General features: G+C 55.7%; 2 protein-coding genes across 2 annotated transcripts; both read left to right on the forward strand.

Annotated features, from left to right (window-relative positions):
* The first annotated feature begins 335 nt into the window (after positions 1–335).
* Positions 336–6,855, forward strand: EBP (EBP cholestenol delta-isomerase). The gene is made up of 4 exons (XM_078614520.1): positions 336–725; positions 3,349–3,385; positions 4,486–4,616; positions 5,104–6,855. Exons 1-4 carry the CDS (start codon positions 428–430, stop codon positions 5,343–5,345), a joined length of 708 nt encoding a protein of 235 aa, XP_078470646.1. The 5' UTR covers positions 336–427; the 3' UTR covers positions 5,346–6,855.
* Positions 6,856–32,152: 25,297 nt separating this feature from the next.
* LOC144732868 (uncharacterized) lies at positions 32,153–39,306 on the forward strand. Its single transcript, XM_078614519.1, has 2 exons — positions 32,153–33,074; positions 36,491–39,306. Exons 1-2 carry the CDS (start codon positions 32,912–32,914, stop codon positions 37,513–37,515), a joined length of 1,188 nt encoding a protein of 395 aa, XP_078470645.1. The 5' UTR covers positions 32,153–32,911; the 3' UTR covers positions 37,516–39,306.
* The last annotated feature ends 31,985 nt before the right edge of the window (positions 39,307–71,291 follow it).

A 71,291-nucleotide genomic window follows, 5' to 3' on the forward strand; every position in this document is an offset into this window, starting at 1 on the left:
CTATTTTTATTATTTTATTACTTCCCTTCTACGTGACTACCGAAAGAACCAAGAAGATGAATCCCTGCAGTCACGAAAGCTTTAAATCGAAAGTTACTGTGCTTGTAAAATTGGGTGAACAAATTACGTTATTACACTACGTTGGCGGTTGTGCACGAATAAAATCAATTTAAAAAAGCAACAACGCGATTCCTCGAAAACACTCCCGTAATATAACGGGAGTCATATTTATTCGCAACAAAAAACTCGCGACAACACTCGTTAACACGGTGCCGTCCCGTGCCAAGATGGCCGACCGCCGGCTTCAACTTTCAATCTCCGCGGCGATTTAAAAAGGGCGGGAAACGCGCGCGTCGCCGCCGCCGCCGCGGGCGCCGCGGGCGACAGAGCAGCGCGGGACGGCGAACGAACAACAACGAAGTCGACGATGGCCGTTCCCTCAGCCCCCCGTCACCCGTTCTGGCCCCGCGACCTCGTCATCCCGGGCTACGTGGCGAACGACACCGCCACCAGCACGGTGCTGGCTTTTCTTTTCGTCACCTCAGGCGTCCTGGTGGCGGCGACGTGGCTGTACGCGGGGTCTTCGCACCATCGTCTCTCGTCGACGCGACGACTCGTCTGCTGCTGGTTCGCCGTGTGCGCCTTCATCCATGGCGTGATCGAGGGGTGGTTCTCGCTCTTCCACCGGGACATCGCGGGGGACCAGGCGTTCCTCTCGCAGCTCTGTGAGCCACCCCCGGGGAGATGCTTAGGAAGCCTCGTGTTTGTTGTTGTTGTTGTTTTGTTGTTGTTGTTGCACTTAGTCTCGGGAGGTAGTGGGGGGCTGTCATGCAAATCTGGAATCTGAGTCACTTGTGAGGTAAACGGTGGTGCAGTCAGCTGTGATTGACAAGGGCGCTCCGTCTCGCAGCTCTGTGAGTGGCCGTGTCAGAATCACAACATTAAAAAAAAAATCGTACCGAAGGAATCCGCTGAGCTATAAAGCTCTTTGTGCCGGTGTTGTTACCTAGTTGTCCGCCGTACTTAGTCTCGGCGGGGGTGGGGGGGGCTGCCACGTGATTGTGGAATCTCAGTCATCGCCGAGGTTAAAACATTGGTCGACATGGTCGCGTGGATGGACTCGAGGCGTCTCGGTCAGGTAATGTGGAATTCCCAGTCTGTGGTGAGATGATACTGGCTGCTGGAACTCCATCTCCCCCCCCCCAGCCGCCTGTGCTGTCATCTCTCTCCTGCAGGACTCTGCAATCTTTGGAACCTTCTTCCCTCTTTGACAAAAGTCGCTCTCGTCAGATCTTGGTGGACAGTGGTCGTCGTGAGTGACCGCGCCAGGTTATCACAGTCCGGCTGGAGTGGATATGTTAATTGTTTTTTTACCCTTTTATCTGGCAACAAAACTGACACGTTTTTTTACGAGGAGTCATGTTTGCATAGACCACAATACCTGCAGCCATAATGCAAACAAAAAACTTAACTCTGATAATGTATGCACTGTCCTTGAAGTTGATTGGTCCACACCCGAGACAGCTTTCCTTAGAGCCTAGTCTCACATGGTGTTGGACCAGATGACGCCAAAAGGCGCACAACTCAAAGACAATGCACCATCAGAGTATGAGAGCTCGGGGTAAGCATTTACACCATTGGTACCTCCTTTGCCAGTAAAAAATATGATAATTGTTTTTTTACCCTTTTATCTGGCAACAAAACTGACACCTTTTTTACGAGGAGTCATGTTAAAAAAGGTGTCCGTTTTGTTGCCAGATAAAAGGGTAAAAAACCAATTATCATATTTTTTACTGGCAAATGAGGTACCAAGAGTGGATATGTTGTTAAGGTGTTCAAACACCAAATAGAAAGCTTTTGCAAGGAATCGCGTCTTGCGTGCTTGTGGTGAACGTGCGAACGAACATGCTCCGATAATATAAAATACGCATTGCCTTTGAAGCTGACTGGCCACGTGGATTGTGGACTGACCAAAGGGGGCTTTGCGTGGTACACAAACCCATTAATTATAGCTCGGTGGTGAGCCATGCCCAGCTACAGGTTGGCAAAGACCAATCCAGTCAGGACATCAGCGTGAAGACAACAGCATAGACACGACTATCATCTCTGGCAGTTGCAGGAAGATAATCGTATTTTACCCATGGTTATTTAGTTTTTTTTATATATCAAAATCAGAATATTTACAGTGGAGGAATCCGATGAGCTAGAAAGCTCTTTTTCACAGATGTCCAGGAGCGTCGTCGTGCGTGAAAATTGCACCACGCAATCGCTGAGGGCCCTCGGACAAGCTGGAGGGGAGCAGCCAGGCTGTGGGCCGTCGTCAACAATTGCCCGAGCTCTGCCATCCTCTATACATTTACATGTTTTCAGCCGATTAATGAGTATTTGCACTTGTGGGAGGAAACTGGAGCACCTGGAGAAAATATATGCGTGCGATGGGGCAACGCTCTATCCCATACAGAAGGGACGGATATATATTCATCTGAACTTTGCGGTACCGCCTTCTGCTTGCGAGCCAGGGTATGGTAGCTCCCCAACGCACACGGGAAAGAAGTTTCGCAACATCTGTGTGTGATCCACCGACCCTCATTACACTGTAATAAGATGGTAGGTTTTATTTTTTTACATGATTTTTCAACATTTCAGTCAGGGAAGATAAAACGAGTCTTATCTCAAAATGAGAGTTATCTCAAAAGTGACCCAACCTTCAATGTTTTATCTTTGCCCTGTGACTGACCTAGTCCACAATGCAAAGCTCAGGGTGTCTGACTAATCCTGTGTTTGTGCTGAGAGACGGCCTTCGGGTGGCTGGGAGTTCAGAGCGTTGAAATGGCACTGCTGAGAGCCTGGGTTTAAGTCCAAGTTTCAACCACCTGCGAGTGTAGAGGGGTGATGGTATCGGTCCGGTCACCAATAATTGCACGTTAAAAGTACATCACAGTAACTTTGGTCTTGCATTTGATTTGGCTAAATTCTAATACTACCATGTGATGAACATAACTCAAGTCTGTGGACTTGAGATGACTTTAAGGGGTTTCATATGTAGCTCTGAAGTATACGGTTCTGCAACATGAAGGGTTTGTGTGTTTCACTAGTGTCAGTGTCTGACTTTGCCTGTGTGTGTGTCTGTGTGCGTATGTGCATGTCTGTATATTTCACTGTTTCGCATTGTGTATCTGTGCAAGCCTGGGTGTGTCTCTGTCTTACTGTGCGTCCATGTGTCTCTGTGTGTCTGTACATGCCTGTGTGTTTCGGTCTCATTGTAAATCTTTTTTGACGTGTCTCTGGGTCTCTGCAGTGTGTATCTGCGTCTCACTGTGTGTCTCTGCGCTGTTGTTATTTGCCCAGGGAAGGAATATTCAAAGGGAGACAGCAGATACATAACGTGAGTACAACAGGACGGATTCATCGTCCACTCCTCCGGAACACCACCCACCAGCTTGAGAAAAGTTTGAACCAAAATGCGGTTTGCCAGGGGAGGTGGCCGGGTAGCTTCGGGGTGGCCAGAGCGATTAGCCGGTAGCGCGAAGACCCCTGGGCCTCAGCCGCGTGTGATGGGCGCTACAGTGTCAAGATGTTAACTACACTCACCTGGTATACAGGAGGTCGTGGGTTCAATCCCGACCATGAAGCCTGCTGTATATTTTGAATTTGTGTGTTCTCCCTGTGGTCGTGTGGATTTTTCTCCGGGTCCTCCGGTTTTTCCCTCCACATCTAGAAACGTCCATTGATTTGAGTATTTGGCTGCTATAAATTGTCTCTGCGCAATAATTTGGCGAAATTCAGGCACAGCAGTGCAACCCTTTATGCTACGGAATGGCCTGCAAAAGTTGATATCATAGAGCTCTGCCTCAGAGTTCTTCAAGTGACCTCTGGTCGACGCAGTAGCAGGGTGCAGTAATTACCCACACGCTCCACATCAGAGAGTAATGTCCGTTGTACGACAAGTCAAACCGATATTTTTCTCAGAGCTAGAAATGTAATGGGATGGGGTTTTTTTTTAATTGGTGAGTGGGCTGAGACCATCTCCCTACACGTTGAGACGAGGTTTAATCACAGACGGCTGGAACTCTGATTCGAACCCAGGATATCAGCAGCATCAGCTCGACGTTCTGACTTCAGCGCCACCCAGCCACTCTTGTGAAACTCACGTCTGCAAGTTGCAGGGTGGGTCCTATTCGCCCCTGAATCTCGGGACGTGCGAGCGACTCAGCGCTAATTTTACTTAGAGGGGCATCGCGCCATTGTTTTTAAAGATATTGTACTCACCGTAGAGAACCGTAGTGACACGACCGCACTCTACGATAGCTGGTGGCAAACTACGCCACGCGCCCTCCCCGCATGGCCTTGTGGGGAGCCTCACTACGCCTTCCGATCTGAAGACGTACAATTAACGTTACTTTACACGTACGTCATCGGAATGGGAAAGATTAATAGGCGCATCCCACTAACCGCCGGGTGAACCTGCGTTTGTCTTGTTTGCAGCTCGGATAACTTCACCGTATGCATGGAGAGCATCACGGCGCTGGCGTGGGGCCCGCTCAGCGCCTTCACCGTGATGGCGTTCGTGCACAACCGGCCCGAGAGATTTGTGCTGCAGCTCGTGGTGTCGCTCGGTGAGCTCACCTTGGCTGGCTCGCTTCAAGTGGGAGTGGGGGGGGGGGGTCGGGAGAGGAGGGGGAGGAAGTTGAGGAAGGAGATGGGGAGGGAGGGAGCGACGGACGAGGAGGGAGTGGAAGGGGAGAGAGTGGAAGGGGAGGGAGAAGGGACGTCGGTGACTTTAAGGGAGAGAGGGAAGCGAGGGAGGCAGAGGAGGGGGGAAATGAGGTAGGGAAGGAGAGAAAGGAGGAGGAGGAAGGTTGGGAGTCAAGGAGAGATACTCGCAGTGACAGACGCACATCATAATGGACCGTGTCAAAGAGGTAGGCCTAAAATGGTCATGGGCCATGTGTAATGAAGTCGCATGAAACGAAATTACCGGACACAGGTTCCCCCACCCCTACTGCCCTGTTCTATCACTGTTATCGTGACGCTCTGCCCTTTGCCGCCGCCGCGTCACTGCTACGTTGTTGACAACGTCACCGTCTCGCCTGTGGCCCCCAGGGCAGCTGTACGGCGACGTGCTGTACTTCTGCACGGAGTTCCGCAGCGGCTTCCAGCATAGCGAGCCGGGCCACCCGCTCTACTTCTGGTTCTACTTCGTCTTCATGAACGCGCTGTGGATCGTGCTACCACTCGTGCTCATCGTGGACGCCTGGAGCCAGCTGTGCAGCGTGCAGACCCGCGCCGATTTCGCCGGTTCCTCGGCTGGGGCTGGCGCCACCGGCAAACTCAAGCGCAAGTGACAGCGGGAGGAGGAGGTGGCAGCCAAATGGTGAATCCAGCAAAGAGGAGGAGGAGGGGGGGGGGTGATGGAGGTGATGGTGAAGGTAGTGTTGGTGGAGGAAGAGGGAGCGGCGTAAGAGGTGATGGAGCAGGAAGATTGAATGGGAAAATGGAGGTGAATGGGGTAGATGAGATGAAGGAGATAAAGATGGTGGGAGAGATTCAAGAGATGATCGGTAACAGATCCAGCAGAATATAAAGAGGTGGGAGAGATAGTATAAGAGGTGGGGGAGGAAGAGGCTGGTGTAGGTGGCAGATGAGAGGGGTTGGAGGGAGATAGTTGATCATGAGGAGGTGAATGAGATGGTGAATAAAATTAACCCGTAAAAACAAAGTTTTTCACTATAAATCCTTTATATGCGTGGCGGCTAGAGTCCTCTCGTCCTCTGGCTTGAGATGGCTGCCACCTATGGGTCAGATGATTGCCTGCCACCATTAAGCAATTGGTAATTAAATATCATTTTTTTTCCCCTAAAAAGTGTAAAATTTGGAAAACTTTTTTTCAGGAAAATTAATTGTCACACACAACGAGTCTGTATGGAAAATGTCAGCTCGATCGGATCACGGGAAGTGGGTTAAAAAACGACTAAAGATTTGCACGGTCTTAAGCGCGCAAGCAAGCAAGCAAGTGAACTTAATATAAAGGATTTAAAAAGGCGTTGGAAGACAAAAGTAGTGGATGGCGAGGTGAAGAAGGTAGCCCACAGCACCGCCTGCCCCGGATGAAGAGTGCTCCTGTTGCATCTAAACGCTGCGATGAGGTGGACGGTGGCCCATAATGGCCGGGGCCATTGGCACTGTGCCCTCGTCACTGCCGTCGTAGTTTTTAAAACTTAAGTCGGGTTTCTCTCTCATGGTCTCCATTCAGTGGCGTTGACATGGCCAGAGCCACTGAATGGATACCACTAAGATCCTGGGACCACATCGTCGAGTTATCCGAGCTTTCTTCCCCTTATTCTCGCGAGGGATTTGTCCAGGTACTGGCATCGCCGCAGATTACCCCGCGCGGCCGTAGCTGTGCTCGTTTTGAATCGCAGTGTTAGTTTAGTCGGTGTGTTTTGTCTTCTTCGTCTCAGTCTGGTCAACAACAGTTTGTGGAATTTGTCAAGTCTTAGTCTGGATTTCATGTGGTCATTAAAATACAAAAATGCTGAAATGAAATGCACAGACTGACCTGACATAAATTCCGAGGGTTGTCCGACTGGACGAGACTAAAACGCTGACTAATTTAACACTAAAACTTAAGTATTTCTGGTGGATTTATAATAGTTTTGTGGTGACCAGTGGGTATGAAGTAATTTTAACACACTCGGGTTTTTTGTTGTTGTAAAATGTACTAAAATCATGCTGCTCCTAAATTTTTATATCGAATCTGTGTGATCGAATAACGTTTGTAATGTCTTATTTGTACGTCGCACTGCTGTGCGACGCGCTGATTTGAAAAGGGATAAAAAAAAACCCCTTGATGGAGATCGTTTTCTCGTCGCGTGCAACACTTTGGTGAGAGACTGGCGAGCGGATGTGGCAGAGCGTCTGTGTTACCGCGGCGCGACAATTGGCGCGCTGTTGCGACGACATTGTTGGTCGAAGCCCAACTGGTGTGTGTTTGTGAACATTAGTGGTTTCTGTGCGTCTGTGTGTGAACTAAGTTTGTGTGTGTGTGTGGGGAGCAGCAGCGTTGTGGTTAGCGCGCTGACGGACGAACCTCGTGACCCGAGTTGGATTTTCGCACACGGCCAACACCAGCTACGATTATCTGAACCGGTCCTGGGCCTCTGCTAGGTCCACTCAGCCTCCAATAAATACCTGATGGGATGTGTAAACATCGCCGCTCAAGAGACAAAGGCGGCCGAGCGTGGTGCTGGCCCCACCCACCCCCTCGCCTTCGTGTGCTCGCTAACAGCACTTCCCATAAAAGTCTGTGTTGAGGCTATACGGGGAATCTGTCTCGTGTGTGGTGAGCGGCAGTGTCGTGGTTAGCGCACTGCGGTACGAACCCGGCGACACGAGTGCAACGTGGTCTTCATTTTTTGTCAATCGGCGGGTTTCGTGTGGGAAATTCCCGAAAGTTGTGCCCGTATCGCGCTCACCACGGCCAGTCCACACTCCACTCCTGACCCCATCCCTCGCTCGTGACCTTTGTCTTGAACCTGTGACCTTTGTCTTGAACCCGCGACCGCTCGTCGCCACCACCACCATCCTGCAACTGGCGCGACCCGTCAGCACCGCCTCTACCCCTCTGCCCCGTCTCACTCGGCCTCATTTGACTCAGAAATGCCTCAACCGAGAAAGCCACTTTACTCCAATTAGATTCAGTAAAGAAACCGCCCATCTCGCTAAACCACACGCACACACACTTGCCCACTCATCAATTGGACTACTTGGGGTAGCAACGCCACTGACGTGTGCGTGGCGTCACACCGCACCGTGGCTCAGTGCGGAATTAAAATCGTGAGACGGCTTTTGCCCAGTGGCGAGTGTGGCGTTATGGTCTGCAGCGTTAGAGGCCATCCATTGAGTAGGTGCGCAAAAATCTGTCAAAACTTGACCACCCCCCCTCCCTGAACGCACTCGGACTTTTTACCCCCCCCCCCCAAACCTGCGTACGTTCAGCTTGACGCACCCCCCCCCCCCGAATTTTATAGAACGGCCGATATTTGATCCACGTATAAACGATCAAGGATGATTAATATTGACTTGTTTAAGCAAACAGTCCACCGCCCGACTAACTCATTTGAAGGCCAATGTAGACACATTATTATCGAGGCTCCCCCCCCCCCCCCCCGTTTCCTCATGCGTACATTGTCAGTAGACCCCCCCCCATACGCAAGCTACGCATTTGGGTTAACCCCCCTCCCCCCTCCATGCGTGCGTACTAAATGGATGTCCCCTTAGTACAGAGCAGAGGTGTGGACTCGAGTCATGTGACTTGGACTCGAGTCAGACTCGAGTCATGAATTTGATGACTTGCGACTCGACTTGGACTTGCATAACAATGACTTTGTCCCACCTATGAGATGTGGACTCGAGTCATGTGACTTGGACTCGAGTCAGACTCGAGTCATGAATTTGATGACTTGCGACTCGACTTGGACTTGCATAACAATGACTTTGTCCCACCTATGGTACAGAGTCTACGCTATGATCCTGACGACTTTGTTAGATTCCGACGAACGTCGACATCGCTCCAGAATTTTGCGTTGAACCAATCCTTCCGAATTTATGGGATGTGTAAAAATATATCCGTTTATGTTGAGGGACAAAGAAGAAGGGGGGGGGGAAACCCCTATAATATGGATGACTTGGCTTGTTACTTTGTGATTATTGGCGCCAGATGGCGCTGTGACATCACTATCATCTGCACCGCAATGATGATTACTTCACCACACCCACCATCATCCACCACCGCAACGCATGACCGTCGGATAATCTTCATCGCCACCACCATCATCACCAGCCGCCGTCATTAAGATCACCATCGTCATCAGTGTGGTCCCCCCACGACTGTCATCGCCATAGGCACCCACCACAGTCACTCACCGCGAGAACCACCATCGTCAACACAACAACAACCGCCATTCGCCACTAAGTGGCGGTGACGTCACCACGACGCTTGTGCCAGGCTATGTGCACCTTGAGGCCACGTGAAGTGTCGAACGCCCGCTGGCAGGAGGTCACGGGGCAGACCCAGGTGCCACGGGTGGACTGACTGAGATGAGTGGCTGATGCACCGCCTGTGCCCCCAACTGTGCCAACTTTTTGTGCTTTATCCACCCGGCGCTCCGCTCGTTGTTGTGAGCGTCGCTCCTCCGCCCTCCGTTGTTGTTGGAGGGCGACTGCCTCCAACTGCCCAGTAGCATCCTTCACGAGCCTCCTCCACAGAGGCCGATCTTGACACCGCTGGTACCTGTCATCGGCAAGTCCACTCAGCTCCACATCCTCCTGTACCACATCACTCCATCTCTTCTCTAGCCCGTGCCACGCCCGTTTAGCCCCCTCGATCCGGCCGAACAAAAGCTGTTTGCGGTGGATGGGGCATGCGGTGGCTGGGGCATGCGGTGGCTGGGGCATGCGGTGGCTGGGGCATGCGGTGGCTGGGGCATGCGGTGGCTGGGGCATGCGGTGGCTGGGGCATGCGGTGGCTGGGGCATGCGGTGGCTGGGCACGCGGGCTACATGACCCAGCCAACGCAGCCTTGCCTGGCGGAGGCGCTCACCGATGGGACTTTGTCCAGATCGTCACTATCACCACAATCACCAGCATCACCATCGCCGATAACTCTCACAACAAATACCATCCTCGATACCATCACTCGAACCATTATTCCCACAATCGCCTTCACGGTCGCCACTAAAAGCAATGATTAATTTCCCGTGGGATATTTTCCGGAGCCTTAGCACCGGACAGCTCCTGCTGAAATGAAGCCCTGCCTAGAATCATCGTGATTGCATCACTACAACCGTCGCCATCAATGCAATCACCTTCATCGCGACCGCTATTACAACAGCCACCGTTACCACCATTATCATCACCATCCCCACCATCACGATGCAACCTGTGATCACTGCAATTACCATCATCAAAATCACGATCGCGAACAACCACCAAAACCACCACCATCACTCTCCAACCACTATCAACAACAACCGCAGTTCACCACTAAGTGGCGGTGACGTCCCACGGCGCTAATGCCATGCTCGGTGCAACAACAAAAACAAATATCCCCCGTGTAGCCTTAACAGACTATAGGGGCAAGTGCTGTTAGCGAGCACCTATGAAGGCCGGCACGGCACACGAGGGGGTGGGTGACCAACACCACGCCCGGCCGCCTTTGTCTCCCCAGTGGCGATATTTACACACCGCACCGGGTTACTCATTTGAGGCCGAGACGACCTAGGGGATGCCCAGGACCGGTTCAGATAATCGTCGCCGGTGCTGACAGTGCAGCGTAGCCGCTACACCCGCTCGCACTGCCGCTCCCTGTCCAGTCGCCATCATCAACTCCAACCATCACACCGGGCAGCACCACGTGACTCGCCCTGCTCCCCCACAAAGCCCCACACACCACGTGACCTCCCCCCACCCCACGCTCGCTGATGGTGACGTCAACACTCCCCCCCCCCCCCACGTGACTGCGGCCATCGCTCGCCCCGCCCCCTCTCTCGAGCGGTGACGTCACGCACGGGTCACGCCTCACCGCACGCGCGTGGTCGACGTCACAGCCCGGACACGCCCCTCCCCCCACCGGGTAACCCCCCCACCACCACCCCCACCACCCGAACCCACGTGGTCGCGTTTTCCTGGAAAGAGGAGCGCACGCGGTTGACCTCCACTCGCTCATTCATTCGCCCCCCTCTCTCTCTCTCGCTCGCCTCTTTCGTTCCACCACCCACCACCACCCACCACCACCACCACCCCCTCTCTCTCTCGTGTATTTATTCCACGGTGGTAGTGTGGGGGGAGGGAGCGAGAGAGAGAGAGAGCGAACGCGGGTTTCTTTATTTTCGTGGGTCCGTCCTCGTTATTTATTTTTTTAGCTCTTTATTTATTTACTGTATTTCGTTATTTCGTCGCTGGGTCCCCGCCGCCACCGGGCGATTGATTGAGCTGCGAGTGGATCTGCGGAGAGCTCCGGATCGCAGAGGAGGTAAGAGATGAGCAAGGAAGAGGGGAGGGAGAGAGTGGGTGGTGGTGGTGGTGGTACGGGATGCGTGGGGAGCCGGGATGGAGAGGGTGGCTTGGGGCAGTCGAGAGGCAAGGACTCAGCTGGTGAGAGTCGGGGGAGAGATTGAAGGGGGGGGGGGGGGTACCACCGGTGAGAGATGGAGCCGAGGAAGCAGGGAGATCGAAGAAGGGACTTGGAGGCACGGAGAGATTGAAGCAGGCAGCAGGCAGCAGGAGGGGGGGGGGGTGAGACTGGGGCAGGGCAGATGGCTGAATCGGGAGGGGAATGAAGAAGGGACCGAGACAGGCAAGAGATCGGAGCAGAGGGAGTCGGAGACTAGATCGCTGTCAGACTGAAGCAGGGAGAGGCTGAAGCAGGGAGAGGCTGAAGCAGGGAGAGGCTGAAGCAGGGAGAGGCTGAAGCAGGGAGAGGCTGAAGCAGGGAGAGGTTGAAGCAGGGAGATGCTGAAGCAGGGAGAGGCTGAAGCAGGGAGAGGCTGAAGCAGGGAGAGGCTGAAGCAGGGAGAGGCTGAAGCAGGGAGAGGTTGAAGCAGGGAGATGCTGAAGCAGGGAGAGGCTGAAGCAGGGAGAGGCTGAAGCAGGGAGAGGCTGAAGCAGGGAGAGGCTGAAGCAGGGAGAGGTTGAAGCAGGGAGAGGCTGAAGCAGGGAGAGGCTGAAGCAGGGAGAGACTGAAGCAGGGAGAGACTGAAGCAGGGAGAGGTTGAAGCAGGGAGAGACTGAAGCAGGGAGAGGCTGAAGCAGGGAGAGACTGAAGCAGGGAGAGACTGAAGCAGGGAGAGACTGAAGCAGGGAGAGGCTGAAGCAGGGAGAGGCTGAAGCAGGGAGAGGCTGAAGCAGGGAGAGGCTGAAGCAGGGAGAGACTGAAGCAGGGAGAGACTGAAGCAGGGAGAGGTTGAAGCAGGGAGAGACTGAAGCAGGGAGAGACTGAAGCAGGGAGAGGCTGAAGCAGGGAGAGGCTGAAGCAGGGAGAGAGTGAAGCAGGGAGAGGTTGAAGCAGGGAGAGGTTGACGCAGGGAGAGGTTGAAGCAGGGAGAGGTTGACGCAGGGAGAGACTGAAGCAGGGAGAGGCTGAAGCAGGGAGAGAGTGAAGCAGGGAGAGGCTGAAGCAGGGAGAGACTGAAGCAGGGAGAGGTTGAAGCAGGGAGAGGTTGACGCAGGGAGAGGCTGAAGCAGGGAGAGACTGAAGCAGGGAGAGGCTGAAGCAGGGAGAGAGTGAAGCAGGGAGAGGCTGAAGCAGGGAGAGGTTGACGCAGGGAGAGACTGAAGCAGGGAGAGGTTGAAGCAGGGAGAGGTTGAAGCAGGGAGAGACTGAAGCAGGGAGAGGCTGAAGCAGGGAGAGACTGAAGCAGGGAGAGGCTGAAGCAGGGAGAGGTTGAAGCAGGGAGAGGTTGAAGCAGGGAGAGACTGAAGCAGGGAGAGGTTGAAGCAGGGAGAGGTTGAAGCAGGGAGAGGTTGAAGCAGGGAGAGATTGAAGCAGGGAGAGGTTGAAGCAGGGAGAGGTTGAAGCAGGGAGAGACTGAAGCAGGGAGAGGTTGAAGCAGGGAGAGGCTGAAGCAGGGAGAGACTGAAGCAGGGAGAGGTTGAAGCAGGGAGAGGTTGAAGCAGGGAGAGACTGAAGCAGGGAGAGGCTGAAGCAGGGAGAGGTTGAAGCAGGGAGAGGTTGAAGCAGGGAGAGGTTGAAGCAGGGAGAGGTTGAAGCAGGGAGAGACTGAAGCAGGGAGAGGTTGAAGCAGGGAGAGACTGAAGCAGGGAGAGGTTGAAGCAGGGAGAGGCTGAAGCAGGGAGAGAGTGAAGCAGGGAGAGAGTGAAGCAGGGAGATGCTGAAGCAGGGAGAGGCTGAAGCAGGGAGAGGCTGAAGCAGGGAGATAGTGAAGCAGGGAGAGGTTGAAGCAGGGAGAGAGTGAAGCAGGGAGAGGTTGAAGCAGGGAGAGACTGAAGCAGGGAGAGACTGAAGCAGGGAGAGGCTGAAGCAGGGAGAGGCTGAAGCAGGGAGAGGCTGAAGCAGGGAGAGGCTGAAGCAGGGAGAGGCTGAAGCAGGGAGAGGCTGAAGCAGGGAGAGGCTGAAGCAGGGAGAGAGTGAAGCAGGGAGAGGTTGAAGCAGGGAGAGGCTGATGCAGAGATTGAAGCAGGGAGAGGCTGAAGCAGGGAGAGGCTGAAGCAGGGAGAGGCTGAAGCAGGGAGAGGCTGAAGCAGGGAGAGGCTGAAGCAGGGAGAGAGTGAAGCAGGGAGAGGTTGAAGCAGGGAGAGGCTGATGCAGAGATTGAAGCAGGGAGAGGCTGAAGCAGGGAGAGGCTGAAGCAGGGAGAGGCTGAAGCAGGGAGAGGCTGAAGCAGGGAGAGGCTGAAACAGGGAGAGAGTGAAGCAGGGAGAGGTTGAAGCAGGGAGAGGCTGATGCAGAGATTGAAGCAGGGAGAGGCTGAAGCAGGGACTGACTGATTCAGGCAGTAACGAGGTTCGAGGGAGGTGGAGGGGAGGGAATTGAGGCAGGAGCCATCATCCCTGCCCCATCGCCCCGTTACCATCATCATCATCAGCGGGGCAACAACCACCACCACCACCACACTGCTACTATCACTGGGCTGTGTGTGTGTGTGGCTCTAGCTGTAGATAGAGACACGCTGGGGGGTGCGTACAGGCCGTCGTGTCAGCCGTGGCTGATATCTTGTGTATGTGGACTCAAAGACACAGTCTCCACGGAGCGATTCGTTGCTGTTCGTGCAGTGTGTATGCTATAGGCTGTTACTGATAGGGCTAACTGTAGTGAGTGTGTGTGCTGTGTCTGTGGTTGGTGTGTGTGTGTGTGGTTGGTGTGTGTGTGTGTGGTTGGTGTGTGTGTGTGGTGTGTGTGGTGTGTGTGTGCTGTGTGTGTGTGGTGTGTGTGTGTGTGCTATAGGCTGTTACTGATAGGGCTAACTGTAGTTTGTGAGTGTGTGTGCTGTGTGTGTGTGTGGTTGGTGTATGTGGTTGGTGTATGTGGTTGGTGTGTGTGAGGTGTGTGTGTAGTTGGTGTGTGTGTGGTTGGTGTGTGTGTGTGTGGTGTGTGTGTGTGAGACGAGTTGGTGTGTGTGTGTGGTTGGTATGTGTGTGTGCTGTGTGTGGTTGGTGTGTGTGTGGTTGGTGTGTGTGGTGTGTGTGTGTGAGACGAGTTGGTGTGTGTGTGTGGTTGGTGTGAGGTGTGTGTGTGGTTGGTGTGTGTGTGGTTGGTGTGTGTGTGTGGTTGGTGTGTGTGCTGTGTGTGCTGTGTGTGGTTGGTGTGTGTGGTTGGTGTGTGTGTGGTTGGTGTGTGTGTGTGAGATGAGTTGGTGTGTGTGTGTGAGATGAGTTGGTGTGTGTGTGTGTGGTTGGTGTGTGTGGTTGGTGTGTGTGTGTGTGGTTGGTGTGTGTGTGTGGTGTGTGAGACGAGTTGGTGTGTGTGTGTGGTTGGTGTGTGTGTGTGTGTGTGGTTGGTGTGTGTGTGTGGTTGATGTGTGTGGCTGTAGTCAGTGATTACCTGGGTGGTTGTGGTTGGTGTGTGTGTGTGGTTGATGTGTGTCTGGTTGATGTGTGTGTGTGGTTGGTGTGTGTGGTGTGTGTGTGTGAGACGAGTTGGTGTGTGTGTGTGGTTGGTGTGTGCTGTGTGTGGTTGGTGTGTGTGTGTGGTTGGTGTGTGTGGCTGTAGTCAGTGATTACCTGGGTGGTTGTGGTGTGTGTGCGTGTGTGTATGGGGATCGATATTGTCGCGGTCACATCAAGTGACGAATATCTGAATCAGTCCTTGGGCTCAGCCTGGAATGAGAGTAGCTGGTTGCAGTGGTGTGTAGACACTGCCACTTTAGAGAGACAAAGGCGGCCGGGAGTGGTACTGGCCACCCCATCTCCTCGTGTGCTGTGCCGGCCTTCATAGGTGCTCACTAACAGGACTTTCTCTTACGGTCTGTTGAAGCTATACGGGGGATCTTTGTATTTGGTGTGTGAGCTGTAGTTGGTGAGTCTGGGTGCTGTGTGGGTGAGTCTGGGTGCTGTGTGGGTGAGTCTGGGTGCTGTGTTGGTGAGTCTGGGTGCTGTGTGGGTGAGTCTGGGTGCTGTGTTGGTGAGTCTGGGTGCTGTGTGGGTGAGTCTGGGTGCTGTGTAGGCTGTAGTTGGTGAGTCTGGGTGCTGTGTGGGTGAGTCTGGGTGCTGTGTAGGCTGTAGTTGGTGAGTCTGGGTGCTGTGTTGGTGAGTCTGGGTGCTGTGTTGGTGAGTCTGGGTGCTGTGTTGGCGAGTCTGGGTGCTGTATGGGCTGTAGTTGGTGAGTCTGGGTGCTGTGTGGGTGAGTCTGGGTGCTGTGTGGGTGAGTCTGGGTGCTGTGTGGGTGAGTCTGGGTGCTGTGTGGGTGAGTCTGGGTGCTGTGTGGGTGAGTCTGGGTGCTGTATGGGCTGTAGTTGGTGAGTCTGGGTGCTGTGTGGGTGAGTCTGGGTGCTGTGTGGGTGAGTCTGGGTGCTCTTGTGGGTGAGTCTGGGTGCTGTGTAGGCTGTAGTTGGTGAGTCTGGGTGCTGTGTGGGTGAGTCTGGGTGCTGTGTGGGTGAGTCTGGGTGCTGTGTGGGTGAGTCTGGGTGCTGTGTGGGCTGTAGTTGGTGAGTCTGGGTGCTGTGTGGGTGAGTCTGGGTGCTGTGTGGGCTGTAGTTGGTGAGTCTGGGTGCTGTGTGGGTGAGTCTGGGTGCTGTGTGGGTGAGTCTGGGTGCTGTGTGGGCTGTAGTTGGTGAGTCTTGGTGCTGTGTGGGTGAGTCTGGGTGCTGTGTGGGTGAGTCTGGGTGCTGTGTAGGCTGTAGTTGGTGAGTCTGGGTGCTGTGTGGGTGAGTCTGGGTGCTGTGTGGGCTGTAGTTGGTGAGTCTGGGTGCTGTGTGGGTGAGTCTGGGTGCTGTGTGGGTGAGTCTGGGTGCTGTGTGGGCTGTAGTTCGTGAGGCTGTTCAGGAATGTGAAAAATCTCCACAGTGCGGCGTGGTCCGAGTTGACCCATTGTTCGTGTGTCATTGAGTGTGTAAGTGTGTATGTGTGTAGGTACTGGATGAGTGTGTGTGTCTGTGTGTGTATGTCTGTGTGTGTGTGTAGGTACTGAATGAGTGTGTAAGTGTGTGTATAGGTACTGAATGAGTGTGTAAGTGTGTATGTGTGTAGGTACTGGATGAGTGTGTGTGTCTGTGTGTGTATGTCTGTGTGTGTGTGTAGGTACTGAATGAGTGTGTAAGTGTGTGTATAGGTACTGAATGAGTGTGTAAGTGTGTATGTGTGTAGGTACTGGATGAGTGTGTATGTATGTGTGTATGTGTATGTCTGTGTATATGTGTGTGTAGGTACTGGATGAGTGTGTGTATGTGTATGTCTGTGTGTGTGTATTGGTACTGAATGAGTGTGTAAGTGTGTATGTGTGTGTGTATAGGTACTGAATGAGTGTGTAAGTGTGTATGTGTGTGTATAGGTACTGAATGAGTGTGTCTGTGTGTGTGTGTAGGTACTGAATGAGTGTGTAAGTGTGTATGTGTGTGTGTATAGGTACTGAATGAGTGTGTAAGTGTGTATGTGTGTGTATAGGTACTGAATGAGTGTGTCTGTGTGTGTGTGTAGGTACTGAATGAGTGTGTAAGTGTGTATGTGTGTGTGTATAGGTACTGAATGAGTGTGTAAGTGTGTATGTGTGTGTATAGGTACTGAATGAGTGTGTCTGTGTGTGTGTGTAGGTTCTGAATGAGTGTGTAAGTGTGTATGTGTGTGTGTGTATAGGTACTGAATGAGTGTGTAAGTGTGTATGTGTGTGTATAGGTACTGAATGAGTGTGTCTGTGTGTGTGTGTAGGTACTGAATGAGTGTGTATATATGTATGTGTGTAAGTGTGTATGTCTGTGTGTGCGTGTGGGTTGCAGCGGTTAGCGCGCTGCGGATGCCTAAAAACGAGCACGGCGCGGTGTGTACACAATCGCCACCGGGGAGACAAAGGCGGCCGGGCGTGGTGCTGGCCACCCCACGTGTGCCGTGCCTTGACACAAAGTTTCTCGCGGACGGCACTTGCCCCAAAGTATGTGGGAGGCTACACGGGGGAGGGGGATCTTTGTCTTTGTGTGTCTATGCATATACATAGGCGTTACTACGTGTGTGTACATGTGTGTGTGTGTACATGTGTGTGTGTGTACATGTGTGTGTGTGTACATGTGTGTGTGTGTACATGTGTGTGTGTGTACATGTGTGTGTGTACATGTGTGTTTATAATCGCAGTGTGTCCTCACTATGGGAGCGGTGGCGCAGTGGTTAGCGCTACGCTGCGCTACGAACCTGGCCACCCGAGTTCGATTCCCGCTCACGGCAAACACCAGTGACGATTATCTGAACCGGTCCTGGGCCTCCCCTAGGTCGACTCAGCCTCAAATGAGTACCCGGTGCGATGTGTAAACATCGTCGCTAGGGAGACAAAGGCGGTCAGGCGTGGTGCTGGCCACACCGACCCCCTCGTGTACCGTGCTCGCTAACAGCACTTGCCCCCCACAGTCTCACAGGCTACACGGGGGATCTTTGTGCCTCTAATCGCAGTGAGTACTCACCGGAGGAGCGGTGGCGCAGCGGTTAGTGCTACGCTGCGCTAGGAACCCGGCGAGCGACCCGGGTTCGATTGACGATGATCTGAACCAGTCTTGGGCCACCTCCCCTAGGTCGTCTCGGCCTCAAATGAGTAGCCGGTGTGCGGTGGCCGTCGTAAGTTAAACATCGCGGCTGGGGGAGACAAAGGCGGTCGGGGACGTGGTTCTGTCCACCACGTCAACAACAACAAACCCATCACAGTGTGATCGATACACGTGTCTCCATCATCTCGTAGCAACATACAAGATGTAGCACGTTTACTTTGTGTTACTACCTTTTATCGTCCAATGATTGTGATTGGCTCGTGCTGGTATTGGCGGGGCATTGTTGATTGTAATGTTACGTATCGGGAAATGCAATAATATGAACAACTTAAGATGTTAACAATAACTTAACAGGAACTTAAGATGTGAGTTGAAGATGTTAAGTTATTGTTGATGTTAAGGTGTTAATATTATAACTTAATAAAATGTTAAGTTATTGTTGATATTATAACTTAACAAAACTTAACAAAATGTTAAGTTATTGTTGATGTTATAACTTAACAAAACTTAGCAACATGTTAAGTTGTTGTTGATATTATAACTGAACGAAATGTTAAGTTATTGTTGATGTTATAATTGCTAAGTTATTCTTAAGTTATCTCAGACTGTCAGTCGGCACTGCGTGCCCTCGAAAAAGTTCGTCAAATTACCAAACCACAACATTCAAAGCGAGCTCCAATTGGGGACAAGTTGATACACAAAGTTGAACTATAACTATATTTATATAGAAATATAAAGTAATATGTACACTTGAACTATAGTGTAAGATTGTGTGTATACCGTACCGTATGTGAAGTCATATATACCGACCGCTATGTAATCAAAATCCACTGTGCATCGTGTTGCAATTGTATTTTAAAAAATTAGTTTATAAAGTTTCTAATTGTTTTAGCTAAACTCGTTAAACAAACACGACTGCGATAAAGCGGAAACTTTATAGTGGTCCGCCCTGCCGTTTTAAATTGCTGTACTGCACGATATTGTGTGTGTGCGGTTTTAGATAAGATTAAACTTTTATTAAATAGAAGCGAATGTTATATGTAGCATATTCACAAGTGTACATAGGTTATGCGTGGTGTGTACACTTATTATCTATCAAACTGTCTTATTGTTGTGCAGTAGGAAATACGAGTTAATAAGAGGTTAACGCTGATCTATTTAGAGTTTATGTACAATTATTATACAAGATACGCATTTAGTATATCACGAATAGTATTCGTTAATTCTATATTACACCGTCAGATTTTATTTGAGCTTATATATGTTGCACAATGTTGTGCTTAACTCTCATAACTTTAGTGAACAATATCATCTCGTAACAACATACAAACCATTGCCTTTGTTTACTTTTTGTGACGATCTTTCATCATTAAACTATTATTATTGGCTTGTGTTAGTATGAGCGGGGCATTGTTTATTATCGTGTTATGTTCGGGAAATGCAATGATGTTAACTGTAGCTTAAGATGTTAACAATAAGCTAACAATAACTTCAGATATAATTTAAGATATGCTTTGGTTCTTTCAGTAAAGTCACGTAGAAGGGAAATAAATTATAGTTTATTTTATTATTTCCCTTCTGCGTGACTTTACCGAATGAACCAAGAAAATGAATCCCTGCATTCACGAAAGCTTTAAATCAAAATCACAATTTAAGATGTTAAGTTATTGTTAATATAACTTAACACGATGTCAAGCTATTGTTAATGTGATCATAGGGGATGCCGTCACTCGGCAGTGGCTTGACCACGGCTGATGGTGATGATGATGCAGTTTTGGATTAATCGCTTCCGTTACATCCCCTATAAATGAAACAGCACCCATTTCTACACCGACATTTGCTGGCAACGTTGTGTTTTTTGTATGATACCAACACGAGCCATCATCATAATCGAAGATGATGGCCATGAATTTCGATTTAAAGCTTTCGTGACTGCAGGGATTCATCTTCTTGGTTTTTTCGGTAAAGTCACGTAGAAGGAAAATAATAAAACAATAAAAATGAAACATAATAAAATAATTCTCACGACGTTTCGGCCACAACGCAAGCAGCCGTCTTCAGGTGGAGAACAGGTCTGTCGAGAACTCAGAATCTGCCTTCAGTGCCATTCTCCTCGGCCAATCCACTGCTGGACGGAAGTTTCCACACGCAGTTGTTCGACCATACTTCACCACGCTGGTGAGTGTGGTGGTGGGGGGGGGGTGGTGCCTGGGGATAGGCGTGCGTGGGACACGGGCAGGGCTGTGAGTGTCGCATCTGCCGTGAGCCCTGGTCGTGGAATCAAACTCGGGTCAGCGGGATTCATGGCGCGGTGCGCCACCACCGCCACCACCGTCATTGCCACCACCGCCACCACCGTCACTGCCACCGCCGCCACCACCACCACCACCGCCACCACCGTCACCGCCACCACCACCGCCACCGTCACCGCCACCACCGCCACCACCGCCACCACCGCCACCACCGTCCCCACCACCACCGCCACTGCCACCACCGCCACCACCGTCACCGCCACCACCGCCGCCACCGTCACCACTGCAACCACCGTCACCGCCACCACCGCCGCCACCGTCACCACCACCACCACCGCCACTGCTGCTGCAGTAGTTGCCCGCCGGCCACGTGGTGTTGTTGTTGTTCCGAGATGAAGGGCGCGCGTGTTGTTTAGAGCTTGTTGTGCGCGAGGAGGTACTGCTCGTGCTCATCATGTGCGCGACTCAGACATCACACGCGGGCAGTCGGCTCCGTTGGCCGGCGCGGTGGACTGTGTGGTGGAGTCTGTGTGGTGGAGTTTGTGTGGTGGAGTTTGTGTGGTCGAGTCTGCGTGGTGGAGTCTACATGGTGGAGTCTACATGGTGGAGTCTGTGTGGTGGAGTTTGTGTGGTGGAGTTTGTGTGGTGGAGTTTGTGTGGTGGAGTCTGCGTGGTGGAGTCTACATGGTGGAGTCTACATGGTGGAGTCTGTGTGGTGGAGTTTGTGTGGTGGAGTTTGTGTGGTGGAGTTTGTGTGGTGGAGTTTGTGTGGTGGAGTCTACATGGTGGAGTTTGCGTGGTGATGGAGGTGACAGCTTCTCTCGCTCCTCGGCATGGAAACCGAGTCTGAAGGGTGACAACGTTTCACACGAACATCACCGACCGTTTTCATCATCATCATCATCTTCATCATCATCTTCATCATCATCATCTTCATCATAATCATCATCGGCCGTGGTCAATCCACTGCTAGATGAAGGCCTCCCCCGCCCTCCCTGATCCTCCTATGTAACAATCCACCCAGAGCACTGCGCATGAGCCGATTTTCATCACTCCATCTCCCCTTTGGCCTCGACCCCCGGGTCGCCAGCCCCGTCTGCTTAGCAATTAGACAACAGAAGCGAACTGTTCATGTACCCTGGAAGAAATCCGATGAGCAATAAAGCTCTTTTTCACAGACGTCCAGGAGAGAGATGCCACCCCATCCCCCGTGGGCGGAGAGTTTTCTCAGCCACGTTTCCCTCTCTTCTCGCGATGTGATCATCCCCATCGCCGCCGTCAGGTTCTGTCCACTGCAGCGTGGCCATCAACACGACGTCTCGCAACGAGCTCTGAGATTCACGCTCTCCTGCTTCCCGTCTCGCGTTCGAAAATCCCAAGCGTGGCCCCCCCCCCATCTTTCTCTCTCCCTCTCTCACCATGCGTCTCTGCGCACCGTTTCAAGTTGTGATTTTGTTTCGTTCCATCGAGGAGTTTTGATGTGTGTGTCGGCTGCCCCAAGCGCGTCGTTCCGTTACCGCGGACAAAGATAAAGATCCCCCGCGTAGCCTCCGCAGGCTGTTGGGGCAAGTGCTGTTAGCGAGCACCACCTATGAAGGCCGGCACGGCACACGAGGGGGTGGGTGGCCAGCACCACGCCCGGCCTCCTTTGTATAAATGTATGCACAGTACGTGTGAAGAACTTCTGGCGAGTGGCGATGCTCACGCATCTTCATCGGGAGGATGCGCTGGCGTGGTGCGGAGTGACACTAACGGCTCGGCCATGGTGACACCTCTCTCTGTGTGTGTGTGTTTCTATATAACCCGAGTTCGATTACCGCTCACGACCAATATCAGTGAGTGACGATTATCTGAATTGGTCTTGGACCCGCCCCTAGGTAGACTCGGCCTAAGATGAGTACGTGGTGCGGTGTGTAAACATCGCCACTAGGGAGACAAAGGCGGTCGGGCGTGGTGCTGGGCACCCACCCCCTCGTGTGCCGTGCCGGCCTTCATAGGTGCTCGCTAACAGCACTTGCCCCTACAGTCTGTGAAGGCTACACGGGGGGGTGGTTCATTGTCTTTGGTGTGTGTGCGTGTGTGCGTGTGAACACAGTGTGTGTGTATACATGGTGTGTGTATACATGTTGTGTGTATACACACGGTGTGTGTACACTGTGTGTGTGTATACATGTTGTGTGTACACGTTGTGTGTGTATACATGTTGTGTATACACACGGTGTGTGTACACTGTGTGTGTGTATACATGGTGTGTGTACACGTTGTGTGTGTGTGTGTAAACGGTGTGTGTGTGTACACACTCTGTGTGTGTATGTGTGTGTGTACACGTTGTGTGTGTGTACACTGTGTGTGTACACGTGGTGTGTGTACACTGTGTGTGTACACCGTATGTGTACACTGTGTGTGTGTGTACACGTTGTGTGTGTGTGTACACTGTGTGTGTGTACACACTATGTGTACACTGTGTGTGTGTGTACACACTATGTGTACACTGTGTGTGTGTACACGTTGTGCGAGTGAGTGAATGCGAGTGGGCGGGGCTGCCACATCCCTGATTCGTGGAAGTGGGGGGTAGGGCTCGGGGAGCGGAGTTCCTGGAACGCAGCACCCCACCCACCCCACCCCAACCCCTCCCCCAACCAACCCACCCCTCCCCCACCCCCTCCCCCACCCACCCCACCCCTCCCCCTCCCCCAACCAACCCACCCCTCCCCCACCCCCTCCCTCTCAAGTCCTCACCCCTCCCACGTTCATCATGGAGCCCTGCACCCACCCCCTCCCCCACCCCTCCCCCACCCCCACCCACCCCCACCCACCCCCACCCACCCCCACCCACCCCCACCCCCACCCACCCCCACCCCCACCCACCCCCATCTACATCCTCCAATTCCCTCGCTCTCTCTCTTCGCTCCACGGTGGCCAAAGAGCCACGCCGCCGCTGCTGCTGTGGAAACTCCACATTCCTATGGCGGGGGAGTCGGGTGGTGGCGAATATATGCACTGACTACCACCCACAAAGTTGAACTAATTATATCGACCGACCGACCTCCCTCGGAGGAAGGAATCGATGTGCTAAGTCAACCACCACCACCCACCCCCACCTCCAACTCGGAATTGAACTCGAAACCTTGCGACCTGACGGATGCTGCTGCTGTATATTTGGAGTTTGCGTGTCTCTCTCATCATCATCACGGTGGCTTGGAGATGTTAACTACCTCGCCTGGTACACAGGAGGTCGTGGGTTCGATCCCGACCCTGACGGCTGCTGCTGTATATTTGTAGTTTGCGTGTCTCTCTCTCTCATCATCACGGTGGCTAGGAGATGTTAACTACCTCGCCTGGTATACAGGAGGTCGTGGGTTCGATCCCGACCTTGACGGATGCTGCTGCTGCTGTATATTTGGAGTTTGCGTGTCTCTCTCCTCGTCGTCGCGTGGATTTTTCTCCGGGTCCTCCGGTTTTTTTCCCCTCTCTACATTTTAGAATCAACATCACGTGTTTAATCTACATCACGTGTTTAGAGTATTTGGCTGCTATGAATTCCCACGTGACGAGCCACTTCGTTGAGCTATCATTTGTGGCCAGGTCGCTTCTGAAAAAGAGCTGAGTATCTCGGTGGGCCTTGCCTGGTGAAATAATAAAATAGTTTATTGTTTAGTTTTAGTCTCTCTGGTTTGCCAATGATCCCCCCAGGTCCCTTTCTCATGGTCCATACAGAACCAGGTTCATCTTCTTGAAGAGGGCGTGGGTTGTTTGACCAAACTTCACCACCCACCGGCGTGGTGAAGTATGGTCAAACAACCCACGCCCTCGTCTTGGTTCTTTCGGTAAAGTCACGTAGAAGGGAAATAATAAAATAATGAAAATAAAACTTAATAAAATACAATTCTCATACAATGTTTAATTTTTATTATTTTATTATTTCCCTTCTACGTGACTTTACCAAAAGAACCAAGAAGATGAATCCCTGCAGTCACGAAAGCTTTAAATCGAAAAATAGAACCAGGTTCCTTTCTGTGATTTCTTATCCAGATCCCTTGATCCAGGGTCCTCAGAGACCCATCGTCCTTAAAGCCCCAGGTCCTTTAACAAAAAAAATCTCGACTTCTTGCTTAGAATCTGCACATGTTCCAGATACATATGCGCAGTTCAGTCAATGTTCAGGTCACGTTGCGTTGAATTGTTACAGACCCATATCCCTTCCGTTCGTTTGCTTTAATGATCCAGGTCCACCACGTGATGGTTTGTTCAAGGTCCATATTACTTGATCGGAGTCGCTTACAAATCCAGATCCTTTTCCCAAGTTCAATAATCACCCGGGTCGCTTTGTCAGTGGGGTGGGGGGCAGTGGTGAGGGACGCAGAGTGGCATGTCTCACATGTTCTGCGCTACGGAAACTGTTGCTTGCCATAACAAAAAAAATCCCCAACAATTACCGCCCCCCCCCCAACCTCCCTTGATCTAGCGTACAGCTCAAAGTTTGGCAAGAAAAACCGAGGGGGGCTTGCGTGCGAAGGCCTTCTTGTTGGGAGCAAAGTCCACGCTTCAAATCCCGTGGATGAAAAGCCATCGTCGGTGTGAGCGCCGCGATACATAATTCGCGCCGGAGGATAGTGCAGAGCAGAGGTCGCAACCGGGTACCCGATACCCGTACCCTACCCGATACCTGGCTACCCGTACCCGGCCGGGTACGGGTACCCGTTTGCGACCCTGGTGCGGCCGGGTACGGGTAGGCCGTGAGTCACTGGTGAGTCACCGTATGTCACTCATTTCCCAACGTCTTGTCTCTTCTCACAATTCAAGTTCCTAGAATCAACCCACCCGCGCCTGCAACATGGCTTCATCCCAGAGGTCGCAATCGGGTACGGGTACGGCCGGGTACGGGTACCCGTTTGCGACCCTGGTGCGGCCGGGTACGGGTAAGGAATCAAAACCCGTTTGCGACCTCTGGCGCAGAGTTTAAAATACAAACACGCACACAAAAAAGTCCGCGTGCTTCTTCTCGGCCCCAGAACAGCCCCTCCGCCTTTTGACAACGACGACAAAGAAACTGCTGTCATCCTCCCTGCCACGTTTGTGCGATCCCCGGTTCGCGCGACGGGCGATGCAGATCAGTGCGCAAACCCCCCGGCCGCCCGCCCGCCCGCCCGCCACTCGCCCCACTCCGCGTGCCGGACAATGTCCCGCGGAAGCGGATGTCTCAGAGGTACTTCTCGAGATCTCTGGTGTCGCCGCCGCTGGGCAGCGCAGTAGCGGGCGGCGCTTTAACCGACGCGCCACTGCCGCCACACCAAACACTCGCCCTCTCTGCCAGAAACAACAACAAACAAGGATCCCCCGTGTAGCACACGTGAAGGCCGGCATATGCTACACGAGGAGGTGGGTGGCCAGCACCACGCCCGGCCGCTTTTGTCTCCCGAGTGGCGATGTTTACACATCGCAACAGATACTTAAATGAGGCTGAGTCGACCTAGGGGAAGCCCAGGACCGGATTCAGATAGTCGTCAATGGTGTTGGTGGCCGTGAGCGGGAATTGAACTCGGGTCGCCGGGTTCGATGCGCAGTAGCGCTAGCCACGGCACTGCCGCTCCCCACACTCTCTCCACTCTTCCCACTCATCCACCCACACACTCACCCACACACTCACCCACACACTCACCCACACACTCACCCACACACTCACCCACACACTCACCCACACACTCACCCACTCACCCACACACTCACCCATTCTACCATTCTACCACTTACCCACCCACACACTCACCCACACACTCACCCACTCTACCAGTCTACCACTTACCCACCCACACACTCACCCACACACTCACCCACCCATTCACCCACCCATTCTACCGCTCACTCACCCACCCACACTCACCCACTCGCCCACTCTACCAGTCTACCACTCACCCACCCACACACTCACCCACCCACACACTCACCCACACACTCACCCACCCACACACTCACCCACCCACACACTCACCCACACACTCATCCACCCACACACTCATCCACCCACACACTCACCCACTCACCCACCCACACACTCACCCACTCACCCACCCACCCACTCTACCGCTCACTCATCCATCCACCCACCCACACACTCACCCACACACTCACCCACCCACACACTCACCCACACACTCACCCACCCACACACTCACCCACACACTCACCCACACACTCACCCACCCACACACTCACCCACCCACACACTCACCCACACACTCATCCACCCACACACTCATCCACCCACACACTCACCCACTCACCCACCCACACACTCACCCACTCACCCACCCACCCACTCTACCGCTCACTCATCCATCCACCCACCCACCCACCCACACACTCACCCACACACTCACCCATCCACCCACTCTACCGCTCACTCACCCACCCACACACTCACCCACACACTCACCCACCCACACACTCACCCACCCACACACTCACCCACACACTCACCCACACACTCACCCACCCACACACTCACCCACCCACACACTCACCCACCCACACACTCACCCACCCACACACTCACCCACTCACCCACCCACCCACTCTACCGCTCACTCATCCATCCACCCACCCACCCACACACTCACCCACACACTCACCCATCCACCCACTCTACCGCTCACTCACCCACCCACACACTCACCCACTCGCCCACTCTACCAGTCTACCACTCACCCACCCACACACTCACCCACACACTCACCCACCCACACACTCACCCACACACTCACCCACACACTCACCCACCCACACACTCACCCACACACTCATCCACCCACACACTCATCCACCCACACACTCACCCACTCTACCAGTCTACCACTTACCCACCCACACACTCATCCACCCACACACTCACCCACCCACCCACTCTACCGCTCACTCACCCACCCACCCACTCACCCGCTCACACCACTGCGGGTCACAGCATCTTTGTCTGTTTCCCCACGGGAAGTCCCCCCCTCCGCTTCCTCCCATTTATCGTCTCTTTTTCCCAAGATTTTACGAAAAAAAACACAACCTCGCTCAGTTATATAACCGTGTTGCAATCTCGCTCGTGCCGCTACTTGCTGCTCGCTTGACGTTCTTGGCCCTTTGGGCTTGTGCTGAGAAACTGTGTGAGTCTATGGGTCTCTGTGTGTGAGTCTATGGGTCTATGTGTGAGTCTATGGGTCTATGTGTGAGTCTATGGGTCTGTGTGAGTCTGTGGGTCTCTGTGTGAGTCTGTGGGTTTCTGTGTGAGTCTGGGTCTCTGTGTGAGTCTATGGGTCTCTGTGTGAGTCTATGGGTCTCTGTGAGTCTATGGGTCTCTGTGTGTGAGTCTATGGGTCTCTGTGTGAGTCTATGGGTCTCTGTGTGAGTCTATGGGTCTCTGTGTGAGTCTATGGGTCTCTGTGTGAGTCTATGGGTCTCTGTGTGTGAGTCTATGGGTCTATGTGTGAGTCTATGGGTCTCTGTGTGAGTCTGTGGGTCTCTGTGTGAGTCTATGGGTCTCTGTGTGAGTCTATGGGTCTCTGTGTGAGTCTATGGGTCTCTGTGTGAGTCTATGGGTCTCTGTGAGTCTATGGGTCTCTGTGTGAGTCTGTGGGTCTCTGTGTGAGTCTCTGTGTGAGTCTATGGGTCTCTGCGTGAGTCTATGGGTCTCTGTGTGAGTCTATGTGCGAGTCTATGTGTCTCTGTGTGAGTCTGTGTCTCTGTGTGAGTCTATGTGTCTATGTGCGAGTCTATGTGTCTATGTGCGAGTCTATGTGTCTATGTGCGAGTCTATGTGTCTCTGTGTGAGTCTATGTGTCTCTGTGTGAGTCTATGTGTCTCTGTGTGAGTCTATGGGTCTCTGTGTGAGTCTATGGGTCCCTGTGCGAGTCTATGTGTCTCTGTGTGAGTCTGTGGGTCTCTGTGTGAGTCTATGGGTCTCTGTGTGAGTCTATGAGTCTCTGTGTGAGTCTATGGCGCTCTATGTGAGTCTATGTGTCTCTGTGTGAGTCTATGGGTCTCTGTGTGAGTCTATGGGTCTGTGTGAGTCTATGGGTCTGTGTGAGTCTGTGGGTCTCTGTGTGAGTCTGTGGGTCTCTGTGTGAGTCTATGGGTCTCTGTGTGAGTCTATGGGTCTGTGTGAGTCTATGGGTCTGTGTGAGTCTGTGGGTCTCTGTGTGAGTCTGTGGGTCTCTGTGTGAGTCTGTGGGTCTCTGTGTGAGTCTATGGGTCTCTGTGTGAGTCTATGGGTCTGTGTGAGTCTGTGGGTCTCTGTGTGAGTCTGTGGGTCTCTGTGTGAGTCTATGGGTCTCTGTGTGAGTCTGTGGGTCTCTGTATGAGTCTGTGGGTCTCTGTGTGAGTCTATAGGTCTCTGTGTGAGTCTGTGGGTCTCTGTGTGAGTCTATGGGTCTCTGTGTGAGTCTATGGGTCTCTGTGTGAGTCTATGGGTCTCTGTGTGAGTCTATGGGTCTCTGTGTGAGTCTATGTGTCTCTGTGTGAGTCTATGGGTCTCGGTGTGAGTCTATGTGTCTCTGTGTGAGTCTATGGGTCTCTGTGTGAGTCTATGTGTCTCTGTGTGAGTCTATGGGTCTCTGTGTGAGTCTATGGGTCTCTGTGTGAGTCTATGTGTCTCTGTGTGAGTCTATGGGTCTCTGTGTGAGTCTATGGGTCTATGTGTGAGTCTATGGGTCTCTGTGTGAGTCTATGTGTCTCTGTGTGAGTCTATGGGTCTCTGTGTGAGTCTATGGGTCTCTGTGTGAGTCTGTGTCTCTGTGTGAGTCTATGGGTCTCTGTGTGAGTCTATGGGTCTATGTGTGAGTCTATGGGTCTCTGTGTGAGTCTATGTGTCTCTGTGTGAGTCTATGTGCGAGTCTATGTGCGAGTCTACGAGGGATCGCTCCGTGGTTGTGGCTGCAACCCGGACTGGAACCGATGATTCCGGCGGTGTTCGGATCCGGAGCCTCATCGCTGTGCCCCCCCCCCCCCACTGTGCCCCCCCCCCCACCGTTGTGGCCCCCCCCACCACTGTGCCCCCCCCCACCACTGTGCCCCCCCCCCCCACCGCTGTGCCCCCCCCACCACTGTGCCCCCCCCACCGTTGTGGCCCCCCCCACCACTGTGCCCCCCCCACCACTGTGCCCTCCCCCACCGCTGTACCCACCGCTGTGCCCCCCCCCCACCGCTGTGCCCCCCCCCACCACTGTGCCCCCCCCCCACCGTGAGTGCCCCCCCCACCACTGTGCCCCCCCCCCCACCGCTGTGCCCCCCCCCACCGCTGTGCCCCCCCCCCACCGCTGTGCCCCCCCCCACCGCTGTGCCCCCCCCCACCACTGTGCCCCCCCCCCCACCGTGAGTGCCCCCCCCCACCACTGTGCTCCCCACCACTGTGCCCCCCCCACCACTGTGCCCCCCCCCCACCACTGTGCCCCCCCCCCACCACTGTGCCCCCCCCCCCACCACTGTGCCTCCCCCCACCACTCTGCCCCCCCCCACCGCTGTGCCCCCCCCCCCCACCGCTCGCAGCTCTTGGTTTTGCGCAATCGGCATCAGTCCCTGGAAAGTCTCTCTGCGCTCTGCGCACTTTGCCCGAGTGGAGGCTGTCCTCGGTTTACCCCGGCACGGTGGTGGTGGCGGTGGGGAGGGTGGTGGTGGTGGGGAGGGTGGTGGTGGTGGGGAGGGTGGTGGTGGTGGTGGGGAGGGTGGTGGTGGTGGGGAGGGTGGTGGTGGCGGTGGGGAGGGTGGTGGTGGTGGGGAGGGTGGTGGTGGTGGGGAGGGTGGTGGTGGTGGTGGGGAGGGTGGTGGTGGTGGTGGGGAGGGTGGTGGTGGTGGTGGGGAGGGTGGTGGTGGTGGGGAGGGTGGTGGTGGTGAGGGTGGTGGTGGTGGGGAGGGTGGTGGTGGTGGTGCGGAGGGTGGTGGTGGGGAGGGTGGTGGTGGTGGTGGTGGGGAGGGTGGTGGTGGTGGGGAGGGTGGAGGTGGTGGGGAGGGTGGTGGTGGTGGTTCAGCCCGGTGTGGTGGTGGTGGTGATAGTGGTGGTGGTGGGGAGGGTGGTGGAGGTGGTAGTGCACTCAGCCTTGCACTAACGGCTACAGTAATCGTATTACAACAATAACAGCAACAACAGCAATAACGTGTGATTCAAATAGAATGTGTTGATCCGCAGGCAAGTGTGTGCGTGTGTACACGTGTGTGCGTGTGTGTACACGTGTGTGCGTGTGTACACGTGTGTGTGTGTGCGTGTGTACACGTGTGTGCGTGTGCGTGTGTACACGTGTGTGCGTGTGTACACGTGTGTGTGCGGTGGTGTAGCGGTTAGCGCGCTGCGCTATGAACCTGGCGACCCGGGTTCGATTCCCGCTCACGGCCAACACCAGTGGCGATTATCTGAACCGGTCCTGGGCCTCCCCTAGGTCGACTCAGCCTCAAATGAGTACCTGGTGCGGTGTGTAAACATCGCCACTAGGGAGACAAAGGCGGTCGGGCGTGGTGCTGGCCACCCACCCCCTCGTGTACCGTTCTGGCCTTCATAGGTGCAGGAGATCTTTGTCTTTGTGTGTGCATGTGTACACGTGTGTGTGTACACATGCATGTGTGTACACGTGTGGGTAGCAGTGGTGTAGTGGTGGTTAGCACGCCACGCTACGGAACGCGACGTGGGCTTTGAATTCCCACTCGGCCGGTGACGATAATCAGAACCGGTCCTGGGCCTCCCCTAGGTCGTCTCGGCGTCAAGTGCGTACCTGGTGCGGTGTGTAGACATCGCCACGGGGGAGACAAAGGCGGTCGGGCGGAATTCTTGCGACACCCCACCACCCCTTGTCATTTGTGTGGTGCACCTCCGGTGGTTGCCAACGGCACTTGCCCCATCAGCCCCCGTGTGGAGGCTACACGGGGGGCCTTTGTCTTTGTGCGTGCGGGAGAGAGATTTAGACCCCACGTGATGACGGGAGCGAGTCGTCGCCTGCCATGTCGAACAATTTGCACTCAGACAAAGATCCCCCGTGTAGCCTTCAGCAGGCTGTAGGGGCAAGCGAGCAGCACCTATGAAGGCCGGCACGGCGCACACGAGGGGGGTGGGTGGGTGGCCAGCGCCACGCCCGGCCGCCTTTGTCTCCCTGGTGGCGATGTTTACACATTGCATGAGGTACTCATTTGAGGCTGAGTCGACCTAGGGGGAGGCCCAGGACCTGTTCGGATAATCGTTGTTGATATTGGCCGTCGATGGGTTATGCAGCGTAGAGCGCTAACCACTGCACCGCCACTCCCCCACACATATCCACGTGCACACGCACACGTACGCGTGCGCGTACACGCGAATGCACACGCGCACACACACGCGCACACACGCACACGTGCACGTGCACACACACGTGCACACACACGTGCACACGCCTCGTCACTAACTCCGCGTGTTCTCGCCGCCAGGTGTTTGTGCCGACGTGAAATCGACCCGCGGGGGGGTGGGGGGGGTGGAGGTGGAACGCCAGAGCCGGCGGGGATTCCACGGCATTTTGAACGCTTCAAGACGTTTTGTTCTTTCGTCGCTGTTGGCGTCTTGACGAAATCGTCGTTCCAGCTCCCGTCGGCCGAAGGGAAGAGGGGCGAGTGGAGAAACACTGACGCACTGCGGGAAGTTTGGCCGAGTGCGGCAACACGCGGCCGCCTCCTCCTCCTCCTCCGAAAATAGTCGGAGTGGCCGGCGTTCGTGAACAAAGTCATCGGGTGACCGATCCGTGGCCACATCAACTGCCGCCACCGCCACCACCCACCACCGCCAACACCGCCGCTGTGACCGCCACCACCGCCACCACCCACCACCGCCACCACCACCGCTGTGACCGCCACCACCGCTGTGACCGCCACCACCGCCACCGCCGTGACCGCGACCACCACCACCGCCGCCACCGCCGCTGCCGTCAACGCCATCGAGTTTATTTTTCTCCCCGACAAACGTAATCGATCTTCGAGGATTTCCCCACCCGCCCCCCACCCCATTTTATTTCCTTCCTTGGCGGGGTAGGGGGAGAGAGGAGTGACGTGGGAGGAGGAGGACGAAGGGGGGAACGGGGGGGAGGTAGCAGCAGTGACGACGACGACGGAGAAGGAGGAGGAGGAGGATTTGGCGAGCAAGGTAGCCGAGGGGCTGGGTGGGGCTGGGTGGGGCTGGGTGGGGCTGGGTGGGGGGGAGGAGGAAAGGGGGCGGTGGTGCACGGGCAGATTCGAGGAATCAGCGTTTGCGCAACGGGACGAAGTCGTCGACAACTTTCTATTAAAAGGCCGCCGCTCTCGGCGGATTCCCGGCACACGGCCCGGCTCCTGACTCCGCCGGCTCCTGACTCCGGCTCCTGACTCCGCTGGCTCCTGACTCCGGCTCCTGACTCCGACTCCGGCTCCTGACTCCGCCGGCTCCTGACTCCGGCTCCTGACTCCGGCTCCTGACTCCTGACTCCGGCTCCTGACTCCGGCTCCTGACTCCTCCGGCTCCTGACTCCTCTGGCTCCGACTCCGGCTCCGGCTCCGGCTCGTGTCGTTTCAATGTTTTTTTTTTCTCCAACGACAATTTCGCAATAGGCTTTTATTTCCCACGCGCCCGTCAATTGTTTACCGTTAGCATTGTTGTCGTCGCCTGGGAGCACGACGACGACGACAAAGCGTGCGCGTCGACATGGATGACGAATCTCCGTCTCGTCTGTCGGCCCTCCTGTGAAACAAAATAAAAACACAAGCGGCGGAGTTCCGCATCGACTCGCACAGCCGAATCCGCGGCCAGGATCCACGCAGGCCCTTCCCCCTCGGCCACCGCCGGCGCCTGGCACGACCTCCGACGACCTCCGACGACCTCCACTGCCGCCACCGGCCGGCCGCGACTTTGCGACCCCCGATCCCGTCAGCTCCCCCCCCACCCCACCTCCACGGCCCCCTCACCTGCCGGATGGGACGAGGCCCCCGCTTCCCCCGCCAATGACTTGCCTGGAGGAGAGCCGGCCCCAGCTGCCCCACCGCCCCGCGGCGGCGGCGGCACCGTCGCCGTGCAAGTGCGAGCCGCAGCGGGGCCCGGCGGCCACCGCCGCCAGCACCACGACGCCCGTGCCAGCGGCGGCGATGCGCCACCTCCAGCTGTCAGGTGCGCTGCGACCCCCCCCCCCCCCCCTCTCTCCTCCGCTCTCTCCTCCGCTCTCTCCTCCGCTGTTCTGTGCTCTCCCCCGCTCTCTCCCCCGCTCTCTCCCCCGCTCTCTCCCCCGCTCTCTCCTCCGCTCTCTCCCCCGCTCTCTCCTCCGCTGTCGTCTCTCCTATCTGCGCTCCCCCACTCTTCCCCCACTCTCCTCTCCGCCCTCTCCCACCGTCTTGCGCTCTCCGCAACTTTCCTCTCCTCTCCTCCGCTCTCCCCCGCTCTCGATCCCCCGCACACACACACATATGCCCACACACACACACACACATGCCCACACACACACACACATGCCCACACACACACACACATGCCCACACACACACACATGCCCACACAGACACATGCCCACACACACACACACATGCCCACTGTCACCTTGTGGGCCGTGCGGTACCGGTGAAGTCGTGGGTCGTGCGGTGCCGGGTGTCGGCGCGGGTCGTACGGGGCCGGTTCACCGCACATTACCGGCAGGGATAGAGCCGTCAGGGCGAGGGGCTTGAGGCGTGAGCAGGAGCCAGAGGTCGCAAACGGGTTTTGATTCCTAACCCGTACCCGTACCCGGCCGCACCAGAGTCGCAAACGGCTACCCGTACCCGGCCGGGTACAGGTACCCGTACGCTACCCGTACCCTACCCGAAATGAGTGACAAACGGTTACTCACCGGTGACTCACGGCCTACCCGTACCCGTACCCGGCCGGGTACGGGTAGCCGGGTATCGGGTAGGGTACGGGTATCGGGTACCCGGTTGCGACCTCTGACAGGAGCCGGTGGACCTCGTCCCCCCCCGCCCCCCGCTGCTACGCGCGTAGGGGAGGGGGAGGGGGTGGGGGGGGGGACGTCGCCCCCCTTGCTCATTGCGCCGTGCCGGCCGGATGCCCGTCGGAGTCCGTCGCCGCGACGGCGCTAAAGTTAGCAGCGCGGTGTGGTGGTTGCCGTGAACCCGGCGACCCGAGTTCCATGCCCGGTCGTGGCCAACACGGGCGGCTCTGGGTGATATCTGAAACCGTCTCGAGTCCCGCCCGCCCGTCCCGTCACAGTCACGCACAGATCGGCGCGGTGAAGTAGGGCCAAACGACCCCCGCGGGACCAAACACTGCTGCGGGAGGGGGGAGGGGGAGACTTTTGTGCTGGCGGTGGATTCACTTGGGGCTGTGAATCTCAACGTGGGCGTCTGGGTGGTTCGTGCTGACGCTGAGAGTTGAGAGGCGTGGGTTCGCGTCACGGTTCCGGCCGGGGTTCGGGCTGAAAGAGAGCGCCAGGGTTAGAGTGACGGTTCGGGTCGAGGCCCGGGTGAGGCTGGATAAGGTGTATTCGTAGGGCTACAACAACAAGAAGAAGAATGTAGAACGCGGCGTTCCATCCTCAGATCCCATGAGAAGCAGGAAACAACAGCGGAACCCGGGTGGGGGGGGGGGGCACCGCCCGACCGAGATTGGCGCTCCGTTTCAAGAGAAGGGGTTTGCAAGGCAGACTTGAGCACATCTGCCGACTGCGATTGCCCCCATTGCAAGTGGCTTGGGTGCCACTCTGACAGAAGCGCCCATCGCCGGCAGCGTCAATCGCTGATCACGTTATTGTGGTGAATAATGGTCACAGCGATCAATTGTTTTAAAGTAGTCGAGGGGACCCCCGTATAAACAGCTCGTCCCTGTGACGAGGGTCAGGGCTTTCTGGTCAATGGCATAATGGTAGAGGGAGAGAGGGTGAGTGATGAGTGATGAGAGCGTGAGAGAGAGAGAGTGATGAGTGAGTGAGTGATGAGTGATGAGAGAGAGTGAGAGAGTGAGAGATGAGTGGTGAGAGAGTGAGAGAGTGAGAGCGTGAGAGTGAGTGATGAGTGAGTGAGTGAGAGTAAGTGATGAGTGATGAGAGAGTGAGTGAGTGATGAGTGAGAGAGTGAGTGAGTGAGTGATGAGTGAGTGATGAGTGAGTGATGAGTGAGTGAGTGTTAGTGAGTGTGCACGTGTTAGTGAGTGTGCACGTGTGAGTGACCGAGTGAGTTGGCGGTGGGGAGCGAGAGAGCGGGCGAGAGAGCGGGCGAGCGGGCGGGCGAGCGGGTGGGCGAGCGGAGGGAGCGAGAGAGCGGGCGAGAGAGCGGGCGAGCGGGCGGGCGAGCGGGTGGGCGAGCGGGCGGGCGGAAGGAGCGAGAGAGCGGGCGAGCGGGTGGGCGAGCGGGCGGGCGAGCGGAGGGAGCGAGAGAGCGAGCCATCCTGCCAAGGTCGAAGCCGATGCTCCGTGTGGTTTTGTGTTGAAATTGGAGGGGGGGGGGGGGGTGGGTAGTTGGAGCGTAGATAATAACGATCGCACAGCGAAGCGAAACCGGAGCGCGCCGCCGCACGTGTCCATTACGGCTGGCAGTGGCGACGTGGACGCTGGCGGCGATGGGCAGGCGATGACACTGATGGAGACGAAGCTGGTGACATGATAACACAAATCCATCAAGGACACGGGCCTCCCCCTCCCCCCCCCACACCCGAACAAGAAAAATACGTGATCGATGACATTTTCCCGAAACGGCCCTTGCATCAGAGCACATGAGGAGAGAGGCGGGGAGCTCAGCAGACTTGGTGAGAGAGCGGGGCGGTACGAGGTGGAGACTGGGGGGGGGGGGAGGGGGGGCTGATGGCAATGACATTTGTTCACGTGCGTTCGTTCTCTCGCCCGATTGGCTGGCGTTCGTCACAAGGCGTCTGCCCCCCCCCCGCCCCCATCACTGCTGTAATCAATCTGCAGTGTTATCATCATCGTCGTCATCGTCGTCGTCATCGTCGTCGTTGTTGTTGTCTTGCTGCTCTCCGAGGGATCTTGGTCGGCTCCGTTGGGGCGGGGGGCGGGGGGTGGGGGTGGGGGTAGGGGACGGGGGGTGGGGGTAGGGGGCGGGGCGAGAGGCGGGGCTAGAGGGAGAAGAGGGCGTGTCCTAAAAAGGAAAGGCGCAAGGGAGGCGGAGCAAGGGAGAGGCGACGACCTAAGGAGGAAGAGGGGGGGGTGTGGGGTGAAAAAGAGCTTCATAGCTCATCGGATTCCTCCGGCGTGAATGAATATTGTGCTTGTGATTTTACTCGCGTCAGTTTAACACGTGGCAGGCTTTCGCGACCAATATTACTCATAATCAACGTTTTTGTGGGTTTAGATCGCGTTATTTATAAATGTGTCGTAACCCTCCACCACCCGACACGGCCAATCAGTAAAAAAGTTTCACGTTGACAAAAGACAAAATAGTTCACTGCTTTAGCCCACCGGGGCAGTGTTGAAGCGTGAAACCACAACACTTACAATGTTTGAGTAGCACGACGTTTCGCTGGTTATTGCGTCCAGCATCATCGGGCAATTCGCGTTGTATAACATTCTTATCACCCCCCTCCCCCAGGCTGGTACTGGGGCTCCCTGACGGCGAGTGACGCGAGGCAGATGCTGCGCCAGAGTGCGGAGGGCACGTTCCTGGTGCGCGACTCAACGCACCCGGACTACCTGTTCACGCTGTCGGTGAAGACCAGCCGGGGCCCCACCAACGTGCGCATCGAGTGCGCCGGCGGCAAGTTCAGCCTCGACTCGGCCTTCGTGGTGCGCCCCAAGGTGCTGCAGTTCGACGACGTCGTGGGCCTCGTGCAGTTCTACGTGGGCGCCAGCCAGCTGGAGGCCGATGCGCACGGCGCCTCCGCCGATGCCGCCGCCGCCGCTAGCGCTGGCAGCAGCGGTGTCGGTGCTTCTCACCGCGTTGGTGCCGCCGCAGCCGTCGTCAACAGCGTCGTCGGCGCTGCCACGGCCGCCGCCGGTGCCATTAATCATGTGGGTGGTGGTGGCGCTATTGCCGGCGGTGGTGCCGCCGCGGCCGCCGCCGCGGCCGCCGCCGATAACGCCGCTACCTCGGCCGTGGATGACGGCGCCCACGGGCAGGACGGTGCCGATGGGCCGGCGCTACGACCACCGCAGCAGCCGGCGGCGACAGCGGCGCCGGCGGCGCGGCCGCAGCTACCGACATTGCCGCAGGAAGCGGAGCCGGAAGATGACGCGATTGCGCCGACCCCGCTGGCGCCGCCACCACCACCACCACCACAACAACAACAACAACCGCTGCTCCCACCGCAGCCGCCGCCGCCGCCCCCTCTGCCTCCGCTGGCGGCGCCGGACATCGCGTTACCGGCGGAAGACGGCGCCGGCGCCGCCCCTGCGGCGGTCGCGGCAGCGCCGGCTCGTGCCGCCACCGCGGCGGCGGCGGCGCCGGCGGCGGCGGCGTCGGTGCAGCTGAAGCTGACGCGGCCGTACTACAGCTCGGCGCCCACGCTGCAGCACCTGAGCCGCACCGTCATCAACCGCAACGCGCGCACCGTCGCCGAGCTGCCGCTGCCCGGGCGCCTCAAGGAGTACCTGGACGAGTATCCCTACCGGCTCTAGCGGGCGGCCCGTCCGCCCTTGGGGTCCAGAGGGTCGGCCGGCGGTGGGGGGTGGGACGGGAGATTGGGGGCCGGGCGAGGTGGGCACGGGGCGCGGGGTTTGGCCACCGCCACCGCCGGCTTCGTCGTGCGCCGGTTGGCAGAGGGAGCGACGCGTGGGGCCTGCGTGCACACCGCACTCACGCACCGCGGTCACACCACACACACTAACCACACACTCACACCACATTCACACCACACGCACCGCACTCACACCACACTACACTGATCACACACACACCACACTCACCGCACTCACACCACACTCACCGCACTCGCTGCACTCACCACACTCATGCACCACACTCACACCGCACTCGTCGCACTCACACCACACTCGCCGCATTCACATCACACTCACCGCACACACACTGATCGCACTCACACACTGCAGTCAAACCACTCACTCACCACTCACACCACTCACTCACCACTCCCACACACCACTCACACACACCGCACACGCACATCACTCACTCACACACACCACTCACACACCACTCACTCACACACACCACTCACACACCACTCACACACACCACTCACACACCACTCACACCACACTCACACACACACACACCACTCACACAGACCGCACACGCTCCCCTCTCTCACGCACGCAGCCTCCCACTGCAGGTCGCCATCCCTCGTCGCAGCCGTGGCCGAGAATGCAAGCAGGGCGATCATTCCATCCGCCCGATTAAAACCACATGGGAAGGAGAGGAGACGCCAAGCGGTTGCTGCTGGAGGGGGAGGAGGTGGTGAGGGCGACGAGGGGAGTGGTGGTGGTGGTGGTGGTGAAACGGAGAAGACGATGAGGAGGCAGGAGGAGGAGGCAGGAGAAGTCTCGTTCCCTGCGGCTCCACAACTCTGGCCGCCGTGTGGCCGAGACGCAGCGTGAGATGCCGAGTTTAGTGGCTTTACGGGGGGGGGGTGAGTGGGGGGGGGGGGTCTGTGGGTTGCGTGGATCACGAACGCGCCCCCCCCCCACCACCAACTGTTGGACTTTGATACCTAGCGTCACCCCCCCCCCCGTCCTCCACCACCAACTCCAAACTGAACCCAGAGTTATGCGGCGACGATGACCGTGGTGGTGACGGTGTTGGTGGTGACGGTGGTGATGGCGGTGGTGACGGTGACGGTGGTGAAGAGGACATCTCAAGACGCGCCTCTCCATTGCTGGAGGGAGGAGGACTTGCAACAAAGGCATCTTCGTCTTCTTCATCATCGTCGTCATCATCATCATCAGCAGCAGCAGCAGCCATGGGCAGTCCACTGCTGGACAAAGTGGGGCCGCCCTCCGCCAGCGTCTGGTGCGATCACGTGGTGTGACGATCGCATCGTCAGTGGACCAACCCGTGACACCGTGCGGGTCTCGCCGTGACCCCGGCGACCCCGGATCCCGACATCCCAGCAAGGCCCCGGTCTGACTTGAGCTCTGGTCTGGGTAGAGACTCTGGTCAGCTCCCGCAGCGATAGCCTCCGATTCGCTCGGCCAAAATGCCAGTCGTGCTCCGGCGAAACTGCGGGTCCGGTCCGGGCACACTGCGGTTGTTTCTGGGAGAAAATCTAGTCCAGGTCCGAAGACAGAAACTCTACAGCCCGGTGCAACTCTCTACGATCTGTTCTAGATTTGAAGCTTTCATGACCGCAAGGATTCATACTCTTAGGTTTGTTCGGTAAAGTCACGTAGGTAAAAAAATATTATTAAAATTAATGAAAGTGATAATAGAAATAAAATAATTATTTTATTTCTCACGTAGGTAAAAATTTTAATTAATAAAGTAATAGAAATAAAATAATTTCAAATATTTATTTTATTTCTATTATTACTTTTATTAATTTTAATTTTATTTTTATAATAATAAGTTTTTTATTTATATTATTACTTTTATTAATTTTCTGTTTTACCTACGTGAGAAATAAAGTAATTATTTTATTTCCATTATTACTTTCATTAATTTAAAATTTATTTTTTAACCTACGTGACTTTACCGGTGCAACTCTCCGATCTGTGTCCGCTCCCTCGAGGCGCGTGGCCCAAAAACGTTGACAATCCAGCATCGTGCGCTGGCTGCCCCGGAACCTTGTCAGTACAGCAAGCGGGACGAATGCAACAGCTTCCCCCCCCGCGCCGTTCCCACCCACCCATGTCACCCCCCCCCCCCCCACTTAGTCTGAGAAGGACTTCTATTATATTACCGCCACGGTTGATGGCGGTGACGATGATGGCGATGTGGTTGGTGTTTGAAGGTTGCTGGTGGTGCTATGGGCTTGCGTGTAAATAACAGTGCGCGTGCACACGTGAGCGTGTACATCTCTCTCTCTCTCTGTGTGTGTCTCTCTGTTTAGACGTGAGGTTGTTCTTTTCTCCGCTGTATTATTCTTGTAAATGTTGTCCCTAGAAAATGAAATATTAATAGGATAGGCCCTGCATATTTAGATATTTTTAGTGCAAGCAGAGAGAGAGTGTGCGTGCGTGTGCGTCTGCTGTGTGCGTGTGGGGAGCGGTGGTGCAGCGGTTAGCGCTACGCTGCGCTACGAACTCGGCAACCCCAGTTCGATTCCCGCTCTCGGCCACTAGCACCGGTGACGATTATCTGAACTGGTCCTGGGCTTCCCCCCCCTCTAGGTCGACCCAGCCTGAAATGAGTACCTGGTGCGACGTGTATACAACATCGCCACTGGGGATACAAAGGCGGTTGGGCGTGGTGCTGGCCACCCACCCCCTCGCTAAGGGCACTTGCCCTTACAGTTTGTTCAGGCTATACGGGTGGGGGGGGGGCTTTGTGTGTGTGTGCGTGCACGTGTTTGCATCACACAGCAAACACGTGTGAATTAGTGTATCTACAGATGCGTGAGTATGAGTCAGCACGTGCGTGTGTGTGTGCGTGTGTGTGTGCGTGTGTGTGTGTGTGCGTGTGTGTGTGTGCGTGTGTGTGTGTGTGCGTGTGTGTGTGTGCGTGTGTGTGTGCGCGTGTGTGTGTGCGCGTGTGTGTGTGTGCGTGTGTGTGTGTGTGCGTGTGTGTGTGTGCGTGTGTGTGTGCGCGTGTGTGTGTGCGTGTGTGTGTGCGTGCGTGTGTGTGTGCGTGCGTGTGTGTGTGCGTGTGTGTGTGCGTGTGTGTGTGTGTGCGTGTGTGCGTGTGCGTGTGTGTGTGTGCGTGTGTGTGTGTGTGCGTGTGTGTGTGTGCGTGTGTGTGTGCGCGTGTGTGTGTGCGCGTGTGTGTGTGTGCGTGTGTGTGTGTGTGCGTGTGTGTGTGTGCGTGTGTGTGTGCGCGTGTGTGTGTGCGTGTGTGTGTGCGTGCGTGTGTGTGTGCGTGTGTGTGTGTGTGCGTGTGTGTGTGTGCGTGTGTGTGTGCGCGTGTGTGTGTGCGCGTGTGTGTGTGTGCGTGTGTGTGCGTGTGTGTGTGTGTGCGTGTGTGCGTGTGCGTGTGTGCGTGTGTGTGCGTGTGTGTGTGTGCGTGTGTGTGTGTGCGTGTGTGTGTGCGTGTGTGCGTGTGTGTGCGTGTGTGTGTGCGTGTGTGTGTGTGTGCGTGTGTGTGTGTGCGTGTGTGTGTGTGTGCGCGTGTGTGCGTGTGTGTGCGTGTGTGTGTGTGCGTGTGTGTGTGTGCGTGTGTGTGTGTGTGGTGCTGTGCACGCACGGAGCCTCGCTGGTATCGGCTATCTAGGTTCGATTCCCGATTCAAACCACCTCCTCTAGGTACACTCGGCCGTGAGTTTCGCCATCAATCTGGTGACGGAGTCGAACAAACGCCTCGGGCATCGTAGCGCAGTGCGCAAACCACCGCGACGGGTACGATGCACAGGATCCCCCTGTATAGTATAGCCTTCGAGGCCGTAGGGGCAAGTGCTGCGTTGGGGAGCGCCGCGTAAACGAGGAGGAACGGTGCACGAGCTGCGACGTGGACACCAGCACCAGGCGCGCCCGTCCGCCTTTGTCTCCCCGCTTGCTGTGGATCACGCTGCGATAGGCCGAGTCATGCTGGAAGAGGACCAGGCACGGTTCGGATACCACTTTCCACTGATCTTGTACGCCCGGGCTGGGGAATTGAACCCGGGTGGACACCGCACTCACCACCACCACTACCACCCAGCGATGTCTCTGCGGTGCTCGTGCCAGGCTAGGTGCACGTGCAGGTTATCGGAGTGTGTTGGAAGTTTCTCGCCACGGGTGGCCGTGGGTGGACCGACTCGGATGAGCCACAGCAGACGCTGCACCAGCTGCGTCACCACCAAACCGCGCCAACTCTCGCCGCGTTTTATCCGCCCCGGCGCTCCGCCCGTTGTTGTGAGCGTCGCTCCTCCCAGGCCTCCGTTGTTGCTGAAGGTGGGGGTGGGGACCGCCTCCCCGGCGTGCCGTCAGAGTGCACCTAGCCTGGCACTGCCCCGGTCAGCGGCGTCCTCTTCGACAGCGGCCGATCCGGAAAACCACGCTCAGCTCCACGGCATCGCTGTACCCAGTGGTGTGATGGGACAGGCAGGAGGAGGGGGGGGGCTTGGTGGCCAAAGCTGCCAACACCGTGAGAGTCGCCATCGGCAGCTGTGTCAAAGAACAAAGCGACTCATTTTTAGATTTAAAGCTTTCGTGACTGCAGGGATTCGCCTTCTTGGTTCTTTCGGTAAGGTCACGTAGAAGGGAAATAATAAAATAAAAATAAAACATAATGAAATTATATAATAAGAGGTTTTATTTTTATTATTGTATTATTATTGTATTACTTTCATTCTACGTGACTTTACCGAGAGAACCAGAAAGCGACTCATTTCGCAGGAGACGGAGAGAGCCCCCTACAGCGTTAAATGTTCGAGACCGCGCGCGTAACGAGGACGCGATGAGGACAAGAGGGGGGGGGGGGGCAGCGATGTCGAACAGTGTCGAGGTGCGACCGTGCGAGACGGATACAAATAGTGGGGGGCCCCACCTGAGCAATTGTCGCGCCCCCCCTGAGCTGATAATGTAGTTACTACGTCACTGATAATGTAGTTACTACGTCACTGATAATGTAGTTACTACACCACTGATAATGTAGTTACTATGTCACTGATGATGTAGTTACTACACCACTGATAATGTAGTTACTACACCACTGATAATGTAGTTACTATGTCACTGATGATGTAGTTACTACACCACTGATAATGTAGTTACTACGTCACTGATGATGTAGTTACTATGTCACTGATGATGTAGTTACTACACCACTGATAATGTAGTTACTACGTCACTGATGATGTAGTTACTATGTCACTGATAATGTAGTTACTACACCACTGATAATGTAGTTACTACGCCACTGATGACGTAGTTACTATGTCACTGATGATGTAGTTACTACACCACTGATAATGTAGTTACTACACCACTGATAATGTAGATACTATGTCACTGATGATGTAGTTACTACGCCACTGATAATGTAGTTACTACGTCACTGATGATGTAGTTACTACGCCACTGATAATGTAGTTACTACGCCACTGATGATGTAGTTACTACACCACTGATAATGTAGTTACTACGTCACTGATGATGTAGTTACTACGTCACTGATAATGTAGTTACTACGCCACTGATGATGTAGTTACTATGTCACTGATGATGTAGTTACTACGCCACTGATAATGTAGTTACTACGCCACTGATGATGTAGTTACTATGTCACTGATGATGTAGTTACTACGTCACTGATAATGTAGTTACTACGCCACTGATGATGTAGTTACTATGTCACTGATAATGTAGTTACTACGCCACTGATGATGTAGTTACTATGTCACTGATGATGTAGTTACTACGTCACTGATAATGTAGTTACTACGCCACTGATGATGTAGTTACTATGTCACTGATGATGTAGTTACTACGCCACTGATAATGTAGTTACTATGTCACTGCTGATGTAGTTACTATGTCACTGATAATGTAGTTACTACGCCACTGATGATGTAGTTACTATGTCACTGATGATGTAGTTACTACGTCACTGATAATGTAGTTACTACGCCACTGATGATGTAGTTACTATGTCACTGATGATGTAGTTACTACGTCACTGATAATGTAGTTACTACGTCACTGATAATGTAGTTACTACGCCACTGATGATGTAGTTACTATGTCACTGATGATGTAGTTACTACGCCACTGATAATGTAGTTACTACGTCACTGATAATGTAGTTACTACACCACTGATAATGTAGTTACTATGTCACTGATGATGTAGTTACTACACCACTGATAATGTAGTTACTACACCACTGATAATGTAGTTACTATGTCACTGATGATGTAGTTACTACACCACTGATAATGTAGTTACTACGCCACTGATGACGTAGTTACTATGTCACTGATGATGTAGTTACTACACCACTGATAATGTAGTTACTACACCACTGATAATGTAGTTACTATGTCACTGATGATGTAGTTACTACACCACTGATAATGTAGTTACTACGTCACTGATGATGTAGTTACTATGTCACTGATGATGTAGTTACTACACCACTGATAATGTAGTTACTACGTCACTGATGATGTAGTTACTATGTCACTGATAATGTAGTTACTACGTCACTGATGATGTAGTTACTATGTCACTGATAATGTAGTTACTACACCACTGATAATGTAGTTACTACGCCACTGATGACGTAGTTACTATGTCACTGATGATGTAGTTACTACACCACTGATAATGTAGTTACTACACCACTGATAATGTAGATACTATGTCACTGATGATGTAGTTACTACGCCACTGATAATGTAGTTACTACGTCACTGATGATGTAGTTACTACGCCACTGATAATGTAGTTACTACGCCACTGATGATGTAGTTACTACACCACTGATAATGTAGTTACTACGTCACTGATGATGTAGTTACTACGTCACTGATAATGTAGTTACTACGCCACTGATGATGTAGTTACTATGTCACTGATGATGTAGTTACTACGCCACTGATAATGTAGTTACTATGTCACTGCTGATGTAGTTACTACGTCACTGATAATGTAGTTACTACGCCACTGATGATGTAGTTACTATGTCACTGATGATGTAGTTACTACGTCACTGATAATGTAGTTACTACGCCACTGATGATGTAGTTACTATGTCACTGATAATGTAGTTACTACGTCACTGATAATGTAGTTACTACGCCACTGATGATGTAGTTACTATGTCACTGATGATGTAGTTACTACGTCACTGATAATGTAGTTACTACGCCACTGATGATGTAGTTACTATGTCACTGATAATGTGGTTACTACACCACTGATGATGTAGTTACTATGTCACTGATGATGTAGTTACTACGTCACTGATAATGTAGTTACTACGCCACTGATAATGTAGTTACTACGCCACTGATGATGTAGTTACTACACCACTGATAATGTAGTCACTACACCACTGATGATGTAGTTACTACACCACTTATAATGTAGTTACTACGCCACTGATAATGTAGTTACTATGTCACTGATGATGTAGTTACTACGCCACTTATAATGTAGTTACTACGCCACTGATAATGTAGTCACTACGCCACTGATAATGTGGTTACTACACCACTGATAATGTAGTTACTATGCTATGCCACTGATAATGTAGTTACTACACCACTGATAATGTAGTTACTACACCACTGATAATGTAGTTACTACGCCACTGATAATGTAGTCACTACGCCACTGATAATGTGGTTACTACACCACTGATAATGTAGTTACTACGCCACTGATAATGTAGTTACTACACCACTGATAATGTAGTTACTATGCTATGCCACTGATAATGTAGTTACTACACCACTGATAATGTAGTTACTATACCACTGATAATGTAGTTACTACGTCACTGATAATGTAGTTACTACGTCACTGATAATGTAGTTACTACACCACTGATAATGTAGTTACTACGTCACTGATAATGTAGTTACTACACCACTGATAATGTAGTTACTATGTCACTGATGATGTAGTTACTACACCACTGATAATGTAGTTACTACGCCACTGATGACGTAGTTACTATGTCACTGATGATGTAGTTACTACGTCACTGATGATGTAGTTACTACGTCACTGATGATGTAGTTACTACACCACTGATAATGTAGTTACTACGTCACTGATGATGTAGTTACTACGCCACTGATAATGTAGTTACTACGCCACTGATAATGTAGTTACTACGCCACTGATAATGTAGTTACTACGCCACTGATAATGTAGTTACTATGCTATGCCACTGATAATGTAGTTACTACACCACTGATAATGTAGTTACTATACCACTGATGATGTAGTTACTACGCCACTGATAATGTAGTTACTATGTCACTGATGATGTAGTTACTACGCCACTGATAATGTAGTTACTACACCACTGATGATGTAGTTACTACGCCACTGATAATGTAGTTACTACTTCACTGATAATGTAGTTACTACACCACTGATAATGTAGTTACTATGTCACTGATGATGTAGTTACTACACCACTGATAATGTAGTTACTACGCCACTGATGACGTAGTTACTATGTCACTGATGATGTAGTTACTACGTCACTGATGATGTAGTTACTACGCCACTGATAATGTAGTTACTACGCCACTGATAATGTAGTTACTACGCCACTGATGATGTAGTTACTATGCTATGCCACTGATGATGTAGTTACTACGCCACTGATGATGTAGTTACTACACCACTGATGATGTAGTTACTACACCACTGATGATGTAGTTACTACACCACTGATGATGTAGTTACTACACCACTGATGATGTAGTTACTACACCACTGATGATGTAGTTACTACGTCACTGATAATGTAGTTACTACGTCACTGATAATGTAGTTACTACGTCACTGAGAATGTAGTTACTACGTCACTGATAATGTAGTTACTACGTCACTGATAATGTAGTTACTACGTCACTGATAATGTAGTTACTACGTCACTGATAATGTAGTTACTACGTCACTGATAATGTAGTTACTACGTCACTGATAATGTAGTTACTACGTCACTGATAATGTAGTTACCACGCCACTGAGAATGTAGTTACTACGTCACTGATAATGTAGTTACTACGTCACTGATAATGTAGTCACTACGCCACTGAGAATGTAGTTACTACGTCACTGATAATGTAGTTACTACGTCACTGATAATGTAGTTACCACGCCACTGAGAATGTAGTTACTACGTCACTGATAATGTAGTTACTACGTCACTGATAATGTAGTTACCACGCCACTGAGAATGTAGTTACTACGTCACTGATAATGTAGTTACTACGTCACTGATAATGTAGTTACCACGCCACTGAGAATGTAGTTACTATGTCACTGATAATGTAGTTACTACGCCACTGATAATGTAGCTACTACACCACTGATAATGTAGTTACTACGTCACTGATAATGTAGTTACTACGTCACTGATAATGTAGTTACTACGTCACTGATAATGTAGTTACTACGTCACTGATAATGTAGTTACTACGTCACTGATAATGTAGTTACTACGCCACTGATAATGTAGCTACTACACCACTGATAATGTAGTCACTACGCCACTGATAATGTAGTTACTACGTCACTGATAATGTAGTTACTACGTCACTGATAATGTAGTTACTACGTCACTGATAATGTAGTTACTACGTCACTGATAATGTAGTTACTACGTCACTGATAATGTAGTTACTACGCCACTGATAATGTAGCTACTACACCACTGATAATGTAGTTACTACGTCACTGATAATGTAGTTACTACGTCACTGATAATGTAGTTACTACACCACTGAGAATGTAGTTACTACGTCACTGATAATGTAGTTACTACGTCACTGATAATGTAGTTACCACGCCACTGAGAATGTAGTTACTACGTCACTGATAATGTAGTTACTACGTCACTGATAATGTAGTTACTACGTCACTGATAATGTAGTTACTACACCACTGATAATGTAGTTACTACGTCACTGATAATGTAGTTACTACGTCACTGATAATGTAGTTACTACGTCACTGATAATGTAGTCACTACACCACTGATAATGTAGTTACTACGCCACTGATAATGTAGTTACTACACCACTGATAATGTAGTTACTACACCACTGATAATGTAGTCACTACACCTCTGATGATGTAGTTACTACACCACTGATAATGTAGTTACTACACCACTGATAATGTAGTCACTACACCACTGATGATGTAGTTACTACGCCACTGATAATGTAGTCACTACACCTCTGATGATGTAGTTACTACGCCACTGATAATGTAGTCACTATACCTCTGATGATGTAGTTACTACGCCACTGATAATGTAGTCACTACACCTCTGATGATGTAGTTACTACACCACTGATGATGTAGTTACTACACCACTGATGATGTAGTTACTACGCCACTGATAATGTAGTCACTACACCTCTGATGATGTAGTTACTACGCCACTGATAATGTAGTCACTACACCTCTGATGATGTAGTTACTACGCCACTGATAATGTAGTCACTACACCACTGACTGTACCGCATCAGCTCCATCTCATCTCCAGCCCCACCTCTCTCCTTCCCAACAGAAGGCCCACGACCGGTTCAGATATCACTCGGTCACGATGCTGTCCTGAGGTGAACCCCAAATCGGCCGGGCTCGGAACGCGGGCGCGCTAACCACTGCGCCACCGCTCTCACCCCTCCGCACGCAGCACAAGCAAAGCGGTCGTGCATGGAACAGAGAGAGAGAAACAACCTGAGGATATCTTGTTGGTTCTTTCGGTAAAGTCACGTAGAATGGAAATGAAAAAATAAAAAAATAAAACATTATAATATAATAAAATAAATCACGAATTATTTTATTATGTTTTATTTTAATTATTTTATTATTTCCATTCTACGTGACTTTACCGAAAGAACCAACAAGACGAATCCCTGCAGTCACGAAAGCTTTAAATCGACACCTGAGGACAATCTTGTTTTTGAAGCTTTCGTGACTGCACGAATCCATCCTCTTCGGGTCTTTCGGTAAAGTCACGTGGGTGGAAAAAATAAGAATCGATCGCAACGCGAGCAATCGTCATCAGGTGAGAGAACCACAGCGAGAGAGATAATCAAACTGCTGTAGTGGGAGAGGTGTCGTTACCCTTTGCTGACAACGAAACACGAGCTGGTGTGGAGATTTCCAAGCGGCAAATGGGAACGTCTCGCAGGGGAATTCGCGTTGACTGCACGAGCCACGCAGCGGTGACTTGCGGTGAGCGTGCAAACGAGACGTGCTCCGACTCTGATGTTTTTCAGTTTTCATTTATTATTTTAATTCATCAGGTACATCGCCCTGTGAGCCACGCGGCTCTTGACTCGGGGGGCGCAACGAAAACAGGAAACATCTCCAAGTGACTGCACGCAACAGAAAAACCCTGGAAATAATCTGTCCATGTGCGCCTTGTCTTTTGAAGCTGATTGCCCTGCAGCAGCATCAGCAGCAGCATCAGCAGCATCAGCAGCATTAGCAGCATCAGCAGCATCAGCAGCAGCAGCATCAGCAGCAGCAGCAGCATCATCAGCATCAGCAGCAGCATCAGCATCAGCAGCATCAGCATCAGCAGCATCAGCAGCAGCAGCAGCAGCATCAGCAGCATCAGCAGCATCAGCATCAGCAGCATCAGCAGCATCAGCATCAGCAGCAGCAGCATCAGCATCAGCAGCATCAGCATCAGCAGCATCAGCAGCAGCAGCAGCATCAGCATCAGCAGCATCAGCATCAGCAGCATCAGCAGCATCAGCAGCAGCAGCATCAGCATCAGCAGCATCAGCAGTAGCATCAGCAGCATCAGCAGCATCAGCAGCATTAGCAGCAGCAGTAGCAGCATCAGTAGCAGCATCAGCAGCAGCAGCAGCATCAGTAGCAGTAGCAGCATCAGTAGCAGCATCAGCAGCATCAGCAGCAGTAGCAGCATCAGTAGCAGCATCAGCATCAGTAGCAGCATCAGCAGCAGCATCAGTAGCAGCAGCAGCATCAGCAGCATCAGTAGCAGCAGCATCAGCAGCATCAGCAGCATCAGCATCAGCAGCATTAGCAGCATCATCAGTAGCAGCAGCATCAGCAGCAGCATCAGCAGCAGCATTAGCAGCATCAACATTAGCAGCAGCATCAGCATCAGCAGCAGCATCAGCAGCAGCATCAGCAGCAGCATCAGCATCAGCAGCATTAGCAGCAGCATTAGCAGCATCAGCAGCAGCAGTAGCATCAGCAGCATCAGCAGCATCAGCAGCAGCAGCAGCATCATCATCAGCAGCATCAGCAGCAGCATCAGCAGCATCAGCAGTAGCATCAGCAGCAGCATCAGCAGCATCAGCAGCATCATCAGTAGCAGCATTAGCAGCAGCAGCATCAGCAGCATCATCAGCATCAGCAGCATCATCAGCAGCAGCATCAGCATCATCAGCATCAGCATCAGCAGCATCAGCAGCAGCATTATCAGCAGCAGCATCAGCAGCAGCATCAGCAGCAGCATTAGCAGCAGCATCAGCAGCATCAGCATCATCAGCAGCATCAGCAGCAGCATCAGCAGCATCAGCAGCATCATAAGCATCATCAGCAGCATCAGCAGCAGCATCAGCAGCATCAAAAGCAGCAGCAGCATCAGCAGCATTAGCAGCAGCATCAGCAGCATCATCAGCAGCAGCATCAACAGCATCAGCAGCAGCATCAGCAGCATCAGCATCATCAGCAGCATCAGCAGCATCAGCAGCAGCATTATCAGCAGCAGCATCAGCAGCAGCATTAGCAGCAGCATCAGCAGCAGCATCAGCAGCATCAGCATCATCAGCAGCATCAGCAGCAGCATCAGCAGCATCAGCAGCATCATAAGCATCATCAGCAGCATCAGCAGCAGCATCAGCAGCATCAAAAGCAGCAGCAGCATCAGCAGCATTAGCAGCAGCATCAGCAGCATCATCAGCAGCAGCATCAACAGCATCAGCAGCAGCATCAACAGCATCAGCAGCAGCATCAGCAGCATCAGCAGCATCAGCAGCAGCAGCATCAACAGCAGCAGCATCAGCATCAGCAGCATCAGCAGCAGCATCAGCAGCATCAGCAGCAGCAGCATCAGCAGCAGCAGCATCAGCAGCATTAGCAGCATCAGCCTTCAGAGAGCAACGTCAAAAGGCGACCCGTGCAAGGGCAATGCAACATCATTTATAGCTCGTGGGGGGTGGTGGGGTGGGGTGGGGGTGTTAGACAGTGACTCGATCTGTCCTCGTCCCGTGTCTCTCTCCCCCCCCCACACTCGACCCCCACCCCCCGCTGTCTTTCCAAAACACATCCCAGACACACCAGCAACAAATCCCACGACTTTCTCTTTTTTTGAACACGCGACAAAGATTCCCACTCCCGCCCTGTTGCCTGCAACTGTTGGGTCAAGTGCTGTTTGCGGAGTCGCGGCCACCGATTAAACCCGCACGGCACACCGGGGGGTGGGGGGGTAGGTGGCCAGCACCACGCCCGGCCGCCTTTGTCTCCCCAGTGTCGATGTTTACTACACCAGGCACTCGACTCGTTTCAGTCGAACTCAAAGAGGTCCCAGGATCGGTTCCAGGTAATCGAACTCTGGTGGCCGGGTGCGTAGCACAGCGCGCTAATCGCTACACCCCCCATCATATCAATATGATTGATATCCACACACACGTGATGCGTTTATTGCCAGTCTCCGTGTCCCTCTCTCCCATCATCTCTGTCGTCTCACCCACCGCTGTGTTCAACCACCACCAACACCGCAGGCCACAACCATTGACACTCATTCACCCACTCACACAAGACAAAGATCCCCCGTGTAGCCTTGACACACTGTTTGGGCAAGTGCTGCTAGCGAGTAGCACCTATGAAGGTGAGCCAGCACCACGCCCGGCCGCCTTTGTCTCCCCGGTGTCGATGTTTTTTTTTACATACAGTACCGGGTACTCGTTTGAGGCTGAGTCGACCTAGGGGAGGCCCAGGGCCGGTTCGGATAATCGCCACCGGTGTTGGCCGTGAGCGCAGCGCACTACCCGCTACACTACCTGCTACACTACCCGCTACACTACCTCGCTCACCCTAAAGGTCACCTCACTCCTCTCTCGCTTTCTCTCGCTGCTTAATCACTCCCACTGCTCCACTCTGGAAATTCCCATCCTCCCATCATCATCATGCCATCCTCATCATCATCTCCAGCCCTCACAATGATCACCACGCTCAACAACTGCGCGAGCCGCGTGCATCTCTCTCTGTCTCTCTGTTGACGACGTTCACAGTCGCGAGGTTTGTGACACGGGCCGCTTGCTGACTCCCTGTGCTCAGCAAATGTGGTGACGACCAAAACAAAACCGAAACTCGCGCCCACATGATGGATTCATTGATCCACACCACCCACCCACCTCCACACGCCGGATCTGATCTCAGTGATGATGAACTCAACTAGAACAAACTGAAGAAATTCATGTTTCAACAGGTAAGGCCCGTTGAGCTGCAACCACGGGGAGAGAGACACGCAAACTCCAAATATACAGCAGCAGCATGCGTCAGGGGTCGGGATAGGGATCGAACCCACGACCTCCTGTATACCAGGCGAGGTAATTAACATCTCCTAGCCACCGTGATGATGATGAGAGAGAGACACGCAAACTCCAAATATGCAGCAGCAGGCGTCAGGGTCGGGATCGAACCCACGACCTCCTGTATACCAGGCGAGGTAGTTAACATCTCCTAGCCACCGTGATGATGATGAGAGAGAGACACGCAAACTCAAAATATACAGCAGCAGGCGTCAGGGGTCGGGATCGAACCCACGACCTCCTACATACTCACTGATCCCACGCGAAGTGATCCCTGCAGAGTATCGATCCCATGTTCTTCGCCATCATCACCGGCGTCAGCGCCGTCAACTCTTCCTCTCCTCTCCCCTCCCCAAGCCCTCGTCAACTCGCGAGTTTACTCACCACCAACACCACCGGCATGGTGAAGTATGGTCAAACAAGCCACGCCCTCTTCTTGGTTCTTTCGGTAAAGTCACGTAGAAGGGAAATAATAAAATAATAAAAATAAAACATAATAAAATACAATTCTCATACAATGTTTTCTTTTTATTATTTTATTATTTCCCTTCTACGTGACTTTACCGAAAGAACCAAGAAGATGAATCCCTGCAGTCACGAAAGCTTTTAATCGAAACCCACGCCCTGTACTCATTGTTTTTTTCGGGTAAAGTCAAGTATGTAGAAATAAAAATTTAACTAAATTAAAATAAATCACGACGTTTCGAACGCAACACAAGCGATCACCATCTGATGATGATCATTTTATTTTATTTCTACATTCGTGACTTTACCGAAAAAAACCAACGCGTACAGTAATTTCTGCAATCACGAAAGCTTCAATATTATGTGAACCCGCGCCCTGTAGGTCGTGGCGTGGCTGGACGGGGAGGGGGGAGACCTTCACCCAGCAGTTGATTGCTCAGAGTAGTACATTATTCTCATCGTCATGCTCGATCCACTGTTGGATGTAAGCCTCTTCCCTCAAAAGCTGCTTCTGCACCCTCCCCCACCCCTCCCCTCTCACTCCTCTTTTTTTACGATCAGTGGAAACAAGAAGATGCTCGGTGTAGTCGGCACTTTGCTTCGTTCATCATTTCGTAATATTTTTTTTATAACTTTGCTTTATGTAAACCCCCACCTCTCGCTCACTCTCTCGCTCACTCTCTCGGTCACTCTCTAGATCACTCTCTCGGTCGCTCTCTGGCTCACTCTCTCGCTCACTCTCTCGCCCTCTCTCTTTTGTTTTACGATCAGTGGAAACAAGAAGATGCTCGGTGTAGTCGGCACTTTGCTTCGATCAAAATTTAGTTTTTTTTCAATGCTTTGCTTTATGTGCCCCCCCCCCCCCTCTTTTGAAATGAAATATTTCACGAAAGATTTCACGCTCTGCTCTCTTTCTTATTACCCCTTCCCTCTCTCTCTACCCCTCTCTATACCCCCTCTCTCTACCCCCTCTCTCTCTACCTCCTCTCTCTCTACCCCCTCTCTCTACCCCCTCTCTCTACCCCATCTCTCTCTACCCTCTCTCTCCCTACTCTGTCTATGTCCCCCTATGTTTTCTATGCAATGTTTTCTTTTGTTACTACGTCAAGTGCTGCATCTGCACGCAGCCCTTCTCGCAGTCCTACGGCCTCCGACGTGTAGCTCATATCAGCGTGCAGAGCTCCCCGTCATCTGCCACCGAGCACACGGCCTCCTCCATCGCCCACTGCTCCATGAAGGCCGGCACGGCGTGGGTCAGCCGCGCATGGCGGAACTCCAGCCACACACCCTGGCTCCGACCAGAGCGCGGAAGATGCCCAGGCTGCTGGCCGGACGTTTCCCCTCCAGGACCACCTTCCTCGCCCTGTATATGGCGAGCTTGGCGTAGCCGACGAGCCCCAGACTCTCTCTCTCTCTGGCTGTGTCTCTGCGCGTAATTCCAGACTCGCGTTCTCTCCGTGCGTCCTCTCTGTGAACAATTACATCGTCGTTTAAACACTTCCATTAGCGTTGTTTAAATAGATACGTTTTCATTGTGTACGGCGCAGCGGGCAAGTGGTGTCACGATGTATGGGGTCACCTGGGTTCAACGCACAGTGTCCGCCACCATCATCATCATCGTCATTCCTCCTCTCTCATCTTCTCCCTCGTGCCCTCCCCACCCTCTCCTTCCCTCCCCTTCTCCCCGTCCTCCACCCCCCCCCCAACTCTCCTCGTCTTTCTCCTGCCCACCTCCTCCCCTCTCGGCACCCCGGACGATGGGAAGGGGGGGGCTTTATCCAAACCAGACTCGCCCCGCCTTGATGGGTGCGGCATGATGCGTGCGTACGGGCGGGGAGATAGGTCTTTGATATGCGGCCAAACGATCTGGGCGGCGGAACGCGGATTCCCTCTGCTCGGCCGCTCGACCACAGCAAACGCCGCCACCACCACCACCACGGCGCTCGTGCCAGGCTAGGTGCCACTCTTGACGCTATCACTTTGAAGGGTCGATGGCTCGCAGCTGCTGCTGCTGCTGGCAAGGACTGTCATGATGGGACAGGCCCAGGTGCCCATGGGTTGACTTCATATCACGCGCGTGGAATAGGCAACGTTTCGGGCAACGGCCCTTATTAATGGCGTAGAGGCAGAGGGGCCGCGAGAGATGGCAGTGAGTTGGAGACTGCTATGATCGTGGTACCATGTACACCGTGGGGAGCCTTGGTCGCAAGTTTTAAATTGACGATTATTTTATAGACCCGGCACTTGGAATGCGATTGGAACCACTACGGTCAGCGCTCCTTCAACGGAGGACTAAGAGCAAAACCACACGGACTCGCAGCAGAAGGGACCTCAACTTTGTTATTGTACAGGGTGGCCCAAAAGTTAGGACACACAGGGGTTGTTATTGTACAGAGTTCTTACGGTAAAGTCACGTGGGTAGAAAATAAAATAAATCACGAAGTTTCGGGCGCAACACACAAGCTTCCATCACCACCTGATGACGGACGCTTGTGTTGCGCTCGAAACGTCGAGATTTATTTTATTTTCTACCCACGTGACTTTACCGAAAGAACCAAAGAGTATGGATTTCCTGCAGTCACGAAAGCCTCAAATCAAGATTGTACAGGGTGGCCCAAAAGTTAGGACACACAGGGGTTGTTATTGTACAGAGTGGCCCAAACGTCCGATGACCAAGGCCTGATGATGGTCGTGGCTCACAGCGGTCCTGGACTTCCACACTAGGTCAACTCTGCCTTAAATAAGTACTGTACCCGGCGCGGTGTGTAATAAACATCAACACTGGGGAGACAAAGACGGCTTGGCGTGGTGCCGACCACCCACCCCTCTCGTGTCCCGGCCTTCTGGGGTGCTACTCGCGACCAGCACTTGCCCCTTACAGTCTGTCGAGGCTACACGGTGGGTGGGGAATCTTTGTCTTTGTTGCTTTACATAGCGCGGGGGGAGGGGGGGGCGGTGATGAAGAAGGCGGCATTGCTCACGGAACCGCCTGTTGTGAGTTTAACCGCCAAATCCGTTGTGATTGGTTTTCCACCTTAATGAACGAGAGTGCGCTCACGAAGACTCATTGCAGCTGCCCCCCCCACACCTCCACCTCCACGTGTTCCCGATCAAGTTCATACACACACAAGGCAAATGTGCCCCGTGTAGCCTTCACGGACTGTTGGGGCAAGTGCTGTTAGCGTAGTAGCAGCAGCACCTTTTAAACCCGGCACGGCACACGGAGGGGTGGGGTGGCCAGCACCACGCCCAGCCGCCTTTGTCTCCCTCCCCCCCCCCCCCGCAGTGGTGATGTTTGCACACCACTGCACCAGGTATTCATTTTAGGCTGAGTCAACCTAAGGGAGGCACCAGGACCGGTCCAGATAATCGTCACCAGTGTTGTTGGTGGCCGATTAGCGGGAATCGAACTGGGGTCTACGCCGTGTTCGAAGCGCGGTGCGCTGACCGCTATGCCAACGCTCCACACAAACGCCACACAAAGACAAAGATCCCCCGTGTAGCCTTAACCGACTGTTGGGGTAAGTGCTGTTAGCGAGCACCTATAAAGGCCGGCACGGCACACGAGGGGGTGGGTGGCCAGCACCACGCCCGGCCGCTTTTGTCTCCCCAGTGGCGATGTTTACACACCGCACCGGGGTACCCATTTGAGGCCGAGTCGACCTAGGGGAGGCCCCAGGACCGGTTCAGATAATCGTCACCGGTGTTGTCCGTGAGCGGATCGCCAGGTGCGTAGCGCTAACCGCACCACCACCGCTCTCCACTACGCAAACGCCACACGCATCGTACAGAGACAGGGCTTCCACGTTGTTTCTACGTGTTCGGATGTACCCGCGTCGTTCTGTGTGTGGGGGGGGGGGCTTCGAGCTCCTTACGCGGAGGTCCGTGGGGTCCAATCGTGGATCTAGAATGATGGCATCCTCCAGACGGTAGTTCTAAATCACATTCTAGTTTTGAACGTTTTCAATCCCACTCCGGTCTGAAATCCACTCTCGTCTTGAGTGGAAATTCCACTCGGTGATGAACCCTGTGCTAACTAAACTGGTCCCAAATTCCGCTGCAGATCGACTCTTAATCCCACTCTCGCCTGAGCCTCAATCCGTCCAGTCGGAGTGGCAATCACACCCCCGTCTCAACCTGAATCCCACTCTCACCTGAGCCTCAATCCGTCCAGTCGGAGTGGCAATCACACCCCCGTCTCAACCTGAATCCCACTCTCACCTGAGCCTCAATCCGTCCAGTCGGAGTGGCAATCACACCCCCGTCTCAACCTGAATCCCACTCTCACCTGAGCCTCAATCCGTCCAGTCGGAGTGGCAATCACACCCCCGTCTCGACCTGAATCCCACTCTCGTATCGGTGTGTCAACCCCACTGAATTTAGAAACTGGAATCCTCCAATCCGGAATTCAAATCCCATTCGAGTCCGATCCTCAAAGTGTGAATCCCACTCGAGAATGAATCCAGTCCCGGGACGCCACTGCACCCTCCGCCTCGTCTCACGCCAAAGTCTCTAAGCCCCCCCCCCCCGAGCCCCCCCCCCGAGCCCCCCCCCCCGAGCCCCCCCTCCCACTCCTCTCTGAGCCCACCCCCTGGGGCCCCCCACACTCTCTCCCTAAGCCCCACCCCCTTCCTGAGCCCACCCCCCTCCCTGAGCCCCCCCACCCCCCTCCCTGAGGCCCCCCCCTCACTCTCTCCCTAAGCCCCACCCCCTCTCTGAGCCCCCACCCACTGCCCCCCCCCCCCCCACTGCTTGACCCCTCCCCCCCCGGGGGCTGACGATGGGAGACGTTCTGTACCAAACCAACAACTCCCGGCGAACATCGCCCCCCCCCACCCCCCAGCGCGGTGTTATTTATTTATTTATTTATGGCTTCGTCTCTCTCCTTTGTTTTTACGATCAGATGCTCGGTGGAGTCGGCACTTTGCTTCGTTCATCATTTTGGTTTTTCATTCAATGCTTTGCCCTCCCCACTCTCCCTCCCCACTCTCCCTCCCCACTCTCCCTCCCCACTCTCCCTCCCCACTCTCCCTCCCCACCCTCCCTCCCCACCCTCCCTCCCCACTCTCCCTCCCCACCCTCCCTCCCCACCCTCCCTCCCCACCCTCCCTCCCCACTCTCCCTCCCCACCCTCCCTCCCCACCCTCCCTCCCCACTCTCCCTCCCCACCCTCCCTCCCCACCCTCCCTCCCCACCCTCCCTCCCCACCCTCCCTCCCCACCCTCCCTCCCCACTCTCCCTCCCCACCCTCCCTCCCCACCCTCCCTCCCCACTCTCCCTCCCCACTCTCCCTCCCCACCCTCCCTCCCCACCCTCCCTCCCCACTCTCCCTCCCCACTCTCCCTCCTCACCCTCCCTCCCCACTCTCCCTGCCCACTCTCCCTCCCCACCCTCCCTCCCCACCCTCCCTCCCCACTCTCCCTCCCCACCCTCCCTCCCCACCCTCCCTCCCCACTCTCCCTCCCCACCCTCCCTCCCCACCCTCCCTCCCCACTCTCCCTCCCCACTCTCCCTCCCCACCCTCCCTCCCCACCCTCCCTCCCCACTCTCCCTCCCCACTCTCCCTCCTCACCCTCCCTCCCCACTCTCCCTCCCTCCCCACCCTCCCTCCCCACCCTCCCTCCCCACTCTCCCTCCCCACCCTCCCTCCCCACCCTCCCTCCCCACTCTCCCTCCCCACCCTCCCTCCCCACCCTCCCTCCCCACTCTCCCTCCCCACCCTCCCTCCCCACTCTCCCTCCCCACCCTCCCTCCCCACTCTCCCTCCCCACTCTCCCTCCCCACCCTCCCTCCCCACCCTCCCTCCCCACTCTCCCTCCCCACCCTCCCTCCCCACCCTCCCTCCCCACTCTCCCTCCCCACCCTCCCTCCCCACCCTCCCTCCCCACTCTCCCTCCCCACCCTCCCTCCCCACCCTCCCTCCCCACTCTCCCTGCCCACTCTCCCTCCCCACTCTCCCTCCCCACCCTCCCTCCCCACCCTCCCTCCCCACTCTCCCTCCCCACCCTCCCTCCCCACCCTCCCTCCCCACTCTCCCTCCCCACCCTCCCTCCCCACCCTCCCTCCCCACTCTCCCTCCCCACCCTCCCTCCCCACTCTCCCTCCCCACCCTCCCTCCCCACTCTCCCTCCCCACTCTCCCTCCCCACCCTCCCTCCCTCCCCACCCTCCCTCCCCACTCTCCCTCCCCACCCTCCCTCCCCACCCTCCCTCCCCACTCTCCCTCCCCACCCTCCCTCCCCACCCTCCCTCCCCACTCTCCCTCCCCACTCTCCCTCTGCTCTCTGTGGATGAAGAATTCCACCCCCCACCCACCCCTCCTCTTTTTTGTTAATTTTTGTTTTCTGTTTCAGTTCGGTTTCTGTTACGACACCAACACAGAGAAGCCCCCACCCCTCCCCCTACGCCTTGCCCCCCTTTCTGCCCCCCCCTCCTCCTCGCTGGGCCCGCCTAATTAATTAACATCAAGATCCTCGCGGAATACTGATGAGACTCCAGCGGGCGAATCCATTCGATAGGGAGATAGGCGAAGGGGGGGAAGGGGTGGACGTTCAATTAACATGAATACCGCCATCATCATCATCATCACCGTCCCCCCTTCCAAAGACAAGTGGTACCTTCCACTGCAAATGCACGAGAGGCGGCTCCGTACTCTTGACCGTACCATGGGGGGGGGGGTGCTGGGACGATGTGAAGGCGCAGCGCTGCAATGTCCTGCGTCGCGCCACCGCTGTCGGGTAGGGGCCTCCACCACTCGGAGGATGGCGATTGGGAAGCCCGTCTCGTTCCCCCTCCCCCCCCCCGTTCCCCTCCCCCCCTCGTTCCCCCTCTCCCCCTCCCGTTCCCCTCTCCCCCCCCCCTCGTTCCCCCCCCGTTCCCCTCCCCCGTTCCCCCTCCCCCCCCCCGTTCCCCTCTCCCCCCGTTCCCCTCTCCCCGCCCGTTCCCCTCTCCCCTCCCCCGTTCCCCCTCCCCCCCCCGTTCCCCTCTCCCCCCGTTCCCCCTCTCCCCCCGTTCCCCTCTCCCCCCCCCGTTCCCCTCTCCCCCCCCCCGTTCCCCTCCCCCCCCGTTCCCCCTCCCCCCCCCGTTCCCCTCTCCCCCCCCGTTCCCCTCCCCCCCCGTTCCCTTCTCCCCCCGTTCCCCCTCTCCCCCCCCGTTCCCCTCTCCCCTCCCCCGTTCCCCTCTCCCCCCCCGTTCCCCTCTCCCCCCGTTCCCCCTCTCCCCCCCCGTTCCCCCTCCCCCCCCGTTCCCCTCTCCCCCCCCGTTCCCCTCCCCCCCCGTTCCCCTCTGCCCCCCCGTTCCCCTCTCCCCTCCCCCGTTCCCTTCTCCCCCCCCCGTTCCCCCTCTCCCCCCCCGTTCCCCTCTCCCCCCCCCGTTCCCCTCCCCCCCCGTTCCCCTCTCCCCCCCCCCGTTCCCCTCTCCCCCCGTTCCCCTCTCCCCCCCCCGTTCCCCTCTCCCCCCCCGTTCCCCCTCCCCCCCCCGTTCCCCTCTCCCCCCCCGTTCCCCTCTCCCCCCCCCGTTCCCCTCTCCCCCCGTGTTCCCCTCCCCCCCCGTTCCCCTCTCCCCCCCCGTTCCCCTCTCCCCCCGTTCCCCTCTCCCCCCCCGTTCCCCTCTCTCCCCCCCCCGTTCCCCCTCCCCCCCCGTTCCCCTCTCCCCCCCCGTTCCCCTCCCCCCCCGTTCCCCTCTCCCCCCGTTCCCCCTCTCCCCCCCATTCCCCTCTCCCCTCCCCCGTTCCCCTCTCCCCCCCCATTCCGCTCTCCCCCCCCGTTCCCCTCTTTCCCCGTTCCCCTCTCCCCCCGTTCCCCTCTCCCCCCGTTCCCCCTCTCCCCCCCCCGTTCCCCTCTCCCCCCCCGTTCCCCTCCCCCCCCGTTCCCCTCTCCCCCCGTTCCCCCTCTCCCCCCCCGTTCCCCTCTCCCCTCCCCCGTTCCCCTCTCCCCCCCCGTTCCCCTCTCCCCCCGTTCCCCCTCTCCCCCCGTTCCCCTCTCCCCCCCCCGTTCCCCTCTCCCCCCCCGTTCCCCTCCCCCCCCGTTCCCCTCTCCCCCCGTTCCCCCTCTCCCCCCCCGTTCCCCTCTCCCCTCCCCCGTTCCCCTCTCCCCCCGTTCCCCCTCCCCCCCGTTCCCCTCCCCCCCCGTTCCTTTCTCCCCCCCCCCGTTCCCCTCTCCCCCCCCGTTCCCCTCTCCCCCCCCCGTTCCCCTCTCGCCCCGTTCCCCTCCCCCCCCGTTCCCCATCTCCCCCCCCCGTTCCCCTCTCCCCCCCCGTTCCCCTCTCCCCCCCCCCGTTCCCCTCTCCCCCCCCCCGTTCCCCTCTCCCCCCGTTCCCCTCTCCCCCCCCCCGTTCCCCTCTCCCCCCCCGTTCCCCTCTCCCCCCCTGTTCCCCTCTCCCCCCCCCCCCCCGTTCCCCTCTCCCCCCCCGTTCCCCTCTCCCCCCGTTCCCCTCTCCCCCCCCGTTCCCCTCTCCCCCCCCGTTCCCCTCTCCCCCCGTTCCCCTCTCCCCCCCCGTTCCCCTCTCCCCCCCCGTTCCCCTCTCCCCCCCCGTTCCCCTCTCCCCCCGTTCCCCCTCTCCCCCCGTTCCCCTCTCCCCCCCCCGTTCCCCTCTCCCCCCCCCCGTTCCCCTCCCCCCCCGTTCCCCCTCCCCCCCCCGTTCCCCTCTCCCCCCCCGTTCCCCTCCCCCCCCGTTCCCTTCTCCCCCCGTTCCCCCTCTCCCCCCCCGTTCCCCTCTCCCCTCCCCCGTTCCCCTCTCCCCCCCCGTTCCCCTCTCCCCCCGTTCCCCCTCTCCCCCCCCGTTCCCCCTCCCCCCCCGTTCCCCTCTCCCCCCCCGTTCCCCTCCCCCCCCGTTCCCCTCTGCCCCCCCGTTCCCCTCTCCCCTCCCCCGTTCCCTTCTCCCCCCCCCGTTCCCCCTCTCCCCCCCCGTTCCCCTCTCCCCCCCCCGTTCCCCTCCCCCCCCGTTCCCCTCTCCCCCCCCCGTTCCCCTCTCGCCCCGTTCCCCTCCCCCCCCGTTCCCCATCTCCCCCCCCCGTTCCCCTCTCCCCCCCCGTTCCCCTCTCCCCCCCCCCGTTCCCCTCTCCCCCCCCCCGTTCCCCTCTCCCCCCGTTCCCCTCTCCCCCCCCCCCGTTCCCCTCTCCCCCCCCGTTCCCCTCTCCCCCCCTGTTCCCCTCTCCCCCCCCCCCCCCGTTCCCCTCTCCCCCCCCGTTCCCCTCTCCCCCCGTTCCCCTCTCCCCCCCCGTTCCCCTCTCCCCCCCCGTTCCCCTCTCCCCCCGTTCCCCTCTCCCCCCCCGTTCCCCTCTCCCCCCCCGTTCCCCTCTCCCCCCCCGTTCCCCTCCCCCGTTCCCCTCTCCCCCCCGCCGTTCCCCTCTCCCCCCCCCCGTTCCCCTCTCCCCCGCCTCGTTCCCCCTCCCCCCCCCGTTCCCCTCGTCCCCCCCCGTTCCCCTCTCCCCCGCCTCGTTCCCCCTCACTCCCCCGTTCCCCTCGTCCCCCCCCCCTGTTCCCCTCTCCCCCTCCTGTCCCCCCTCCCCCCCCCCCGTTCCCCTCGTCCCCCCCCCGTTCCCCTCTCCCCCCCCCCGTTCCCCTCTCCCCCCCCCCGTTCCCCTCTCCCCCGCCTCGTTCCCCCTCACTCCCCCGTTCCCCTCGTCCCCCCCCCGTTCCCCTCTCCCCCCCCTCGTTCCCCCTCCCCCCCCGTTCCCCCTCCCCCCCCGTTCCCCTCTCCCCCTCCTGTCCCCCCTCCCCCCCCGTCCCCCCTCCCCCCCCCCGTTCCCCTCTCCCCCCCCGTTCCCCCTCCCCCCCCCCGTTCCCCTCTTCCCCCCCGTTCCCCTCCCCCCTCCGTTCCCCTCCCCCCCGTCCCCCCCGTTCCCCTCTCCCCCTCCCGTTCCCCTCTCCCCCCGTTCCCCCTCTCCCCCCCCCCTCTTCTCCCCCTCCCCCCTCTCCCCCCCCGTTCCCCCTCTCCCCCCTCCCCCCGAGACCCCAGCCCCCGTCGTGTTCGTTCCGCGTCCTCCCCGGAGCTCGTCCTCTTGAGGGATTCGCGCTCGAGGGGAACTTTTCCTTTGAGACTCGCGACGATTTCGCCGACGGGCAGCCGCTGGGCCGCGTTCAACACGCCAGAGAGAGCGAGAAGCCTGTGGCCATGGTGGTGGTGGTGGATGATTGAGTTGGCGCAGTTAAAGGGGGGTGCGGGGGGTAAAGGGGCCGTCCATAAATGACGTCACGCGATTTTGGACGATTTTTTTACCCCCCTCCCCCTTTTTTTCGTCACACGGCGTCACAAAAAGTCAGCCCCCCCCCCCTCAAATATGACGTCACAAAGCTCTGCCCCCCTCCCCCTAAAAAAATAAAACATGCTTCAAATCCCCCCTCCCCCTAAAAAAATAAAACATGCTTCAAATCGCTTTAAACTATTGTCATTGTAGTGCGTATTTCATGTGGCGCTGCGCTCTGATGTTGTAGGAGAAAACATTTATTAAAAAGTCTATTTCATTAAGTAGAACGTGTTGTCTATATTTATTTAAAGTTGCGCATTTGTATGTGACGTCACATTCCCCCCCCCCCCCCCGCTCATCACACATCGTCACAAACGTCTGACCCCCCCCCCCCCCCCCAGGTGCGTGACGTCATTTATGGACGACCCCTAAGGGGGTTTGCTGCCAGGTCCGTGCCGTGTGACCTCCTTGCCTACTGCCACGTGGCACTCGGAGTGTGCACCTAGCCTGGCACAGGCGACGTGGTGACGTCACCTACTCCCACGTGGCACTCGGAGTGTGCACATAGCCTGGCACAGGCTATGTGGTGACGTCACCTACTCCCACGTGGCGCTCAGAGTGTGCACCTAGCCTGGCACAGGCGACGTGGTGACGTCACCTACTCCCACGTGGCACTCGGAGTGTGCACCTAGCCTGGCACAGGCGACGTGGTGACGTCACCTACTCCCACGTGGCACTCGGAGTGTGCACCTAGCCTGGCACAGGCGACGTGGTGACGTCACCTACTCCCACGTGGCACTCGGAGTGTGCACCTAGCCTGGCACAGGCGACGTGGTGACGTCACCTACTCCCACGTGGCACTCGGAGTGTGCACCTAGCCTGGCACAGGCGACGTGGTGACGTCACCTACTGCCACGTGGCACTCGGAGTGTGCACCTAGCCTGGCACAGGCGACGTGGTGACGTCACCTACTGCCACGTGGCACTCGGAGTGTGCACCTAGCCTGGCACGGGCGACGTGGTGACGTCACCTACTCCCACGTGGCACTCGGAGTGCTCCCACGTGGCACTCGGAGTGTGCACCTAGCCTGGCACAGGCGACGTGGTGACGTCACCTACTGCCACGTGACACTCGGAGTGTGCACCTAGCCTGGCACAGGCGACGTGGTGACGTCACCTACTCCCACGTGGCACTCGGAGTGTGCACATAGCCTGGCACAGGCGACGTGGTGACGTCACCTACTCCCACGTGGCTCTCGGAGTGTGCACCTAGCCTGGCACAGGCGACGTGGTGACGTCACCTACTCCCACGTGGCACTCGGAGTGTGCACCTAGCCTGGCACGGGCGACGTGGTGACGTCACCTACTCCCACGTGGCACTCGGAGTGTGCACCTAGCCTGGCACGGGCGACGTGGTGACGTCACCTACTCCCACGTGGCACTCGGAGTGTGCACCTAGCCTGGCACGGGCGACGTGGTGACGTCACCTACTCCCACGTGGCACTCGGAGTGTGCACCTAGCCTGGCACAGGCGACGTGGTGACGTCACCTACTCCCACGTGGCACTCGGAGTGTGCACCTAGCCTGGCACGGGCGACGTGGTGACGTCACCTACTCCCACGTGGCACTCGGAGTGTGCACCTAGCCTGGCACAGGCGACGTGGTGACGTCACCTACTCCCACGTGGCACTCGGAGTGTGCACCTAGCCTGGCACGGGCGACGTGGTGACGTCACCTACTCCCACGTGGCACTCGGAGTGTGCACCTAGCCTGGCACAGGCGAAGTGGTGACGTCACCTCTTGTTGCTGTAACAGCTCTTTCGCTGGTCCAGCAGCTCCACTGCTGGATGATGATGATGTTTCCGCCTGAGGACGGCCGCTTGCGTTGCGATCGAAACGTCGCGTGATTTATTTTATTTTTTATTTTATTTTATTTTAATTTTATTAGAATTGTTTTTATTTTATTTTTTATTTTATTTTTCTACCCACGCGATTTTACCGAAAGAACGAAAGAGTGTGGATTCCTGCAGTCACGAAAGCTTCAAATCAAGATTGTTGTTGTTGCAGCGTCAGCGGCCTCGTGTCGGGGAAGTGGACACCGCTGAACTACCACGTACTACCACGTACTGCTCCAAGGTCCCATCCCCGTCGTCTTCAAGCCACGCTCCGCCACACAGAGTCGGGGCCCAGAAACGTTCCACACCTCGCTCTGCCGTACGAGATGTAACGTTCGTCCCATGGCAAAGGTCAAAACGGTCATTGTTTTATAACACGCTTTTATTTAACTCCCACTCTGTCTGTTGTTGTTGTTTTTGTGTATCCTCAAATCTTGTAACTCGATTTTAACCCACTTCCCAATGTGTTATCGACTGCAAACGTGGTAAACTTATGTCATACTGATGACAATAGTTTATTCTATCATAAAAATAAAAATAAACAATTTGAAACATTATTTTTACACGCTTTTTATGAACTCACTCTATCTGTTATTGTTGTCGTATCCTCAAATTTTGTAACTCGATTTTAACCCACTTCCCAATGTGTTATCGACTGCAAACTTGGTATAGTTATGTGATACTGATAACAATTCTATATTCTGTCAAAAAAGTATTTTTAAACCATATTTTTTTTATTATATGTTTCGGCTTGGGTCTAATTGTCCACGCTCAACTGACGTTGGCTGTAATTGGCCACGGCCCCTTACGTCATGGCAAGCCTCGGGACCACTTCCTGGAGTCGTGGAGTTCTGCCATTACGAGTATGGTACATTTCATTAAAGCGTGTTTTTTAAAAAGTATTTTTCAATATTACTTATTTTAATTCTCACCGCAGGAATTGAGACAATTTAGTGCACAAGCAAACTTACTGCAATCAAAGTTCGTCTGGGATGTTGGCTATCAACAACAAGGCAACTCCTATGACTAAGTGGGAATGGGACGCAAGCGTAGGATTGATCATCCTGTCGCTGGCCGCCTTTGGGGAGGGTGTATCGTGTGAAAGGCCGAAACACCCTAGGAACCAAAGGTTCACTACTGACGATGCGCTCCCCAAATTTCACCAGGCTCACTGTTCATGAACTCTTGGAAGTGCTTGCACAAAGGATGGTAACATCTCATCCTGTGTTCTTGGAATCTTATGCGGTCATTGGTGGCCGGGCTGAGACCCGAAACTCACGACACTTCACAACCCCGTTTCATCGCAACTCGGGTCAATGTGAGTCTATGGGTCTCTGTGTGAGTCTATGGGTCTCTGTGTGAGTCTATGGGTCTCTGTGTGAGTCTATGGGTCTCTGTATGAGTCTATGGGTCTCTGTGTGAGTCTATGGGTCTCTGTCTGAGTTTATGGGTCTCTGTGTGAGTCTATGGGTCTCTGTGTGAGTCTATGGGTCTCTGTGTGAGTCTATGGGTCTCTGTGTGAGTCTATGGGTCTCTGTCTGAGTTTATGGGTCTCTGTGTGAGTCTACGGGTCTCTGTGTGAGTCTATGGGTCTCTGTGTGAGTCTATGGGTCTGTGTGTGAGTCTATGGGTCTCTGTGTGAGTGGGTCTATGTGTGAGTCTATGGGTCTCTGTGTGAGTCTATGGGTCTCTGTGTGAGTCTATGGGTCTCTGTTGTGAGTCTCTGTGTGAGTCTATGGGTCTCTGTGTGAGTCTATGGGTCTCTGTGTGAGTCTATGGGTCTCTGTGTGAGTCTATGGGTCTCTGTGTGAGTCTATGGGTCTCTGTGTGAGTCTATGGGTCTCTGTGTGAGTCTATGGGTCTCTGTCTGAGTTTATGGGTCTCTGTGTGAGTCTACGGGTCTCTGTGTGAGTCTATGGGTCTCTGTGTGAGTCTATGGGTCTGTGTGTGAGTCTATGGGTCTCTGTGTGAGTGGGTCTATGTGTGAGTCTATGGGTCTCTGTGTGAGTCTATGGGTCTCTGTGTGAGTCTATGGGTCTCTGTTGTGAGTCTCTGTGTGAGTCTATGGGTCTCTGTGTGAGTCTATGGGTCTCTGTGTGAGTCTATGGGTCTCTGTGTGAGTCTATGGGTCTCTGTGTGAGTCTATGGGTCTCTGTGTGAGTCTATGGGTCTCTGTGTGAGTCTCTGTGTGAGTATATGGGTCTCTGTGTGAGTCTATGGGTCTCTGTGTGAGTCTATGGGTCTGTGTGAGTCTGTGGGTCTCTCTGTGAGTCTACGGGTGGTGGTGGTGTGGGGGCGGTGGTGGTGGCGGGGGCAGCGGTGGTGGTGGCGGTGGGGCGACGCTCACAACAACGAGTGGGAGCAGCTAAAACGCAGCAGGTTGGCACAATAGGGGGGGGGGTGCGTCTGCCAGTCGTCGCAGTCGGCCGACCCATGCCACCTGGGTCTGCCCCCTGACCTCCTGCTAGCGGCGAGCCTTCGACAACTTCGCCCGGTCTCCAAAGTGCACCTAGCCTGGCACTGAGCGCCGTGGTGACGTCACCGCCACTTCGTGGTTGTTGTTGTTGTTGTCGACTCAGCCTCAAATGAGTAGCTGGTGCGTGGTGTGTAAACATCGCCACTGGGGAGACAAAGGCGGCCGGGCGTGGTGCTGGCCACCCACCCCCTCGTGTGCCGTGCCGGCCTTCACAGGTGCTGCTCGCTAACAGCACTTGCCCCAACAGCCTGTTAAGGCTACACGGGGGATCTTTGTCTTGGGTGCAGAGCGGTGGTGCAGTGGTTAGCGCGCTGTGATACGGACCCGGCTGTGACTCGAGTTCGATTTCCGCTCACGCCCAACACCCGTGACGAACATCTGTACCGGACCTGGGCCTCCCCTAGGTCAGCTCAGCCTTATACAAGGTTACTGCACAACAACGTGCACCGCACTTCCCTGTACCGCACCCCTGTACCACACACCCTGTACCACACACCCTGTACCACACACCCTGTACCACACACCCTGTACCACACCCTGTACCACACCCTGTACCGCGCCCTGTACCACATCCTGTACCACACACCCTGTACCGCGCCCTGTACCACACACCCTGTACCACACACCCTGTACCACACACCCTGTACCACACACCCTGTACCGCACCCTGTACCACACACCCTGTACCACACACCCTGTACCACACACCCTGTACCACATCCTGTACCACACCCTGTACCACACACCCTGTACCGCGCCCTGTACCACACACCCTGTACCGCGCCCTGTACCACACACCCTGTACCGCGCCCTGTACCACACCCTGTACCGCACACCCTGTACCACACCCTGTACCACACACCCTGTACCACACCCTGTACCACACACCCTGTACCACACACCCTGTACCACACCCTGTACCACACACCCTGTACCACACACCCTGTACCACACCCTGTACCACACACCCTGTACCACACCCTGTACCACACACCCTGTACCACACCCTGTACCGCGCCCTGTACCGCACCGCGCCCTGTACCACACACCCTGTACCACACCCTGTACCGCACCCTGTACCGCGCCCTGTACCACACACCCTGTACCACACACCCTGTACCACACCCTGTACCACACACCCTGTACCACACCCTGTACCACACACCCTGTACCACACCCTGTACCGCGCCCTGTACCGCACCGCGCCCTGTACCACACACCCTGTACCACACCCTGTACCGCACCCTGTACCGCGCCCTGTACCACACACCCTGTACCACACCCTGTACCACACACCCTGTACCACACCCTGTACCGCGCCCTGTACCACACACCCTGTACCACACCCTGTACCGCGCCCTGTACCGCACCGCGCCCTGTACCACACACCCTGTACCACACCCTGTACCGCACCCTGTACCGCGCCCTGTACCACACACCCTGTACCGCGCCCTGTACCACACACCCTGTACCACACACCCTGTACCACACCCTGTACCACACACCCTGTACCACACACCCTGTACCACACCCTGTACCGCGCCCTGTACCGCACCGCGCCCTGTACCACACACCCTGTACCACACCCTGTACCGCACCCTGTACCGCGCCCTGTACCGCGCCCTGTACCGCACCGCGCCCTGTACCACTCGCCGTGCCAAATAAGCGTGGTTGGAAACAAAGCCAAAAACAACTAAATAAATATCAGCAAAGATTTTGTGGGTGAGCCAACAAGAGAGAGACCGGGTGAGTGAGAGAGCGAGCGAGCGAGCGACCATGTGAGTGAGTGAGTGAGCGAGCAGGTGAGTGAGCGAGGGACACTTTGTATGTGTAAGCATGTTGAACTTCTTTCGCACCATACCGAGCCAACCGTGCTAATCGGAGGTGCAGGTGTAAGGACAAGTAACTTACACACAAACGGCCAACTAAACACGGTGAGTGGGCGAGGGACACGGTGAGCGGGTGAGTGGGCGAGCGGGCGGGCGGGTGAGCGAGGGACACGGTGAGTGGGCGAGCGGGCGGGCGGGTGAGCGAGGGACACAGTGAGTGGGTGAGCGGGCGGGTGAGCGAGGGACACGGTGAGTGGGTGAGCGGGCGGGCGGGTGAGCGAGGGACACAGTGAGTGGGTGAGCGGGCGGGTGAGCGAGGGACACGGTGAGTGGGTGAGCGGGCGGGCGGGTGAGCGAGGGACACAGTGAGTGGGTGAGCGGGCGGGTGAGCGAGGGACACGGTGAGTGGGTGAGCGGGCGGGTGAGCGAGGGACACAGTGAGTGGGTGAGCGGGCGGGCGGGTGAGCGAGGGACACGGCGAGTGGGTGAGCGGGCGGGCGGGTGAGCGAGGGACACGGTGAGTGGGTGAGCGGGCGGGTGAGCGAGGGACACGGTGAGTGGGTGAGCGGGCGGGCGGGTGAGCGAGGGACACGGTGAGCGGGTGAGCGGGTGAGCGAGGGACACGGTGAGCGGGTGAGCGGGCGGGCGGATGAGCGAGGGACACGGTGAGCGGGTGAGCGGGTGAGCGGGTGAGCGAGGGACACGGCGAGTGGGTGAGCGGGCGGGCGGGTGAGCGAGGGACACGGTGAGTGGGTGAGCGGGCGGGCGGGTGAGCGAGGGACACGGTGAGCGGGTGAGCGGGCGGGCGGGGTGAGCGAGGGACAGTGAGCTGGCGGGTGAGCGAGGGACACGGTGAGTGGGTGAGCGGGCAGGCGGGCGAGTGAGCGGGTGAGCGGGCGGGTGAGCGAGGGACACGGTGAGTGGGTGAGCGGGCAGGCGGGCGAGTGAGCGGGTGAGCGGGCGGGTGAGCGAGGGACACGGTGAGTGGGTGAGTGGGTGAGCGGGCGGGCGGGTGAGCGAGGGACACGGTGAGTGGGTGAGCGGGCGGGCGGGTGAGCGAGGGACACGGTGAGTGGGTGAGCGGGCGGGCGGGTGAGCGAGTGACACGGTGAGCGGGTGAGCGGGTGAGCGAGGGACACGGCGAGTGGGTGAGCGGGCGGGCGGGTGAGCGAGGGACACGGTGAGTGGGTGAGCGGGCGGGCGGGTGAGCGAGGGACACGGTGAGCGGGTGAGTGGGCGAGGGACACGGTGAGTGGGTGAGCGGGCGGGCGGGTGAGCGAGGGACAGTGAGCTGGCGGGTGAGCGAGGGACACGGTGAGTGGGTGAGCGGGCGGGCGGGTGAGCGAGGGACACGGTGAGCGGGTGAGCGGGTGAGCGAGGGACACGGTGAGTGGGTGAGCGGGCGGGCAGGTGAGCGAGGGACACGGTGAGTGGGTGAGCGAGCGGGCGGGTGAGCGAGGGACACGGTGAGCGGGTGAGTGGGCGAGGGACACGGTGAGTGGGTGAGCGGGCGGGCGGGTGAGCGAGGGACAGTGAGTTGGCGGGTGAGCGAGGGACACGGTGAGTGGGTGAGCGGGCAGGCGGGCGAGTGAGCGGGTGAGCGGGCGGGTGAGCGAGGGACACGGTGAGCTGGCGGGTGAGCGAGGGACACGGTGAGCTGGCGGGTGAGCGAGGGACACGGTGAGCGGGTGAGCGGGCGGGCGGGTGAGCGAGGGACACGGTGAGCGGGTGAGTGGGCGAGGGACACGGTGAGTGGGTGAGCAGGTGGGCGGGTGAGCGAGGGACACGGTGAGCGGGTGAGTGGGCAGGTGAGTGGGCGAGTGACACGGTGAGCTGGCGGGTGAGTGAGCGAGGGACACGGTGAGTGGGTGAGCGAGCGAGGGACACGGTGAGTGGGTGAGTGAGCGAGGGACACGGTGAGTGGGTGAGTGAGCGAGCGAGGGAGAGGGAGGATGCTGTGGCAGTGGAGCCAAGCGGCAGGAAGCCAGCGGTTCTGAGAATCGGCGCGCGCCCGCACCGCAGCCAGGGCGAGTTTTCCTAGAACTCCGGAGGAAATTTGCCAAACACCCCCCAGGCAGCGTCACCACAGCACCGGCACCACCGCCACCACCACCGCCACCACCACCACCTCAACCACTGGCGCCACCACCGCAACCACTGGCGCCACCACCACCAGCACCACCACCGGCACCACTGGCGCTACCACCGCCTCTGCCACAAACCGCGAACAATACTATTAC

This window comes from Lampetra planeri, chromosome 44, assembly GCF_965212315.1.
Source record: "Lampetra planeri chromosome 44, kcLamPlan1.2.h2, whole genome shotgun sequence".
In the NCBI taxonomy this organism is placed as follows: domain Eukaryota; kingdom Metazoa; phylum Chordata; class Hyperoartia; order Petromyzontiformes; family Petromyzontidae; genus Lampetra; species Lampetra planeri.

Excerpts from the sequence above, each read along its gene's own strand:
- EBP (XM_078614520.1), top strand. The coding sequence starts at position 428 with ATGGCCGTTCCCTCAGCCCCCCGTCACCCGTTCTGGCCCCGCGACCTC. Across the intron at positions 726-3,348 it reads GGCGTTCCTCTCGCAGCTCT|GGAAGGAATATTCAAAGGGA; the intron begins GTGAGCCACCCC and ends TTATTTGCCCAG. Across the intron at positions 3,386-4,485 it reads GGAGACAGCAGATACATAAC|CTCGGATAACTTCACCGTAT; the intron begins GTGAGTACAACA and ends TCTTGTTTGCAG.
- LOC144732868 (XM_078614519.1), top strand. The coding sequence starts at position 32,912 with ATGACTTGCCTGGAGGAGAGCCGGCCCCAGCTGCCCCACCGCCCCGCG. Across the intron at positions 33,075-36,490 it reads GCGCCACCTCCAGCTGTCAG|GCTGGTACTGGGGCTCCCTG; the intron begins GTGCGCTGCGAC and ends CCCCTCCCCCAG.